Source organism: Cynara cardunculus (assembly GCF_001531365.2).
Source record: "Cynara cardunculus var. scolymus isolate 2C chromosome LG 10, CcrdV1, whole genome shotgun sequence".
NCBI classification, from domain to species: Eukaryota; Viridiplantae; Streptophyta; class Magnoliopsida; order Asterales; family Asteraceae; genus Cynara; species Cynara cardunculus.
Window position 1 is genome coordinate 23,243,588 of NC_037537.1, and position 71,771 is coordinate 23,315,358.

A 71,771-nucleotide genomic window follows, 5' to 3' on the forward strand; every position below is an offset into this window, starting at 1 on the left:
GATATTTGGAATAGCCAAATTATTGTTTTGGTAACCGCAATCGTACAATCCAACTTATCATGTGCAACTCTCAATAGATCTGAAGTTAACTATTAAACAAACCCTTTAATAGCATAAAGGGTGCATTTGGTATGTTGAACGAGATAAAACATAACAAGGATCACTGTTCCACGTTAGAGGTTAATTTTGACTATATAATAAATTGGTTATTTTACCCGTCTTGTCTTACTAAACGCTGAACAACTGTCATGTTTCTATATCTGATTTTCTGTTCTATTCTATTTAAATACCAAACGTATCCTAAGGAAACTTAAGGGGTTGTTTGTTTACCTCTTAATAGTTCCATTAAGAGGCAATCTCTGAATCGTTAAGAGGTGAATCTTGTTTGGCAAAAAAAAGTCTGTCTCTTAATGGTTCTAAAACCTTCTGAATGATTTTGTATCATGGGCCTCCCTAAACCACTAAGAGCCCTAATTTCATTGTAAACAATTACCAAACAATTATATTTCATTTTGCACTATATATCATGAGAGACTCTTAATCATTCTGACCAGTTAATGATTTTGCACAAAACCATTCAGCAACTGTCAAACAACTCCTAAATCATGATCTCTGTTTATGGTTTTTTTTAAATAAAATAAAAAATACATTAGTTAAATGACTAATTTGCCCATATTTAATTTTATTAAATATTCCACCTTTATTATTTTTTGGTCAAATTATTGACAAGTTATAATTCCTTTTTGTGTGGACAGGGTGGTATTCTTATCTTTGGCTTCCATTTGTTCCTTTAATTGTAAGTAAAGACTTATTTTCCAACCAATAAATTAACTAATCATTTGACTTTTTTATTTATAATTATTTAATTTTTAAATTTATAATTTGCAGATAATTTTACTGATTGGTACAAAACTACAAGTGATTATTACGAAAATGGGATTAAGTATCCAACAGAGAGGAGAGGTCGTACAAGGTGTACCTGTAGTTCAACCTGGTGACGACCTTTTCTGGTTTAATCGCCCTCGCCTCATCCTCTATCTTATCAACTTCGTGCTCTTTCAGGTAAACTTGTATTCCATGAATTTAAAACTTATATTATTTGTTTTTAAATCTGCTAGAGTGTTACATCGGTTAAACTTGGACCATTTATCCTGTATATATGTTGTAAGCTCTAATTTCTCCTCAAGGACTTTTTTGGAGAGTGATTTGGGGGGTTTCATATATTCTCATATGGTATCAGAGCCAAAGTCGGTCCTGACACTTTGGCCAGCCAACTATAGACACCTTGGTACAATTTGTTTCCATCTAGCCTCTGATAAATAAGGCATGTTGAAATCTTACGTCCACTTACTTTGGACCATTTTTCCTGTATATATAAAAAGCTTATTTTTTCTGTACATATTTTTGCAGTATATTGTATATGTATTTATATTTATTAATAAATGTTTGTTTATAAATGTTGCAGAATGCTTTCCAGTTGGCTTTCTTTGCATGGACTTGGGTAAGATTTGAAAAATATTGTGAATTTGAATATTATTATTTTATTTTATTTTAAGGATTATTTATATATTTAACAATAATTTATGTATTTATTATTTCTTTTTTTTATAAAACAGTATGAGTTTGGGTTAAAATCTTGCTTTCACGAGCATACAGAAGACATTGTCATCAGGGTCTCAATGGGGTGAGTTTGGATTTTCATTAAATAAAATAAATTTAAAATTATTATTTATTATTAATCATAAAATGGAAAATAATATCGGTTTTTTTATGGGTCATGCAGGGTTCTTGTTCAGTTCTTATGCAGTTACGTCACTCTTCCGCTTTATGCTCTTGTCACACAGGTAATAATTGATCTACATTTACAAGATAATATAACTGAGTTTTAAAACATGCATTAAATGTTTGTACTTTGTGCATAAATGTATAGATGGGTTCAACAATGAAGCCAACAATATTCAACGAAAGAGTTGCAACAGCGTTAAAAACATGGCATCGGACCGCAAAGAAACAAATCAAAAGGAACAAAAAGTCAGGTCAAGTGACACCAATGTCAAGCAGGCCAGGGACACCGTCTTATGGCATGTCTCCGGTTCACCTTTTACGGAACTACCAAAATGATATTGATAGTTTGCAAACTTCACCCAGAAGGTCAAACTTTGATACGGATAATTGGGACACTGATGGTTCGCCCTCGCCTTCCTATCACCGACGTGGTGACACAGAAACCTCCACGAGTCATCATCAGATACAATTAGGCTCTATGGACCATCGTAATGAAATCCCCGAGCCAAATCCGTTACAAGTGGCTATAGTTCCTGAGACCGTAGATAACCAACAACATGAGGTGACGATAGCATTTCCTAAAGAATTCTCGTTTGATAAAAGACCGAATGTATGATAGAGAACTGTAAGTAAAGGCATAGATATTATCATTGATCTAATTTCTTTTGTTCTTTTATTATGATCCCTGAGAAAGAAATATAACACGGATACCATTTACATTAATAATTGCAATTTTCATTCATATGTATGACATTTTATGATCTAGCAACAACGTTATTATTCATCTTGTTAAGACTTGCTACCACTAAAAAAAACTAAGCTTTTTGCCTAAAGCTCCCTTCCTTATTACTTACTGAATAAGCCACTTTTTTGTATTATTAAGTCAGTAATAAGCAATCATGTATAGCTGTCTGAATAAGTTATGAGTCTCAATAAACTCATTAAGCTGCTAACAAACAAATCATCAGACACTTTTCACTTCATTATGAGTTGGAACTCAACTTTTTTACTAAATAACTATTTGAAGAATAATCTAATGGATTCTTCGTATTTATACATGATATGAAAGTCAAGGTTTATCATGTAGGTGCATTTTTACCTCGGACTTGACATTCAAGAACATATGTGCACATCTAATCTCTGATGGAAAAAAAATGTGTCAGAGTTTTACATTGATTAAACTCTGACATTTTTCCTTAAATACATGTTGAAACATTCTTTTCAGTAGTTATGAGGACATATTAAAATCATAATAAAATAATTAGTTGAACAAAACAATTAAATGTAACGACAATTAGATAGTTTCATGTTTACTACTTTCAAAAGTAAGAGTAAGATGTTGTTTGTTTACCTCTTGATAGTTCCATTAAGACACAATCCCTGAATTGTTATGAGGTGAATCTTGTTTGACAAAAAAAAGTCTGTTTTTAATGGTTCCAAAACCCTATGAATGATTTTGTATCTTATGTCTCCCTTAACAATTCAACACCCTAATTTCAATGTAAACAATTAATGAACAATTATATTTCATTTTGCACTATGTCATGAGAGCCCTTTTATCATTATGTAGCAAACAATTCATCAATTGCCAAACAACCCCTAAATTATGATTTTCATCCTTGTGGTTTGTACATAATTGCAATTTTCATTCATACGATTTGTAATTCATTGTTATTTTCATCCATGGATTAGTTCCTACCTTAAAGGATCAAAACAATAAAAAATTTTAAACCACAAGGACCGAAACAACGATAAATTAAACCATAAGTATGAAAATAACAATAAATTATAAATCATAAGAATAAAAACCGTAATTTCTAAACTACAGGGAAAAATCATAATTTTTTACAAATCATAAGGAATTAAAACGTAACTTACTCTAATTGGTGCCGATATCCCACTTTGGTTTTTCCGATGATGTGTAAAAGCCATTTCTACAATGTGATTAAATAAATCACGAGTTACTGAAAAAGGGGTTGTCGATGACCAGAAGCAATAACCCATTTTCATCATGGTTTTTTTAACCTTTTCTTTCGTAATTTGTATGTGGGATGTAGACGAGGCGTTTGTAGAAAAACCTCAACGATAAACATTAATCCTTAATTTACTTCTTGATGATGATCATTAATGCCATAGTTAACTAGAGTTGATTACTACATGAATACTGCCATCATACTTCCAAGTTCTACCTTATTAGTTACTACTCGAGTAAAAAAGTTATTACTAGCAACTCCAATCGGCCCAATTCAAAACCGTCACTTAAGGGTCTGACCACATGTTAGAACGCATTTCGAATGATCGAATAAAACCATAAATCCCATAAAACCAATTAAAGAGTATGTTTCTACTGCAACAACAAACAACCCAACACAAATTTCAAACCCATTGGATTCAAGAAATACCAAATGATAGCCCAATAGATATAGAAAAGGCCAAACCAACAAGCAATTAAAACAACATTTTAATGTCACCAAATCCAATCTTTGTCATTTACATTTACATTTACATTTACAATGGCACACTAACTACCTTTTCCTATTGAATCTTAACAAATACCCACATGGTAAATCAAGAACCCCAATTAAAAATACAAAATAATTCATTCAATATAAACAAGTTTTTTCACCTTCATTGTTACCCATTTAAGCAATTGATGCAACTAAAACTTCCCAATCTCTCCGCTGTGATGGAAGTTGAAACCATCGTGGTGGACGGTGGTGGTGGTGGTGGTGGTGGTGGTGGTGGTAGGGATATCCATCGTCTGAATGTGGTTGTTCCACCCCACTTGATCAAACAAATTTGAACCCAACAACGTAGAAGTTTTCTTGATCATCGTTAGTTCATCGGCTCTCATCACTACCTTCTTCTTCAACAGTTCCAATGAAGAAAGATACTGCTCCAACTCCTCCACCTCCATCCCTTCAACAGCCTCCTCGTACCACTGTAATCCGCTGCTCCTCTCTGCCGGAATCAACTCTCGCCGCTTCTTCTCCATCTCCAACTCCCTTGAAACCTTCACGTAATGTTCATTGAAGTTGAACAGGTGCATGGCCGGCAGCGGTGGTTGATAGTTCTGGACGGTGGTGCTGGTGGCGTCGATGTTGTTTTGATTGAGATAACGGTCAGCAAGAAGGTCGGCGTTAGGGTGGCCAAATGCAAACACTCGTCCGCCGGGAGAGTTGACGAAGATGCCAATCTGGGCTCCGGTCAAGACACACAGTTCCGAAGCCTTCCTGAAAAGTCCGGCACGGCGTTTGGAGAATGTGACTTGACGGCTGTTGGGTGCTTGTATCTTCTTGATCTCAATCTTTTTCCGGCCTTTGGTCTTCTTGTTCATGCTAACCCCGCCGGCGACATTTGCTGTAACCATGGTGGCGATGAATGGCAGTGTGTTTTTGATGAGAAAGAATAGGTAGCCAGGAAGATGAATTTATAGCAAAATATTGGGTTCAAAATAAAATCCGATTAAGATTCTTACCCCAAAAAATCGGCGGTTGATTTGTATTCAGTTTTGATAATTATCGGCGGTCAACTCATTAATTACAATGAAGACGTTTTCATAACATCTAATCTAAAATCTCTCAAAAAATTTACTTCCATAACTCCAAAAAACACTATTTTATTTTAACAATATATTTAATATATTATAAAATATTATTTTTCTTATAAACATTTAATTTCAATCTTCCCGATTAAGCAGAAGAAAAATCAAATATTATTTCTCTCTTTTTAATATAAATTATTTTATTATATTAGATAACATGGTTATTGAAGCAAAAGAATTGTTAAAATCTTACTTTTTTCTATTTTAACATATCTATGGGGTATGTTTATAAAAAAAATTCAAGAAAATTATTTTAGAAAAACTAATAATAAATAAGATATTTCAATAAATAATATTTGTAGATATTTGTTGAGGCGGTTGGAAAATTTGGTAATAAATGTAACTATGTGATTTATAATTGAGTTTATAATTAATTGAAAATTAATTATATTTATCATCATTTTAAGGATAAATTAATATTTATCATCATTTTATGGATAAATTAAATATATTTATCGTCATTTTAAGGATTAATTAAATATATTTATCATCATTTTCAAAATAAATTATAAACATATCTCTATCTTTTTTATTAACCTGGATATTCAACCCGCTATGCGAGCTGATTAATCATAGAACGACCACCTACTTTGCAGATAAACTGAAGTCCTCACATTTGAACCTCTGTGGTCACAATGGGATTTGTATTTCTCCTTGGATTTGAACCTGTGACCTCTTGGTACTTTTGACCTTTGAAGTCAAACTCAAACCAATCAGGCACCACCCTTGTGGTTAACATATCTCTATCTTAGAGATATGCCTGTCAAAACATTTGAATTTTAAAAAGCTTAGAGAACAAGTAAACTCATGTTATGGTAAACTAAAAAAAATTCGGAAAAAGCCCATTTCATTTATGTAGTTTTAAAATTATAAGATTAAAACTAATGGTAGACTAGTCTTCGTCCTCTATGCCAAGCCAGCTCCACAGTGAGTCATCTCTTCCCTTTTAATCCTTAGATGAGCTTTCAATATAACATTTCCCTGAAAATGGTTTTATATTAAAAAACAAGGGTTAGAACATAAGGTCTAGTGAGTTTCTTTCAATAGATAACAACATTTATAAACGGTGGTTAAAATAATAAATATGTCATACTCAAATAACATTAGAGCACATTCTGTTCTTACAGATATTGCACAACATTTATAGCAACCCCGTCACATACCCTGTGACAAATATAATATTAGGCTCCTAATAGGTACCTATCCAATGTGTTCAAGAATTGAATTCAAGGCAGATCGAAGGGATCACAACTCTCAAGAGATATAGCTACCTCAAGGTACCCTACACCTACTATGCAACTCCACACACCCCGCGTAGCGACATATTAGCGTAATTTTATCAACCAGTGCAAAAGATAGGATTTGCATGATAAGTCATCGATGCATAAAAACCATAATCAATGCTCAAAAGCATTAAAAAAGAATGTTTAAAGACATAAAGTTAGTGTAAGGGAACTCGATCACATGTGGTCCACAAGCCTAAAAGAAGCTCAAACGGTGAAACGGATAAGAATCCCACACCAGCACCTGAATCGATCGAATAAGATTCAATATTAAAACCCACTAAAACCGCTCTATTTATCCTCCAAATGCTTATAATCATATCCCAATAAAGTCCCAAAAGAAAATGGTGACCAACGTTGGTGGGAGGATGCCGAGAGATGATGATCGACGCCAGTGGAGTGATGTCAGAGATGAGGTGAAAATGTTGTGTACAATGTCTTAATATGTGTACAAATATTATAGATAAATACTATAATATATAAAATAATATACACAAAAAAGATAACATAAAAAAGGTAAAAATACCAAGCTACCCTCGAGTCAACGGAAGTTATTAAACAAAGTTAGTGTAAGGACCAGCGGCGTGACAAAATATGGAACAGAGGGACTTAGAACGTAAGAAAATGTAAACCATGGGGATATTTTTCATAATTTTAGGAGTGTGATTTTGAGCAAACCACATGAACCGATGTGTAATTCACTCTATAATTTACGAGATAAATTCCAAAACCCTAAACTCCGCTTTCCAAAAGGTTAACCAGTTAAAGTCGTGACAAAAATCACCATCGCCATGGTCCAGTCCAAAAAAGGTGGTTGTCACCCACATAGCATTCGACCCCCTACCAAACCCGAGTTTAAAAAGGTTTTCAATCGAATGTAATACGAAGTCGATTTCTCAATTAAAATGACTTATTTATCAATCATTTTAACTCATTATATTTGTATAAAAAACCGATCTAAGTTGTATATATCATCTAGCATAGAAAGGCAACATTATTCCAAGAATGATGCCTAAATTTGGAGTTTATTCATAAAAGAGTTGCACAACATCGTAAAGGTCGTGGTTGATTGAAATTAGAAACGTTAGCCCAAATATTTGTATGGGTTTTATTCTAAAACAATAGTCAATGAACATAATATCGTAATTAATAAATGTAAAAATAAGAGACTGTTTATCAAACACTTATCAGGTAGGTTTTGCGGGCAAAAGAAATTACCCTCATTGACATTATTACGTAACATTTTTTGTCATCAAAATGGATTGTTGGTAAGCATTTAAACCCGGTAAATATTTACCAGGTAAGAGTTTTTTCCTCACTAATTAACCAGGTAAGACTCTCGATTTTTATTATGCCTCTTACTGGATAAGATTATTAATTTTTGTCATCGTCAATCGATAAAATAAGTTATATCAATATACGCTTATCTAGTAAACATGTATTCTCAACATTTGACTCCAAAGTCGAAAATATGAGCATGAGCACTATTGCTATAATTGCAAAAATGTAAATGTTTTATTAAGGGGCCGTTTACCGAACACGCTTACTCGGGTAAGTAAACATCAAGTCACATTACCTTTTTTTTTTTAAATATATAATATTTATATACGGCAAATGCAACAAATAAACTCACACACCCTCCTCACCTATGGTGAGGTTTGAACCCCTGACCTCCTAGAAGGCCAAGAGCTACGATACCGCTAAGTCAAAGGCCCTTTGGTAAGTCACATTACCTTACCGGATGAAGATGGTAAGGACAAAGAATCTTACCCAATAATAGCGAAACAAGGACCAAGAATCTTACCCAATAAGAGCGAAACAAGGACCAAGAGTCTTACCCGATAAATGAGGGTGACGACTCTTATCACGGTAAGCGCTTACCGGGTACATTGTTGTATACAATGCCGTTTTGGTGGACTAAAATCTTACCCGATAAATAAATGATAGTGTTAAATTTTACCGGTAAGCGCTTACCGCGTAAGTGTTTAGTAAACGGCCCCTAAGTTTTGAATTTTTAACATTTGGTAAATACACATTCACATTTATCAATTTTTATTTACTTATTTTTAGCATTCTAATTGAAGTTTTAATAAATTTATACATGTGAAAATGATTAAATGTATGTAAAAATTCGTGAAATTGATTAAATGTAAAGATAAATATAGTTGAAAATACAACATTTTAAGTATAATGTACAAAGTAATAATGTATAAAAAAATCATTTAATTTTTATAACATTACTATTTTACATATATTAAACAAGAATGAAAGATTTCAATTAATTTTTGAAAACCCATGTTACTTTTTATCAGTAATCGGTTCAGAAACTAATCACCCAAATATAATAAGGTTGTGTTTGATACATAGGATATGACAGGACAAAACTCATTGTTTCATGTTTGGCGCATGCAACATGAGACATGACAAAAACTCACTGTCTCATGTTTAGTGCGACATAGGACAAGGACAAGAACTGAGACAATGTAGGACAGCGTGACATGAAAAAGATTTTTCTTGTTCCACAAAAATTAGGTGGAACAAGATGCGACAAGAATGAAATAGAAACTAAAATATTATTAATTAACTCTCGTTTGATATATAACCTTAACATGATATTTGTTTTTAGTGGTAATCACCGCTAGTTGCGGCCGCCACCACCACCGGTAGCCACCATCGGCTACCTTCACCTTCTCCCGTTCCACCACCTCCACCACCACCACCACCATCACCATCGTCTATCAACACCTCCACTACCACTGTCGGCCACCAACTGCCACTGTTCATCTCCACCGCCACCATTGGCCACCTCCGCTTTGTTTTCTACTACAACAACCTCCTCCACCACCTCCACAACTGTCATCGACCACTGACTGACACCGTTCATCGCCACCACCGTGGGTCACCTCACCATCACCACCACCACCACCACCACCACCATTGGCTACCACTATCACTGTCCACCACTACTATTGTCGGCCAATGTTAATAATATTATATGATTGTTTAGAACGAGAATATACAAAAAGTTTAGTGATTATTATGAACGAATTATAATTTAAATATTCAGCATCAACTGCTTAATATGGATTACTGGATTTTGTTGAATAAATACGAAATGTTAAATCCTAAGTTTCAAGACAAATCAAGATGAGTTTCATCTGACTTCCCTATGAAACAGACACAATTATAAGTAATGTTTTCATTATTTGTAAAGTCGTATGAACATATTATTTCTTTACAAATTTATAGTAAAAAATGTTTAAAAACTCATAATATTGTACATATTATATGTGTTCAATATTTCACAAAGTATGTTGTTTGTGTGAAAATGTTTTTGTCTCGCATGTGGGGTCAAATACCCAGATCGATGTCGACAGTAAGAGGCGGGGTGTCATAAGGGTACATATAGAACCAATACATGCATCGTAATGGTATCTTTTGTACTTGATGTTTTCAACTATTATCAGAACATATTGTATTGTAGTCATTATACTCCGTAGTTTCAGATATATTATTAAAAATGTTGCTGTATTGTCATGCCAGTTCAAATTTGAGATCTCAGTGACCATATTTTTATGTAGGATCCGAACAACATTTAGTACTATATAACATAAATTCAAAAGGTTTGTGATACGTTCAATGTGTTTTGATTCATCATGATTTTATGTATACATTCAAATTGCATGTTTTGCTGCAGATATGTTGGCATTTTTGATGCCATATGTTTAGAAAACTAAGAACTGAACCACAAGTGTGGTGCGTGATTGATTTGAGCTTGGCTCCAAAGGTCAAAAGTATCAGGAGGTCCCAAGTTCAAATCCAATGAGGAATAAAAATCCCCTTGTGGCCACGAAGGTTCAAATACGGTGACTCTGAGCTATCTGCAAAGCAGGTGGTCGTTCTAGGATTAGTCGGCTCGCATAGCGAGTTGGATATTCAGGTTAATAAAAAAAAACAAATCAAAATAATTATCAATAGACTAAATTTTTGTGTTATTTTATGTTAAAAATATTTTTTTATAGATGTTAACAATGACAAATTCCAACAATGGAGGTCACAGGTTAATAACGATCGAAACATCGAAAAACAAAAGCTATTTTAATACCATTCTAACAACCAAACCTAGTCGTTACGATTATCTCGGAACTGATAGATTTCAACGATCAAATATTAAAATTAAATATACCGTTAAGTTGTTTCATTAAAAGACCTGTATTTACAGTAAATAACAAGCGTACGAAATGTAAAACAAGTCACACCATTTGTATATAAAACGATGTTGATGTTCTGTAAAATCCAAAATACGGTCTGGTCCCAGTAGTAGTCCAGTCCTCTCTTGCGTTATAGTCCGTTCTTAATGGTTCGGGTGATCCATCACAATCCAATCCGTGTCGAAATCGGTTATACCTTTCGATATACGTATAAATACAGAAATTAAATTATGTACTTTTTTATTTAAAAATGGCAAAAAAAATAGTTTTATTAAATACCCATTGTGTGATGTTTGAGAGGAGTTGATTTTTGTGGGTCCTACAACGCATCATTCAGACCAATCCACGCCAATTTTCCACCTGTCACACTATCACGGACGGCAACCCGTTTTTTTTTTTTTTTTTTTAAATCAAATTGAATTAAATAAATAACATCTCCATCCTTCTACACATTATTTTCCAAAAATTATTTAAAATTCAAAAAAAATTTGAAAATAAATTGTCGTTCGGACTATTTTTTATCATCATGACTTTAATTTTAACAGATTCGTTGATGTAAAAGTGTAACAAAACTATAAGACCAAACTAAAAAACGTTCTACTTGATAATGTTATTGTAAGTTTGTAGTATGTTTTTAGACGTTTCAACAAGTTTTTTATGTCTCTTTTAAAATAAAGTGTTATATTAGTTATTTTATGCAACATTTTTTTTAAAAAAATGTTTTTATAAGAAATGGGTTTATATGACACTTCTCGAATACGTCATATGAGATATGTAATACAATATTTTAATTTAAAGGCGTACTAAAAAACTTGTAAAAACATCCCATAAACCTATTGTACGTGCACTTTCAGATAAATCGTTTTATAGTTTGGTCTTGTAATTTAGTGTTCTGTTAAGAACAGTTAGACATTATGCATGTCCTATAAAACCAATTTTAATGTAGTAACAAGTAAAAAGATTATTTAGAGATTTTAACTTTTTAATCATGAAATTACAAGAAATCTATACTATATTATAAAAGATTTGATAAAAAAAATCTTAGAAACTATTTTTTATGCATAAAGTACTGCTTATTGATGGATATTACTTAAAATTCAAGATTACAAATAAATTATGTTTAAGGGGGTGTTTGGGATTGCTTATAAAAGCTGATTTTTAATTTATTTCAGTCTGGCACCGGTGATAAGCTGTTTTCTGGTGTTTGGATAAGAAAAAAACTGCTTATACCGGTGCCAAACCGGTAATAAGCTGTTTTTGATAAATCTTTCATGACTTATGAAAAACTGCTTATTACCAGTTTAAATTTTTAACCCAATTTTATTTAACTCCGGTTTGATACCACATAAGTTAATAAGCACTTTTACAAAAAAACATAAGTTGTTTTAAATAAGCAATCTCAAACACCCCCTAAGTACAACTAATTAAAGCTTCATATTTAAATTTGTGTAACTAGCTGCATATAAATATAATTAAATACAAGATAAACATCACATTTTAAATATAAAAAATATAAAATATAATTAAAATAAACATTATGTTCTAACAGAATATTTAATCATCATACTTATAAAAGAAAATTATATTATTAAACCTAAACTAAAGTAATTCGTTACCAAATCTAAACTAAATTATAATAAGAATATTGAATTAAAAATTATCTTTACAAGAAAATCATTTTTTTAGACCTAAAATAAATTTCTTCGTCATTAAACCTTAAATTAAATTATACTAAAAAATATACAAAACACGAGAACTTTTAAATTGTTAGTTTGATGCTAAATTGTTTTCTCAAAACCATATTATCTATACTATATTATAAAGCATTTGACAAAAACTCTTAAAAATTATTTTTTATGCATGAAGTACTGTATATTGATGTTTATTACTTAAAATTCAAGATCACAAGTAAATTATGCATAAATACAACTTATTAAAGCTCCATTTTTGAATTCGTGTAATTAACTGCGGATAAACATATTCAAATAGAGGATAATCATCTCATTTTAAAATATAAAAAATTTAAAAGTTCTAACAAAATAATTAATTATTATCTTTATAAGAAAATTATATTATTAAACCAAATATAAATTACTTCATTATTGAACCTAAATTAAATTATAATAAAAAAATTAATTAAAAAATTACACAAAAAAAAAAATTAAATAGTTAATTTGATACTAATATCGATATATTTTTCTCAAATTTTTATTATATATTCAAATTTATATTTTATTGAAAAATAAAAACATCATCATTTTTTTCAAAATCACATCGACTGAGATAAAGATTAAAACGAAATATTAAAATTAATATATATATATATATATCGTTTGCGTTGAACGATTATCCTTTTAATCATTAAAATTGAGATGTATATTAATGAATTGTAGTTTTAAAAAATAGAAATATAGATGATTTTAAGGTTGTGAAATTGGTACAGGTTTTCAGGAGTCAACCAATGGGAGTTGGTTGTTTATTTTGTTGTTATTTTAGTAAAAAAAATGAAAAGGGTGGACAAAAGGGCAGAAAAGCAGTTTGTGGCAGCAGCAGCAGCAATTATAAGATCATCATCAATTAAAACTTAAAAGCTGTAAAGCCTTTTTCTAAAATCCTTTTTTGCATCCTCACCATTCCAATCGCCATTCCACTTCCACTTTCACAATCTTTCCCCATTTCCATTCTTTTTTTCCTCCCCAAAAAGATTCTGCTTCCACAAACAAATTCTATCACGTCAAGTTAGGTTTGATTCGGGTTCAATCTATTTATTAAACAGGTTGAAAATCTTAAGTTAACTTAACTCATTTAATTAAATAGATTGAGATTTTTCAACACAATCCAATCCAACATGTTATCTAAATGGGTTGACAATGGTTTGACTTGCTTACGATTTTCTTAACTCAACATATTAAATAAATTGGTTGAAACTCGGTTGCTCCATTTAATTTTAAAATTTTGGAGGGGATAATGGAGTAATGGACTAAAGGGTTTTCTTAGGGTTTCGTGATGATTATGAGTAATGGAGGCGATTGGAATTTGGATTTTCATTTTACGACGGTAGGATTTTTAATTAAGAATAAAACGAAATTAAAAATTAGAATATTACATATAATATTAAGAATAAAATAAAATTATATAATATATTAACCGGTTTAAAAGGTAACAGATTGCCCATTCCTATAATGGGTAGATTTTTTTATAAGTGGGATTTTATATAGGCTCATAATTTGGTGGATTGAAGTGATGCATGTAAGATCCCGTATCAGTTGGGGCGGGGGTGGGGTGGAACTAAGGTTACCTTATAAGAGACTTGATACCTACTCTATCAAATGTGTTTTAAAACTAAGAGCCAAATGTGTGGACGAAACGGAAAATATCTGATTAGGTTGTAGCTTGAGATGTTACAGATGGTATCAGAGCCGGGAACGGGACTCGTGTGCCAGCGAGGAACCTTGGCTCACAAGGGGGTGGATTGTAAGACCTCACATCAGTTGGAGAGGGGAACTAATGTTATCTTATAAGAGACTGGATACCTCCTCTATCAACGTATTTTAAAACCATGAGTTCAGGTGTGTGGACAAAACAAACAGGTTGTTGTGCAACAGTGAACAAAAATGATGAATTTAAATGATAAACTTCTAATCGAAACTTCAACAATGTTTGATTAATAAAATTACAATAATCCACAATTTATATATAAATAAATCTTATAATTAATAGTTATTGTCCCCAATTTTCTTATCTATGACCATAGACTTAGAGCCATCAACACCACACAACCATCTCATTCCATCATCATCAATCGCGACCTCCGTATCAATCACCACCTTGACAAACATCTCATTCCACCATCGTTTATAACGGGTTTAACTCCCCCTCTTTGCTCCAACCTTCATCTTTTTGTTCCTTGCCATTCACTACCGCTATTCTTTGTGTGGGCCCTGCTCGATCCAAAAATGTAGGTCGAGAAAGATAAAATGGAATGAAAGAGAGATGTAGATCAGATGAAAGAGGAGATGGGTTAAATGGGAATAGATGAATTGCATAAATTAATGGTTTAATCCAAAGGACACTGCTTTTTTCCAGCTTAACGAATAAGTCATTGTCTTATTGAATAAGCCACAACCGAACAACTACATATAGCTTACACCGAATAAGCTATACAAATTATTAAGCCCATTAAGCCGCTACCAAACAACCCTTGAATATTCAATTAGTACAACAATAACAAGCAAGTCTCATCAAGTCTCAATCCAATAAAAATTAAAAACAAATATATATATATATATATATATATATATATATATATATTGATTAACCTGAATATCCAACCCGATATACGAGCCGACTAATCTCAGAACGACCATCTGCTTTGCAGATAGCTCGGAGTCATCACATTTGAACCTCTGTGACCACAAATGGATTTTTATTCCTTCTTGAATATATCATTTTTTAAATAATTCAAATTATATAAAAAAAAAGTTATAAAATTTGCTACAGTCAATCACAAGACCTAAAGAAGGTAGTCCACGGCCGGTCCCTCCAATTTTTGCAATCAATATAGGTGTTCAAAATTTTTAATACAGTTAAATGCAATTTTGGTCCCTGTGGTTTATATAAATTAACGGTTAAGGCCTTTTTAAAAAATTTCTAACAAAGAATATCTTATAGTTTCATTTTTATAATGGATATGGACCTTCCTACCAACACCGTCAATTAGGGTGCTGTTAGCGAGTGGTAGTTTTGTACATTAAAAAAGTTGTTTGACAGTTACTGAATGGTTAAGTAGTCAGAATAATTAAGAGACTCTCATGATATTATGTTTATGTAAAATGAAATATAATTGTTCGGTAATTGTTTACAATGAAATTATGGTGCTGAATGGTTAAGGGAGGTCGAGTATACAACATCATTCTGAAGGTTTTAGAACCACTAAAATGCAGACTTTTTTTTTTTTGTCAAACATAATTCACCTCTTAGCGATTCAGAGACTGCCTTTTAATGAAACTATTAAGAGGTAAACAAACAGCCCCTAACGCTTCTATTGTATCTACTTTATTTTTGTAACGCATTTGGTCCTTCTATCTACTTTCATTTTTTTTAAACATATTTGGTCCCTCTTTCTACTTTCAATTTATAACAATGTTGGTCCTTCTCTTTAATTAATATACACAAGTTTTTATCATATTTATTGGATCAAATACGTCTAATTGTTAATAATTGTTCAACCTTTTTACCTTTACATTTAAATCTTATAATTAAAAAATAGTTCGATCTTTGCAACTTCAAGTAGGTGTACCTCGTGGTCCGGTTTGGACAATTTAACTTCTTAAACCACAAACCAAACCGCAATGGCGGTTTAGAAAAAATTTCAAACCGAACGGTTTGATAGCGGTCAAATCGGACCACAAAAAGACGGTCTGTCTGACCACTTTAAGCGGTTTGCATCTCTTATGGGGCTTTAAATTAAAAAAATATAACACCAGTATCCAAAAAATATAGTTTCTACTAGGGGTGCTCAAAAACCCGACCAACCCAAAGCGAAATAACCCAACCCGAAGCAACCCGATGTCTAATCGAGTTGTAAAATTGTCAAACCGTAGATATTGGGTTACTATTATTTGAACTCAACCCAATCCGATGAACCCGATATCCTTTTATTTCTTGGATTTAATATGATTGTTGAATTTATATTCATATATACATTAGACAATTACACTATCATGTATGCTTTTCATATACATATATTTTCAATCTATTCATATCTCTATATAATTCATTTAGTAACTGTGAACATATATATATAAATTGAGAAAATTAATTGAATGTGATATACGTAAGAAATATGAATAAATTGTATTAAATGGTTGATGATGAAAAAAAAATTATGAGTAGAAAAGTAACATATTCAAGGTTAGAATAATATTTTAATATATCAAAGTATCAATCCGACCAACCCGTACGGGTTGGGTTGGGTTGGGTTGGGTTGCAATTTGGTTTGGGTTGGGTTGGGTTAAGATTTTTCCAAACCGTAAGCATTGGGTTGGATTGTTCAAATGTCGTCAACCCGATCAACCCAACCCATGAGTACCCCTAGTTTCTACCACTATAATATTATTTAAAAAAAATATAAAATCAAATTAAAAAAAAAAGCGTCTATCTCTAAAATTTAAAAATAATTGATGAAACTGGAAAAAAAAACTTAAATAAGTATATCAACAATGGTCGGAGTTTTTGACAAACATTGAGCAAATCGAAAAACGATTTGGAATTTCGGATATGATTTTTGTCGGATTTCGAAATTTTGTCAATTTAGATTACGCGGTCAAATGAAAACTAAAAACATAATGTCAAATGAAAACTAAAAACATAATGTCTTGGATGAACTTTTTAATTGGCCCATAAAGTGATAAAAGTTAAATCTACAACATGAAAACTAAATATAATTAATATGTATGTCAGTCGGTTCGGTCCAGACCGCTTAAAAAAACCTTCAAACGGTAGGTCAGACCAAATCGTTCAAACCGTCAAACACGGTCATGTTTGACTTGGTTCGATCAATCCAGTGAATTTTTTGAACACCCTTAATTTCAAGTTTTCAATATTAGTTTTTCGTGAATAAATAACATACTTTTATTTACAATTATTAGATTATTTGAAAGTTAAATAATTAGTTTGATATTAATTAAAATTAAAATAATTATTAAATGTTATAATAAAGTTATTTATATATATATGTCTCTTATTTTATTGAAAACTTGTAAATTTGTTTTTTTGATCAAAAAGTCATAATTTATCAAACACTTAACGTTATGGAAAACAAGTATTACAACTTTTTTTTTATTAACCTGGATATCCAACCTGCTATGCAAGCCGACTAATCTCAGGACGACCATCTGCTTTGCAGATAGCACGGAGTCACCGCATTTGAACCTCCGTGTGGCCACAGGGGATTTTTATTCCTCATTGGATTTGAACCTGGGACCTCCCGATACTTTTGATCTTTGAAGGCAAACTCAAACCAATCATGCACCACCCTTGTGGTTCAAGTATTACAACGTTAACAAGTGTTTTGTAGGTTTGTGTAGTTATTTTGCCAATTTTCGATCGAAAATGTTAAAGACAGCATTCAAAATTTTACTATTCATTATAGTAATAGTAATAATTTTCAACAAGGTAGTTTTAAATTATAACATTTCTATATATTTGGCATATTTTTATTAATTTATCATTAAACTAAATAATAATTTTAGTGTATATTAATTAGTTAAATAACGGGAGAGACCAACATTGTAATAGAATTGAAAGTAGAAAGAGAAATCAAATATGTTATAAAAATATAGACGGAAGGACCAAATGTGTTATAAAAATGAAAGTAGATGGAGGGGAAGAGTTAATGGACAAAACCGCCCTCACTAACAGCTCTGTAATTAAAGGTGTTAATAAGGGAGACCGTAATACCGTTATGAAAATGAAATCTTAAGAACGTTGTTCGTTAGAAATTATTTTGAGAGACCTCACTCAAATAGAGTTTTTAATATGAAATCATCGTAACTTCGTTAATAACTACGAATAATATAACTAAATGACTTTTGGCCTAGCGGTATCGTAGTCCTTGGTCTCATAGGAGGTCAAGAGTTCAAATTTTACCAAATATGAAAATGATGTGTGAGTTTATTTATTGCATTTACTGTATATAAATATTTATATATTTCAAAAAGAAAAAGTACAAATAATATAAATAAATAATTAAATTTGAAAAAAAAAAATACTCCTTAATAGTTGAAGCTAGACCATGGGTAATGCATGGTAAATTATTAATGTTTTTGTTATAATATGGACTTGTGGGACCCTTATTTCTCCTTTAGCATCTAGGCGAAATAAAGGTAGATATGCACACCAACATCACATATTTTATAGAGGGAGATGTTCATTTAATAAAGAATTGATTAGTTTGTAGTAAGTGATAACTGTGAGATCCAATATGAACTACTCATTTGAGATATTTAAGAATATTTTTTAAATAAACTAAAATGATAATATAGTAATTCTATTTTTGACAATTAAATAAAATATTTAATTAAATTTTTTTAGAAGGAAATATTTAATTAAAATAAGTTACCTAATATGCATCGTATTTTAAAGACGTTTGTGAATCAAAGTATATCATAGTGACAACATTCACAATGTTTCACGTGTATCACAATGCATTTTCTTTATTTTATGAAATGTATCATAGTATGAATTTTTGTTATCTTCATTGCTTTACAAATGGTATTACATTGTGCATCTTGTATGTATTTCTGGGTATCACAGTTAATATCATTTGTAGGTATCACAATGTATATCTTGTGTTCACATAAGGTTTATCGAAATAAGATTCGCCAGAAAGAGAGGAAAGAGGAGAGATGAGAGAGTATATTTATAAAAATCCTGAAAATGCCCTTAATTAATATTTTAAATTAAAATTACCAAAATTATTCATTTAATAAATTTAACATTTAATTTGTGGTTGAGATTGGATTTCACGGTTACCCTAAACAAAACAGTTCTCGTTTGATTAGACTTATATATATATATATATATATATATATGTGTGTGTGTGTGTGTGTGTGTGTAAGAGAGAGAGAGATAAGACTGTTTTTATGAGACAACATATTTACACTTAAAACTTCACAACAAAATACTATGAATGTAACTTTCATAATATTTTTGCTGTGAATGTTTGATAAAAAAAAATTACCTGCACAATGTTTTACTTATATATATATATATATATATATATATGTGTGTGTGTGTGTGTGTAAGAGAGAGAGAGAGATAAAACTGTTTTTATGAGACAACATATTTACATTTGAAACTTCACAACAAAACACTATGAATGTAACATTCATAATATTTTTTGCTGTGAAGGTTTGATAAAAAAAATTTACCTGCACAATGTTTTACTAATAAATTCTTTATTTTGCTCTAAACTACCACCTGTTTTTCTTGCAATTCAACTGAATTTGAGATGTGAAATTCCTTAAGCAAAAAATCACATCATCTCTTAGGGAAGTGAATGTTGTAGGTTGCTAAACTTCATATCATATCTATCAATTATGTGTCCAATCGACATCGATTTTCATTTCAGAAAATTCCGTCATCTGTTACATATTCTTAACAAAACGTGAATTCAATATCACATTAATTCATTGCATACACATTTTGATTTTAAAAAAATGAATCAGAATGTGTCACAGGTCAAACGGTTTGAGTGGGGTTAGTTGACATGTTGGACCGCAACCAACGTTTTTCCTTTATTTTTATATGTTTGTATTTTATTGCCAAAAGAAGTTTTGAAACACAAAACTTCACGATGTCGTTTGGTACGAGTTTTTATATTCTGTAACATGTCTTTTTTACCATTCAGAAACAAAGAAGTTGGGTTATAAACACGACATCTGGTCTACATACAATTTGTTTGATATAATTTTTTAAAACATTAATTAATTATATTATATTATTTAAAAAAATAATATTATTATTTTATCACAAACGAGTGGCCATCCCTAACTTTAGTGATGGAATTATTTAAATATTTAACATGCTCATAATATTAATATTAAATGAGTGACTACGAAGTTTAACCTAACCATCATTCTTTTCTTTAACTAATTCTATTTATTTAATATTTTTATTTAAATATACAGTATCTTTTTAACTGTGAGTCTAGATGTGAACAAAACAGACAATATCTAAGGAGTTGTTTGTTTACCTCTTAATAGTTTTATTAAGAGGCAACATCTGAATCGTTAAGAGGTGAATCTTGTTTGACAAAAAAAAATATGTCTCTTAATGGTTCTAAACCCTCTTAATGATTTTGTATCATGGGTATCCCTTAACCATTAAGCGTCATAATTTCATTGTAAACAATTACCAAACAATTATATTTCTTTTTACACTATATCATGAAAGCATTTAATCATTCTGACCATTTAATCATTCTGCACCAAACCATTCAACAACTGTCAAACAGCCCCTAATACAATGATCTAAGGTGTGAACAAAACAGACAATATCTGATACACTGATCTAAGATGTTACAAATACTTACACGTTGGTTGTCGTTGTTACTCATCGATGTTATTTTCAATATTGACAAATATCATTATACGATAACGGCATGTAATTAAGATTTAAACTCAATAATTTGTTTTATGTGTGTATAATAGCTGATTTTTTTAAGAACCGTGGGTCAAGATGTGGACAAAACGAACAATATCTTGTACAGTTAGCTAAGATGTTACATTGATTGTTTAAGTATCTTAAGAGAGTGTTTTATCAAATTTAATTTTATTGGAGCAAAAAATAAATTGTCCTATCCAAAGTGTTACAATAAGTTTACGAGACATTCTTGGGTGTCATGATTAGTTTTTTAAAATATTTTAAAAGAAAATGTCATATTAACTATTTTATTGGATGCTATTTTAAAAAAAATCCTATAAACACAAGTGTGCTATAGAAAATATGGGTTTATAGGACACTATAAAATAGCTAATATGATATTTTATTTAAAAAAGATCTTAAAAACTTGTTACGATACTCTAAAAGATTCTATAAACTTATTGTAACATTTTTAAATATCTGGTTTATTTTTTGGTCATATAAAATTAAGTCTTATAAAATACTCTATTAAGACACATAAACATTTTATGTGTTCTAAAAACCCGATTTTATTGTAGTGATTGATGGTCAAATTATTTTGTTTTGAATAAATTACGGATTTGATCCCTAAGATATGTCAAAAATTATGGATTTGATACCTTAACTTCATTTATTACAAAAGAACCTTCCACGTATGCAGTTTGTTAAGGATTTGGTCACCGACCATCGGACCTTTGAAATCGAAACCATATGAGGTAAAATCCATTTGAAATCAAAATCATTTGAAATCGAAGGAGAACCGGGACGAACACATCTATGTGTTTTACATCTTCTCCAGTGATCTAAATTGCATCTGTGTTTTGTTGCAGATCTGAATTTTCTCCAACAAACATTGGAACGAACCACAGGGATGAACCACAGATCTGCAGCACCACTCCTCCATCTCCATCTCCAGCGAGGGATGTTGATTTTTGTGACTTCCCTCGCTGATTTGCGAGGGATCAACGAGGGAAGTTGTAGAAGAAAGTTCCCTCGCAAATTAGCGAGGGATCAGCGAGGGAATTAGTTTTTTTGGAACTTCCCTCGCAGATCCCTCGCTGATTAGCGATGGATCTGCGAGGGAATATTTCCCTCGCAGATCAGCGAGGGATCAGCGAGGGAATGAGTTTTTTGGAAATTCCCTCGCTGATCCCTCGCTGATCAGCGAGGGATCAGCGAGGGAAYTTTTCCCTCGCAGATCAGCGAGGGATCAGCGAGGGAATGTGTTTTTTGTCATTTCCCTCGCTGATCCCTCGCTGATCTGCGAGGGAAAAATTCCCTCGCTGATAGTCGTCGCTGATACCTGGTTTTCTAGTAGTGATCTACATCTTCTTCAAACCTCATATTTTTTTGTCCACAAAATACCCAAAAAAAAACCCCAAACCCCAAATCTTGTAACCTTAACAGCCATCATACCAACATCATAAAAAAGATTTTGATTTCTTGCAAGTTTCACAACAAGAAAGCCATTGCACTCTAATTGGAGTTAGGTTTGCCCTAATTAACAACTCCCCTTTTTCGTCAGAGCTTTTTATGCAATTGTTGAGTTGCCATAGTTGGCGGGTTCGTCCATGCAACTCGTGGAACCCTCTAGTGTTCTCTTGTTGCCCACTTAGACAATCCATGTTTCAAGCATTGTTGAATGGTAAATTAGCATTTTACTTGTTTTTACTGATCGATTGATTGTTAAATAATTTGTTACATGTTGAAGCTTAGCTTTTGATACAAATCTTGTTAAACTTTGATATTAATATTAATCTGTTTGTATTAATTGCCATAAACTGTAATGTATTGATTTGAGGTTTAGATTTTGGTTTTTGTTTGAATTTATATGATTTTGATTTAAAATATTCTTGGCTTTCTTGATGATTAGATCTGGAGAAGATGAATATTCAAGAAAAGGGTATAACTAATTGAAAAAATGGTAAAATAAAAAATAAAGTTAAAAAGACCATAATACCCTTGAATTTGACGGACAAATTCGATGGTGTGTGAAGGACCAAATCTATAACTAACCATATACGTGGAGGATTTTTTTGTAATAAATGAAGTTAGAGACCAAATTCATAACTTTTGACACACCTTATGGACCAAAACCATAATAGAAAATTAATTAAAGTTACAAATAAAATATCACTACAACAAAATTGAGTCTGTACGATGTCCAAAATATTTAAGTGTTTTAGTAGCATGTTTTATACGTCTTAAGTTTATAAGATCAAACAATAAAGTAGATTCTCTCAGAGTGTTACAATAAGTTTATAAAACGCTTTTAGGCATCATAACAAACTCTTAGAAAATTTTCGAAATAAAGTGTCATATTAATTATTTTATAGAACGATTTTAAGAAATGTCTTATAAGCCCATCTTTTTGTAGGACACTAGTGTTTATAAAATACTTTTTCAAATAACATCCTACAAAATAGTTTACGAGACACTTTATTTGAAAACCGTCTTAAAAAACTTGTTATCCAAAAACGTCGAATAAACTTATTGTAAGATAAGACGTTTTTTTATTTGATCCTATAAACTTAATTTATTTAAACATCTTATAAATTCGATTTTATTGTAGTTTTTACATATTATAAACGAAGAAAATGTATTTTTTAATTGAAAATTTATTAGAAACCCCAAGAATATTCTATATTTTGGACCCCATATATAATAAAATTGTATTTGCTCCATCCAAAACATACAACACCTACTATTTTTGTTTTCATGCAAAAAAGAATACAATAACATTTATTAATTTAAGTTTGTGTTTATTTATTAATTATTAATTATGATTTAAAATTAATAAAAAAAATTAGAATTTGTAAGAGTTGAAAGCTTAAATGTGTGTATTTTGAAGATCCAAAAATCGAGCTAAAAAGATGTGGTCAAATTGAGTCCATGGATGGCCTACTGGACATGGAAACCGTGCAAGATAAGGCTCACTTCCATTTCTCTCTCTCTATCTCTGTGTGTGTGTTTTGTATGTGTGTGTTTTGTGTGTCTGTGTGTGAGAGAGAGATAGAGATAGAGAGAGAAACAGAAATATTCTCTTTTGGAGTAGCTATCATGTGTGTGTTTTTTTCTCTACGATATATATGATTCAAACAAAGGCAAAAAGACGAACATCTGTCTCTCAACTTGATTCACAATTCAAGAAAAATCCATGGCGTTTCTTGCTGTTTCTGGTTTTCTTCATCTTCATTTGAAGAACATGACTTGATGAGTTACATACACCCATCATCATCATCATCATCATCAAATCATCGTCTTCATCTGTATTTGGTTACACCTTCTTTTCTTGCTCATAAATCGCGTTAATTTATAGTTTATTTTCTGCAAGAATCGACAAAAACGATGTCTAGTTACAGATTCTCTTCATGTTTGATGAACAAGACACAGCCATCATCATCATCATCATCATCATCTTCTCATCTACATCAGATTCATCTGTAGTTGCTATAGTTAGAAGCTCCTTTCTCGTTTTTATTCTTCAAGAATCAAAGAAGATGATATCTGGTTATGGGTTTTCTTCATCTTTGAAGAATAATTGAGTTCCAGCTGCCATCTTCATCTTCATCTGTCTGTAATTTTGCTAGCTAGCAGTTAGCGTTTTGTTGTTCATCATTCACCACTTTGCTGGTGTTTTTTTCCCATGAAAACGATATCTGAAGAACATACAGCAATCAACATCATCATCTTCATCTGCTAGTGTTCATCTGTAATATTTATTAGTCAGAAAGAAAATCTTCAATTGTTCACCACTTACCCTAATTTGTTGTTTTTTTTATTCAATATCCAACAAAAATGATGTCTGGTGATGGGTTCTCATCGCCACCTTCTTCCCTCACCTCCTTCATCCACGACCCCATCCCAAACCCTAACCCTAACCCTAATTCATCAGCTTCAGGTAAACGAAAACGTAACCAGGCCGGTAATCCAGGTAAAACCAAATCCATCTTCTTCGTTATTCAATTGAAATATCTATATATCTATATCTATATATATATATTATATATAACAGTTTGATGATTTTGCTTAATTGGATCCAATATATATAGATCCAGATGCTGAGGTGATAGCGTTATCACCAACTTCTCTAATGGCTACAAACCGATTCGTCTGCGAGATATGTAATAAGGGTTTTCAAAGAGACCAAAATTTGCAGCTTCATAGAAGAGGACACAACTTGCCATGGAAGCTTAAGCAAAGAAACAAAAACGAAGTGATAAAGAAGAAAGTGTACATATGCCCAGAGAAGAGCTGTGTTCATCATGACCCTTCTCGAGCTCTCGGAGATCTCACCGGAGTTAAGAAGCATTTCAGTCGAAAACACGGCGAAAAGAAATGGAAGTGCGAAAAGTGTTCGAAGAAGTACGCAGTCCAGTCAGATTGGAAAGCTCATAGCAAGATTTGCGGTACCAGAGAGTACAAATGTGATTGTGGAACGCTTTTTTCCAGGTACATATATGTTTTCAATTAATTTCTCAAACTCATTAGATTTCGATTTCGATATTGAATCAAATTCAAGATTATGCATCCAGATTCAATACGTATAGATATGTATATATAGATTTGCATGTTTGTGTATGTTAAAACAGGAAGGATAGCTTCATAACACATAGAGCATTTTGTGATGCTTTAATGGAAGAAAATTCAAGAATGACATCACTTCCGGTGGTTCCAAACATGACGAATCTGAGTTTTCGGAGCGATTTGATGATGATGAATGCCGGTGGCGGTGGCGGTGGCGGTGGTGGTAACGGTGGTGGTGATACACAGTTTCAAGGTATGTTTCCTGGAGGTCTAGAAGGTAATCTAGATGTCAATGGAGCAAAACCAAGATTGCCAATTTGGTTAGACCACAATGCCAACAATCCCCATCTTGAAAACCCTAACAATTCAACTTTTTTGGGGTCGTCGAGCTCGAACTACAGCAATAGCGGAATGCTACCATCGGAAATGGTGAATTGGTTGAGTAGATATAATGGATTACCACAAGGGTTATCTTTAAAGGAGGAAGAAGAGAACCAAAAAGAAATGCAGATGAACTCTATGTATAATTATGGCGGTTCCACCACTCAAAACAACCTCCTGTGTTCAACTCTGCCACCGCCACCGGTGGCTAACATGTCCGCCACCGCTCTCCTACAGAAGGCAGCTCAAATGGGGTCAACAAGAAGCACAAATGCCGGAGTTTCCGGTGGAAACGATACCGGATTTGGGCTCATGAGTACAACTCTCTCCAGCTTATCAAGCCCCGCTAGAAACGGCGACAGACTGATGATGATGACGGCAGCGGCCGACGGATCGACACCAAACAAAGTAGCCGGCGGCAATGAGTTCGGCGACGGCGATTTAACCAGGGATTTTCTCGGCGGTGCCAGAAACGAGCGGAGTCATGTATCGTTTAATTTACAACAAGAGCTAAGCAAGTTCGCTTCTTCCACGATGGGATTCAGCCAATTCAATCGAAATCGTGAATAAGAGAGTCGGGATTGTCGTTGGACGATGTAGTTTTAATCAGCATCGGGAGATTGTATTTAGCAATGCTTTCGGGTACATCTTTTTGGACGATTTACTTTTAGTGACAGATTTCTGTCATAAATGCATCACGAACGGTTTTAAAACAACCTTTTAAGTTGCTTTTTACGACGGCCATTATATTTGTTTGCTAAATGTTTGCACATGATTACCAGAAAATACCATATCTTCACACTGTAACTATTTTTTAACGATAATCAGTGGAAGATTTTCGTTACATTAAATAGAAGTAGAAACCTATATTTTAAAAATACGATATTCATAAAATATTAATTAGAAAATCACTAAAATGTACTATATTTCAATAGCAACAAAATTTGGAATGAATTTTATGAATATTTGATTCTTTTTTTCATATTCTATTGTTAGGGTATATAAATATGAGTTAAATAACCATAAGAATGGTGTCTGCTTGGTTTGAGCTTGGCTTTAAAGGCCAAAAATATCAGGAGATCTCGGGTTCAAATCTAAGGTGGAATAAATATCCTTTTGTGGCCACAGAGGTTCAAATGCAGTGACTCCAGGATATCTACAAAGCAGGTGGTCGCCTGTGATCAGTCGGCTCGCATAGCGGGTTGGATATCCAGATTAATCAAAAAAAAATGAGTTAAATGTTTATCTATTTTCATTTTTATTATTTTTCTATTTTTTACGGATAATAAATTTATATCTATCCTATGCCATTGTATAACTAGCTTGCTAACAAGTATTGTGTGAGAAAAGAAGTCATGATGAATCACGTAAGAATAGATTTGAACCGTTGATCACTTTTATAATTACCCATGAATTACGCTTTGTAAGAAAATTGATCTGTTACATTTCGATGCACCTCATTATAAATGTTGACGTCGAATTAGGAATTATCCAAGAATTGAGATTTGTTCTTACGCTTCTTACCATAACTTACTTTGTCACCGGAATCCAACCCTCATATATCATTGGTATGTTATAAAATGTCTCATAAAAAAAACTCTTGAAAATAATTAATTAAGTGTTAAAAAAGATTTATCAACATATAATTTTTTAAAATTCAAGCTTACAATTTATTATCATACACTATGATTTATAACTCTAAGATCCATGTTAAAATTTCATAAAACAAACCGATAAATACATAAATAACGACGAGTTTTACCAACATATATTATTTTATAATACTTAATTGAATTGTCACAGTTATAAAACTAATTGTTAAAACGTAAATTTTAATTTTTTTTATTAACCTGGATATCCAACCCGTTATGTGAGCCGACTAATCTCAGGGCGACCACCTGTTTTACAGATAGTCCGGAGTCACCGCATTTGAACCTCCGTGGCCACAAGGAGATTTTTATTCCTCCTTGGATTTGAACCTGGAACCTCCTGATGCTTTTGACCTTTGAAGTCAAGCTCAAACCGATCAGACACCACCCTTGTGGTTAATTTTCCTATTTTTAGTACATGGTATAATGATTTTACATAACCATTTGAGTTGTGATGTTCTTGGTAAGCCATAAGGGTATGATGAAAAATCTCATCTAACCTGGTTTTAAATTCAGACGCTATCAAAACTCTTGTGACAATGAAGGTTTATTTGCGATAACTCCAAGATATTCATAGTGAGAGAGGTTTCAGTTACCAAAAAGAAGTTAGGTATTATATTTACATTGGATATATATATATATATATATACAAGCGGTGTATGTATCATGTATGTGTATACATACATACATATACATACATATATATATATATATATTAGTAGTTAATTAATTTATGAGGAGGAGATGGAGGTCTTGTGAATTGTCAGGAGAAGGGGAGAAGACAAAAGAGAGTGAAACAAAGGAGCGTTCGCATTTGCATGTCTTTTATGGAAAGCCTTCTATGGTTCTGTACAACTGTTACTGCACTTGGTACTGTTCGGTCTGTGACCATCTAACCCCACCATCTTTTTGTTTTTAATTTTACCATTTCCCGTTATTTTTCTACTACACATTCGGTCCCCTCTCGTTATTTCAAAATCACCGATCGCGTCTACTCTACCCTTCGGTTTTATGGGATGACGTCTTTGTGGTTTCATTTTTATTACGGATCGGGTCATATCATGTCCTGTTTTAAAAGTTATGGGTATTTTAGTTGATTAAAAAAAACATTTTAAGAAGCCAACCATTGTGTTCCCGAAAGCGATATGATCACCGAGACTTGGTCATGTTTTACGACCATCTCTGAGTATATAAAAACGTGATTGTTGGAAAAATGAGCGATGAAGGAGACTCTGAGTTTGGGGGCAGGGGTTTTGTATGATAACGCGAGTATTCTTATTGGATATCCATTGGATCGGATTGGATCCAACCAATATTAATTGGATTGGATCCAACCAATATTAATTGGATTGGACCGGCTTGGATCCATCCAACATCCAATGGACGATCTGATTGGATCCATCCAATGTTTTAAATCCGATTTACAATAATTGATATAATATTCCAAAATACTTAATTTCATCCGTCCAATCACTAGTGTACTAAAAAAGTAACTAAAAACATACAACTTCATCCGGACACTTTTTCACCTCATCAGTGCAATAATCAAGTAAAGAATGTGTGAAGCACATCTTAATTAAGTGCATGTGTTGACCTCCCAAAATTGCACCACTCCATTCATTAACAGTATTAATGACATATTAAACCGACACATTATTAGATGACGCATTACTCTTTACGTCTTAGTTGTTGTTTGTGTTTTAAATTTTTAGTTTTAACTATTTTCTTTTTCATTTTTTCAGCTTTTGTTAAATAATATATTAAATTATTAATTGGATGGAAATGGATGGGGTATTGGATGATAACTGGATGGTAATTTGGTCGGTTCGATCGATTCTTATCGTTTCTGGACTGTCATCCAATAACCAACCAATTTAAATTGGATGTTGAAATTTTCGATCTGATCCGATCACAATTGGATATCCAATCGTCGATGGTCGTAACTAATTTGATCGATCGGTTCTAATTGGATCGAATGACTTTCTGCACACCCTTAACACTAATACGCACCATTCCAATATATGTGTTAAAAGAAGATATACACAAGAAATATACACGAAACAGACTGTGACACATGTTGTATCGCATGATGCAAAACGGTGTATCACTATGGGGGCTTGGTATCAACAAATAGACCCTGATGCATTGTGATACCTTTTGTAAAACCCATAAATACACTTTGATCCATTATGATCCACTAAATCTAAACAAAAACGAACTCGTGTTCGAGATTCTGAACCAGATCTGCAACAAATCCAAACAAAACACACAAAAAACCAATATTTAAACCAATTGACACTGGAGACTCGCTTCATCACAGATCTCTTCGTCTTTAGCTGGATTTGTTGCAAACCTTTCATCGTTGTTAAGATCTGATTCGTCGTTGGCTCGATCTGTCTTCTTTGAGCTCCTCATCTATTTTCTTAGTCTTGATGGTGCATATGGGTTTGGCTCCAAGCAATGCCACCAGTATCTCAATGGTCCTAACCACACCATTGCTATCACGGTCAGCAAATGCAGCCAACTATCTTTGTCCTGAACCGTCACCCATGCCTGAGAATTACGGTCCTCCGTCGTATCGAAACGCTATGATAGGGAGTCCAATTTCCACAACTTCATCTGCTTTCGATAAATCCCATTCTTCAAAATCCCATGTTTTTACCTAGTTGCAAATAAGGTTGAAAGTAAATTTCGAAACGATTCAATCCACATCATTGACATTCATTTGATAATTTGTACGGACAATTGAGATTGGTAAGGTGTGCAACATTTACATTGTATGTGTTTAAAGTGGCCATTTATGTATATATACACACACATATAAGTGTGTGTGTGCGTGCATGCGTACGCGTTCGATTTCTTTTAACTTGCTAATTAGTAAGATTCGTGAGATCCAATTTAAACCATAAAAAAATAATTGAGAAAAATATCAAAAATAAATTGAAAAAACTTTCTTTTCTCTCCTCTCTCGTCCTCTTTATCTTTCTCCAATCTCTCATATTTTCTCTATCATCTCTTTTTTTCTCTATGACATATGCACACAATTAAATATGAAATCAAGAAGGACACATTATGAATACTTTCTTAGAAATACTTTTATGGTTTGTGAATTCATTGTGATGCATTCTAAATCTACGAGATATGGTATAGTTCACATATGAACTTAATTAACAGGTTCACATATGAGCATATAGTTCATATGTGAATCACATGGGTTCACATATGAACGCGTTTGGCGCCTATTTGTAAAAGTTATTAAACTACCAATCCTTCTTCCGCATATCTATGTGAAAAATTATCCGGTGCTTCATAGTCAAAGTTGTAAACATTGACCAGATGATATGCTGGGATCACTTCTTTACTTCTCAAATATTTATTATTTCTCAAATGAACATTTCCCTCTGTGTGTGTGCGTGCGTGCGTGTGTGGGAAGAGAATTTATATTGAAAAGCGTAAGAAGAGATCTTCACTTTTGGATCAATCATAATTGAATATCAACGTTAATGAGATACGCCGAGATGCATCAGATCAATTCTCTTCTAAAATACAATTTATAAATAAACATGAGATTAAAAGTAATTAAGAATTCAGATATTATTTTACATTTTTTATCATGACTTCTTTTTTAGACAATAGCTCTCATTTTTAGAAATATAACAATAATTTTAAGACATTAATGCATAAGGATAAAGGAATGCCAAATATTTATCCAAAAAGATTGACACTTGACAACATGGATGGTAGGATAACAAAGGTTGCAAATATTTTTAAAAAACACCCCCGCACTCTATCACACCCCTCTCAACAGACCAAAAAACAAAAGGTAGGATCCAATTTGGTAATCCGATCTGGGACAGTCATGACCGTCTATCGTCACAAACAAAACATCGCCATGAAAACGATTACTCCGGCAATGGAGCCATGCAATTGCCGATCGAAACTAACAGTACCGGAGGCGTCGGCGTTGACAACACCGTCATTGGAAGACGGAGTATTCTCATCGGCGTTCGATTTCTTCTTAGTTTTCTTAGGCTCCGGTGCCGGCGCTGGCGCTGGTGGACCAAACAAGCTCATTGGTAATAGCACTTTGTCCACTTGATAGACAGCAAGAGAACCGTCGCTATAAATAGTGTTTGCCACCGTGGCATCAACGACGCCGGTCGATATGTTCACCTGGTTGCCGGAGGTGGTTATGTTTAACGGAAACTTGTAATGGGTACTCTCTCCTGCCTGTGTCCTTAAAGGATTACTAACAGTTTGAAACTGTGAGGTGGAGATGAACGTCGGAACGACATGAAACTGTACTAATTCGACCTTTTCTTGATCGGAGAGGGAGTTCAGGGAACCGGCTTTGAGGCCGGAAAATGCATTATCGGTGGGTGCAAAAACGGTGATGCCCTGATCGGAGTTGTTGAGTTGGGTGTTGATTTGGTCGCCGACTTGGGTCATGCGAAAGAGGCGGAGGAGAATGGTGTATTGGCTGGCTTTTTCCAAGATTTTGGTAATGTTTGTGGGTCCTGGTGGTGCCGGCGCCGGCGCGGTGGTCTGAGATAGGGTGGTGGTGGCGCAATGGAGAATGAGAAGCAGCAAGAATGGAGATGAGAGGAATTTAAATGATGACGTCATATTTAATTAACTATATATATATATATAAAAAAAGGAAAATAGTGGGAGAATGGTTGAGATCCAATGGTGGATCGAGTGTTTTTATACCGGGAAAAACTTTTAAATTACTCTATCTAAATTTAAATATTCTTTATTATTATTTTTTTATTAACCTGGATATCCAACCCGCTATACGAGCCGACTAATCTCCGACTAATATCAGAACGACCATCTGCTTTGCAGATAGCCCAAAGTCATCATATTTGAACCTCCGTATTATGAATGCATGATTGAACTACATTTAACAAGTGAACATGACAAATAAAGGAGGATTGAATAAGACTGGAGTAGACCGAACAGGATAAGTGGGTTTTATCATGTTCCATGTTGTGTCAAACTTAGGATAATGGGTTTTGTCACATCTTGTTCCATGTACCAAAAACAACCTTTACGTGTGAATGGCAAATTAGGTATACGACAATCCGTTAGATGATTGGCTTAAAATCCCAGTACTTCACACATTATGACGGTCATACTCGAACTGTCACATGACCATGTTGATATACTGTCACATGATCGACTTGAAATATGGCATTTTACATTCACATGACTTTCAATCAATGTCTGTTCTTATATCGTGTTCAACTCATTAAGGTTGGTTGTTTGGGTCGAATACAAATTTCATGAGAAGAGATAGATACGAGGATCAAGATTCAAGTTCCTTGTTATGATTTCAAGTTTTAAATTGCAAGTTTGAGATCCAAACCTCGAATCCAAGTCTCAAGTTTAACCTCATCGCAAGCTCGAGATTGTTGTAAGTCATTTATTAATTCAGATATTATAAATATTTATCAGAGTTTCTTTAGTCATTGTAACAAAATTTCCATTTTCACATGTAATGCAAAAACCTTGATTAAAGCTCTTTTGATATGGTACAATTAAACGATTCACGGTTTGAGTAATCATATATTTGACATATTGTTTTTGAGGGATTTGTATTTCATGGTAGAATTTGGAATTAAAATGATTTATAATCGTAAGAATTTGGAGTCTTTGTGGTGTTTGGTTTGTAGGATTGAAAATGGAAGCAAATTATTGATAGAATGGTATAATTTATCTTGAAGGGTTGGGTTTCGGTTAAAAAAAGAGTTAAAGTGAGAAGTGTAATAAAAGATCTCCACCACTGGATACACATCTGATGAGATGCACCGGATCAATCTTCATATCAAGCATGATTCATAAGTGAGTTTGAGATTAAAATGTGATCAAGGGTTCATATCTCTTCTTATGTTTCTCACATGATCTTTCGTCTTATCTTGAAATATCCTAAATAAAACTAATTATTAGAAAAAATAAGTTTTTCTTTAAACAATTAATTACCTATGTTAATGTCTAAAAATTCAAATCATTTAATGTACAAAAACTTACTATTTATGGAAATAAAAGTGTAATCTAGATGTTTGGTGGTATGGAGCTTTTTAGTGGGAAGTATCTATAAATGGATGTTGGTATTGAGATGCCATTTTGGTTAGAAAGCCAATTTTAATGTAAGTTTTTTTATTAACCTGGATATTCAACCCGTTATGCGAACCGACTAATCCTAGGACGACCACCTGTTTTGCAGATAACCCGGAGTCATCGCATTTGAACCTCCGTGACCACAAGAGGATTTTTATTTCTCATTGGATTTGAACCTGGGACCTCCTGGTACTTTTGATCTTTGGAGTCAAGTTCAAACCAATCAGGCACCACCCTTGTAGTTACTTTCGATCTAAGTCGAAGATTAAAACACAATAAGTTTTTTAATTATCAATTTTAAATAAGTTTTAATTGCATAAATAATTTAAACCGCACAATATTATATTATACATCTCTTGCGATCTCACACCATATAAAAGGGGGTTTGTCACAATAAGAATAAAACACAGATAATAGCATTTAGTATGTAGTTTAATTGATAAACGTTGAGACGATTTTGCACAAATATAATACATGTCATGGGTTCGACTCTAAACCACTGAGTAAATAAAAAAAATGTCATCTCATATTGGTGTCTTAGGAGGTAGATTTCATGTGAGGTCGACTGGGACTACTGGTTATCAACTTCTTGTACAAATAAAATACAGATCGCAGTTCTTGAATTTAGCATGTTCATATCTTTAAATCAATTAAATTTGTTGTAGATACTTATAGGGGTGCTCATGGATTAAGTTGATCGGGTTGAAGACATTTGAACAACTCAATTCAATGCTTGCGGTTTGAAAAATCTGAACCCAACCCAACCCGAATCAAAGTGCAACCCAACCCGTAGGGGTTGGTCGGGTTGATACTTTGGTACATTAAAATATTTTTCTAACCTATAATATGTTATTTCTCTATTCATACTTTCCTTTTCATCATCAGTCATTTGATACAACTTACGTATATCACATTCAGTTAATTTTTTCAATTACATATATATGTTCACAGTTATTGAAAATATATACGAATGAGTTATATAAAGATGTGGATATATTGAAAATATGTGTATATAAATAACATATATGATAGTGTAATTGTCTAATGTACATATTAATAGAAATTCAACAATCATATTAAATCCAAGAAATAAAAGGATACCGGGTTCATCGGATTGTTTTCAAATAATAGTAACCCAATATCAACCCAATACTTATGGTTTGACAATTTTACAACTCGATTAGACATCGGGTTGCTTCGGGTTGAATTATTTTATGAGTTGATCGGGTTGGTCGGGTTTTTAAGCACCCTTAAATACTGAAAACTAAAAAAAAATGTTTTGCTTGTAAAGGCAGGAAAAACACAAGGGATGATGGATGGTTTTTGGTAAAGGTAGGTTTGTATGATTGTTTTTGCTTCCAATTGCATATGTTTATCATGAAGAGGCTACCCACAAACTTAGAAACAAAGTCATATTATTTTTAGAAAAAAAAAATAGTTGATTAAATGATTTTCTAACAACTATGACTATGAAAAAAAAAACATAAATTTATTGTTATTTATTAAAAAAATTATATTTTTATAAACATAAACAATCTTGATGTAACCTATAACTGATACAGTGTTACTGATAAAAATTAATTATCACGACAGATGATATCATAATGTGATATACTGTTATCGACACATTTGTGTCTCCTTTTATTAGAATGTCAAATCATATGACAACTTGCTCCAGTAAAATGTCATAGATTGATGTCTTAAGTTGTCTCTTGGAATAAAAAATTAACATCCAAAAGGGTTAAAATCTAGTTTTGATTTGATCAGTTTAGCTCGTACAATATGTTTGTCAAACTTGAAGTCAATAGCCTCAACTCTACTTAAAAGGACCATATCTTCCAGATCAAAAGAAGGTAGAAGATATGGGTTGTTTACCAAACACTTATCCGGTAAGCACTTAACAGTAAAATTCAACATTAATCATTTGTGGGTTGTATCTTGCTTAGTTTCTAGAGATAACTCATGTTAGCGTAACTGTTAATGAATCTGCCCAAGTGCATGTAACCTCATGATATGAACATTTAAGTTGGCTCATCACTCAAAATCCTAAGACCATGTGTGGTCATGTTGTCCGATTCCTTACCTCTCTTGAAGCATGGAAAACGCTGGAACCCCTGTTCATTACAAGATCTAAAGCACGAACATTGCAAGTGCATTTCCAGATTCAATTCCTTAAAAAGGGAAGTCTATTTGTGCATGATTACATGCTCAAAATCCATAGTCTAGCCTAAAGCCTTCCGTATTTGATGATGAACTTGCTCTTTAGATTCTATGTGGCTTCGACCTGACATATGACTATGGTTTTGTTGTTGTCAACCTTACTTCGCATCATGATCAAGTTACTTTGTAAGAAGATCAATATACATGTTGCAAAGTCATGAATGTTCAAAGTAATCACCAATGGCTTCAAGATTCATAGTTGTGAACAACAAAGAAGGCAGAGGCGGAAGGTAACCACCGATGACTATTAATATCACTAGTTGTGTACCCGCGCAATGCGGCGGGAGCCATGAATTTTAACGATTTTGAAGTTCCACTGGTTTTATAAGATAAGATTTAACGATGATATAGGTTACACTTGGTCTTTACATATTAATACAATTTGAATAAATAAGAGTTATGGTTCCAATTACAGACTATCGATGAAAAAAATTGTATGACAGTTTAAAATTCAATATATTTAAAATCCAACATATTTAAACGACTCCATAAATGTGTTTGATTTACACCAAGAGAAAAGAACCAAGAAACTTGAGTTTTAAGATAAACACTCAAAACCAATAAAGAAAACTACAAATTTGACAGATCATAAGCCATGAAAAAACCAAAAAAGATGGGTTTTAGAATGAAATTTCAACTGCTTACCCTCTTTCTTGTCCAGAAACTCAGATTAAAGTTGAATTAATACATGTATATATGTTTATAGAGTACGGTCTCGAATATCATTATTTATGGTATTAATTAACCAATCAAAATTCCTTTCGATATTTCTTTCTTCCTGGATAAAACAACGATATCCCTTTTTCATAAGTTGCATAGTTTCGATATATACCGAAAGAAACTTTTCCCAAAAATCTTGGTTTTTATTTATCGTTATTATTTTAAAAATAACAACTATTTTGAATTTTCTCAGAGTAAATTATGTTTTTCGTCGCTATGGTTTTTTAAAAACTACGAGTTTCGTTCTTATGGTTTATAATTCGTTGTTATTTTGGTCCTTATGGTTTATAATTTATTGCTATTTCATCCTTATAATATATAGTTTATATTTTTGTCTCTTGTACTTAAAGATAGGAGTTAGGCTTAAAATGAAAATAACAATAAATTGTAAATTATAAGGACGAAAATTATAATTTCTAAACCATAAAAACAAAAACGTAATCTAGGGGACGTTTATCAACGCTTACTCTGGTAAGCGCTTACCAAGTAACATTACCTCACCGGATGAATATGGTAAGGACCAAGAATCTTATCCGGTAAGAGCGAGACAAGGACCAAGAATCTTATCCGGTAAGTGAGGGCGACGACTCTTACCACGGTAAGCGCTTACCGGATGAATTATTGTATACGATGTCGTTTTAGTGGACTAAAATCTTATCTTCCAAGTAAATAATAATGTTAAATTTTACCGATAAACACTTACTGGGTAAGTGTCGGTGAAGTGCCCCTTACTTTTTTTCAAGTCATATGTTTTAAACCCAATAAAAGCCCACTAAATGTGTGTTCTTTCTTATCATGAAATGTGTAGCTGAAATTGGGCAAATGCCAATTAAATTTTAGATAATATATATTTAAAAAATTGATTTTTATTTTATTTTTTCATTTAATTAAAACAAATAACAATGACTAATTTTATCCATATTATTATTTGGGCAAAAGGTTGGTTAGCAGAAATTTTAACTGGCCATACATGAAACCTGCCTTCAAGAAAAAAAATGTGAGGGGGTATTTCTTGACTCGCTCAACGGCTGAGGCTAGCTGGAGGGTCTAGGATCGAATATGAGATCTATTTTGTATTTGGACAAAGTCACACCACCCATTTTTTTATTAACATGGATATCCAATCCGTTATGCGAGATGACTAATCTTAGGATGACCACCTGATTTGCAGATAGTCCGGAGTCACCGCATTTGAACCTCCGTGGCCAAAGGGGATTTTTATTCCTTATTGGATTTAAAACTGGGACCTCCTGGTATTTTTGACCTTGGAGTCAAGCTCAAACCAATCAGGCACCACCCTTGTAGTTATCACACCACCAATTTACCAACTGAGCTACACGTTATATAATCTCTATATTATTATTATTACTTTTTAATTATTTTCTTGAATATTATTGAATTCTAATGTTTAAATTAAAAATTAGACAAGATTAATTATATTTTTATATTTAAACATATTTTTATAAGAATTTATTCCAAGTCATGAGATAATAATAATAAGAGAAATTAACTAAAAATAATTATTTTCAACTTTGAATTTATCTCTTAATTTATTTATTTTTTAATTTTTTTAAAATGTCACTATTTTATAAGTAGCAACTCTTCAACTTGCGAAAGTATCAAAATTTATTGAACATAATCTGAAAGCATAAGAACTAAATCTATAAATTAATCCCAACACTTCCTTGGAAGTATTTTATCTAATTTACAGATTTAGTCCTTATAACGGTGAACCATGTTCAAAGTTAGTTTGTAAAGTAAGGGTAGTGATATTTATAATTTTATAAAAAGAAAACGATTAAGATGCTGTTTAACAGTTGCTGAATGGTTTGGTGCTGAATGATTAAGTGGTCAGAATGATTAAGAAGCTTTCGTGATATAGTACAAAATGAAATATAATTGTTTGGTAATTGTTAACAATGAAATTAAGGCACTGAATGGTTAAGGGGGTCTCATGATACAAAATCATTCAGATAGTTTTAGAACCATTAAGAGACAAAAAAATTTTGCCAAATAAAATTCACCTCTTGAGATTTAGGGATAAAACTTTTAAGAGATAAATAAACAACCACTAAAGAGTTGTTTGTTTCTCTCTTAATAGTATTAAGAGGTATTCTCTGAATTGTTAAGAGGTGAATATTGTTTGGCAAAAAAGAAAGATTGTCTTTTAATGGTTCTAAAACTCTCTGAATGGTTTTGTATCATGGGTCTCCCTTAACCATTCAGCGCCCTAATTTCATTGTAAATAATTATCAAACAATTATATTTTATTTTGCACTATATCTTGAGAGTCTCATAATCATTCTGACCATTTAATCATTTTACAATAAACTATTCAACAACTGCCAAACAATCCCTAAGAAATGAATTTAAAGGTTAAAAATCACCTTTCCTATTAATTTCCCAAATAATAAAAAAAAAATAGAGGGGAAAAAAGGTGTGCGTCCGCATCGTCCCTGGCAGCATATTGACCTGCAACTCCAAAGTCCAAACTTATGCTGTTTCGCCGATGGCTAAACACAATTCCCGATTGCCATGACCCTTCTTCCCCTTCCAATCATTATCAGTCAACGCCGCCATGATTAACACCACCACCGCCGTCGCCGCTCAACCTTCTTCTTCTTCTTCTTCTAACACCGCCGCCCAATCTCTCGGTCTCAAGAGCTTCTTCAAAACCCCCGAAGGCCGTTACAAGCTTCATTACGACAAAACTCATCCTTCTTCTCTCCTTCCTTACGCCCTCGCCAAGTCCATCACTCAGGTAATTATCTCTTCCACGCACTTGTCTCGTATAGATTATTTGTTTCTCTATACCTTAGGTCTTTTTTTTCCTTTTGAAGTATTAATCGTTTATGTTGATGTGAAATTGAAATTAGGTCTTAGTGTTTGATTGTGGAAAGAGAAACCCTAGCTTACGTTTAAGGATCGGTAGCTTATATTCCTGATATAACATATAGTCTGATTTCTAATGTTAATCCTAGCACTTTGCCTGATGCAGAAGTTCGCATTAATATTGGTGCAAATTTAAAAACAACATCATTGTACATGTAGTACTTGTTATAAACATTAATTGAAAAGATCATACTCTGGTCTGAAATCAGAAAAATGAGGGATTTGGCATCCAAAGTCAAGATGTAGCTCTCTCTTGGAATTGAGGGAGTGCACGAGAGCCTATTTTGTTTTTTAGTCTTACATGAATTGGATCAGTGATGAGAATCTCTGTTTGTGAATGTTTAGATAACCTTAGCAGACCTCAAGGATCAACCAGTGCAAGCAGCAGCGAATACGTCTTCGTTACAACCTACCTCGAGCTATAGTGTTGCAAGTAGTGGAGTAAGATATGTGACATCAAAGTTCTTAGGAAGCAGTGGCAATGGGAGCCGAATGCTTGGATTTGTGGGTGGAAATGGGACAGGAAGTAAAGCAAATGGTGGAGCAAGTAAGAGCAGCCATGTGGGAGGGTTGAATAATGGTGGCAATTCTACAGGTGGTTCAAATCCTTCTGATGGTAAAGGGACTTATTTGATATTCAATGTAGGAGATACTTTATATGTTACGGAGCTTAATTCAGAGGAAAAGGTAATTCTGATGGTTCAAAGATTGAATGCTCCTTGATGGTTGATGATTCGTTTATTATGAACTTTAACAGAATGCTTTTTCCAGGACCCAATAAAATCAATTAGTTTTGGTAACTCAAATCCTATCTGTCATGCATTTGATTCTAAGGCCAAAGATGGGCATGACTTTCTGATTGGGTTGAACTCAGGGGATGGTAATGCCTTTCCCCAAATTCTCTGATGTAAATGGAAATTTTATATTGCTTTACCAGAGGTAATCAGGTTCCTCACTTAGTTTTTAGCACTTATTTTTTGCAGTATACTCGGTATCATTGAGACTGCAGTTGCAAGATGTTGGGAAGAAGCTAGTTGGTGCCCATCACTATAACAAAGATGGAGCTCTTAACAGCAGGTAAGATATTAAGTGAAATATGATCTCCTCTTTGGTGCCCATCCTAAGTAAGTGCTTTTCATTTGATTTTGACCTTATAAACCAAAATGTTGGTCATCTTTGTATGTTGTAAATATACAATGCAGTTCTAGTCTGAGGAATAAGATTGTTTCAAGTATGCTTATAGTTCCATCTCTCCTCGTTCTACTTTCTTTATTGGTTATATACCTTATAAACACAGCAAAGTATGATAAACTTTTTATTTGACTATCTAGTGATTATAATCTATTGGTCTTAAAGTTGTACCTTTGCATGATCTTAAAGTTGCATATAGTTATTTGATTCTTGCATAAACTGTAACAACCAGTTGGTCATCATGTAAGTGTAGACATATATAGTTGACCACAATAATAAGTAAGTGTCCAAATATTCAATCAACTGGCATTTTCTTGACAGTCGATGCACTTGTATTGCATGGATACCTGAACGTGATGGTGCTTTTGTTGCTGCTCATGCCGATGGAAACTTGTATATTTATGAAAAGGCAAGCCTCAATTTGATCATAAATGCTTCTCTTTATCATTATATTGTAGGTGCTGCTTTGAGTGTTTGATTGAATCTCATATAATACACTAATTTTCTTTTTTGACGTATTTAGAGCAAGGATGGTCCTGGTGATTCTACATTCCCTGTAATCAAGGATCAAACACAATTCTCAGTTGCACATGCACGCTCTAGTAAGGTACATGAGCATCCTTTCTTGATATTATTAACACTATATAAAAACAATTATGTTTTATGTTATGGTCTGGTTCATGATAGGTCCCACTGATAAGAAATAGCATCTTACTGGTTTTTTAGGACAAGTTAATGTGTTTGTTTGTGGTCACCCATCAAGTGGACTTTACATTGGCGTTTGTATATCTAACTCTATCTACTTTTTCTCTTTTCTTCTTTTTATTTTCTCTTTTGTTCTTGTAATGAAATTTAGAAAATACGAACATGACAGCATAAGTTCACAATTACCATGATATAAGAGGTGATGAGAATAAAATGGTGTGGTGTCGAGGTAATTGAGGAACAGTCAGTGCTCTTGGTACCTTACCATCTAGGTCTAGAAGTATGCTATAACCTAGAGAGTATCATGTCCTTGATTAGTATGATTTTTTATCTTTCTTCACTTTTTATGAACATTACTTAAATTATCATGTTGTTCATGCTCAATCATCTAAAAGTTCATCATCTTGTAACTCAAGGGGATATGCTCCCACTTTGTATTATGCACCCATCTAGAGGCCCAAGCCCATTTCTAAGTAATATTCTAGAATAGTTAAGTAGGGGTAATTTGGGTACTTAGAATAAATATTTAGCATAAAGAGGGAGGATGCAGGGAGTGTCAAGGAGGCAGAAGATTAGTGAGTTTTATATGGGAGAGTTCTAGCCTCTCGAATGCTAGTTTGTTCTTAGTTTTCTTTGTTAATCGAAGCGTCTTACATCTATACTATATTATAAAGTATTTGGCAAAAACTCTTAAAAACTACTTTTTATGCATGAAGTACTGTTTATTGATGCATATTACTTAAAATTCAAAATTACAAGTAGATTGTGCTTAAGTACAACTTATTAAAGCTTATCTTTGAATTCTTGTAACTAACTGTAGATAAACATAATCAAATATAGGATAAACATCTCATTTTAAATATAAAAAATCTAAAATATAATTAGGATAATCATTGTGTTCTAACAGAATACTTAATTATTATCTATTAAAATGTTTATATTATTAAACCAAAAATAAATTATTTCGTTATTAAACTTAATTAAATTATAATAATTTTTTTTAAAGAAATTACATTAAAAAATAGAACTTATAAATAGTTGATTTGATATTAACATTGATATATTTTTTTTTTCAAATTTTTATGRTATYTTCAAATTTATATTTTATTCAAAAATAAAATCATTAATGCTTTTTTAAAAACACATAAAATCGTATTATAACATCGACAGAGACAAATAATAAAATAGAACATTAAAACCGAGATGTATCTCACTGCATTGCACGAGTACTATTCTAGTTGTCCTTAATCACTTGGTTTCTATTTCAGTTGTTCAATCGATTCGGCCCATAACACTTTGCAAGTCTGGATATTAAGGATACATCATGCTTGAATAATTATAGAAACAGATAAACAATTGATGTCACAAAAGTGGTACTTGTAAATAAATGGTTTACTGTTGTCACAAGAATGCAGGAGAAGGGCCTTAGTCCGCGGAAGACCTGGGTTCCTTCACCAATGTGATGACATCAATTTGTGATTTGTGAAAGTGTGTTTGTTGTTTCACAGATTCAGTATCATCCAGCTTAAATTGTTAAAAGCTGCCATACAATTCCTTTTCCTTGAGCTCTTTCAAAATTTACTAATCCATCTCATCAAACAGAGTAACCCCATTGCTAGATGGCATATCTGCCAAGGTCCTATCAACGCCATCACATTTTCAGCTGATGGAAGACATTTAGCGACTGTTGGTAGAGATGGTAAATTACTGATCTCTTATCCGCAATATAAAATGCAGTTATTGCCTACCATTCTTATTCTTGATATCATTCTTTTTATGTAGGTTATCTACGGGTATTTGATTTCTTAAATGAACAACTAATATGTGGCGGCAAAAGTTACTATGGTGCTCTTCTATGTTGTGCCTGGAGGTAGAAGCATTCTTGATGATTCTCAAATAATTTCCTCAAATCTTGTTTGTTCTTCACAAAATCCAAATTAAATTCTTGATTTTCAGTGCGGATGGAAAATACATTTTGACTGGTGGGGAAGATGATCTAGTTCAGGTTTGGAGTATGGAAGACAGGAAAGTGGTAGCATGGGGAGAGGGTCACAACTCATGGGTAAATTTTCATTCAATTAGAAGCCAACTTATGCCAACAAGGACACTGTTCCAAAATAAAGGAGCCTTTCCCTTCTAAATTGCAAAGGCTCATTTAGTTTGGGATGGAGATGATAGAAAGAAGAAAAACTATTCAGGGTTTCCATATTAATCTGGACTAGATGGATTGCAGGTTAGCGGGGTTGCTTTTGATTCGTATTGGTCACCGCCCACTTCAGAAGGTGAATCAGAAAATGCAGTATATAGATTTGGTTCCGTTGGTCAGGTATGGTCATAAATACATAGTTACAAAATGAAACATGAGATGATACATTTATTAGAGGGCCGTTAAAATGCATTAGATTATGTTTTGTTATTGCAAAAACAACATTTAACCCAATAATTATCAGCAAACCCATATCTTTTACTATGGTTTGGTGACAACAACTACAGTTTGAGAGTAACATAATCTAATTCGTGCCATATCTCAAACTATACATCTTGCCACTAATCCTGCTCTAAACTCTCAATTCTCACCCTTCATTATTCAAAGTTTATTGTCGAGCGATCTTAAGCTGACCCGTAACAACTGTTGACCAAAAATTAGTTGACCTTACTAGATGTTTGCATTCAAGTAGGCTTACCTAATCTTAAATACCCGTTCTAAAGTGGGGAGATCGATAAAAGGGTTAGGCAACAAAAAATGATCAAAAACTGCCAAACTGAACTGGAATACACCGAGATGGACCGATTCATAAGTTAATGGTAGTTTGGTTTTGCTGCAGTTTTTGGTCTGAATTTATTTCAATCCCTCCATAATTCGCAGCTTGTTTTGGGTTTCTCAACCAAAATTCATATTATGCTGTGTGTTCTTGTATATATTACTTTAGTTGCATAAAAATCTTTCCAGAATAGAAAATTCTGTACAAATACTAATAATACATATATGTGCTTGTGTTTGTGTATACTACATTATTTGTTCATAAAATTTTTATAAATATACAATCAAAACAACATACAAAGAACTAAAATCCCTTTTTAGAAGTTAAACTAAAATCCTATATAAGCGACTTGATTCTCTAACAGGCACTACTCGTACTAAAGTAGTTGTTTTGGCCCTGAAACGGAATAGAAATTATTGTTTGAATTCGAACCACCTAAAGTTTTCTATATATCTGGGACACAACCATCTGCCTGAAATAGGAACCACCAAACCGCCAAGGTGCTGATCTGGTCGGCGATGGTTTCCGATTGAAATCACAGAAAAGCTACAGAACTGAAACTGATAGAAGTAATGTAAATTCTCCAGGACACACAGCTATTGCTTTGGGACCTGGCTATGGATGAACTTGTAGTGCCACTTCGCCGTCCACCTGGTGGATCCCCGACATACAGTAGGACCCAGTCATCTCATTGGGACAGCGTGGTCCCCGTGGGCACCCTCCAACCAGCTCCCAGCACAAAAGACGTCCCGAAGCTTGCCCCATTGGTAGCTCACCGTGTTCATTCCGAACCTCTCTCAGGCTTGATCTTTTCTCAGGAGTCTATCTTGACCGCAAGCCGTGACGGACACGTAAAGATTTGGACGAGACCCGGAGTCTCCGACAGCTCCGACACTTGTACACCCACGAAACCGGCTACCACGGGTTTCAAGTAAACCGTTTTAGATCGATCATATTTCGACCTGCTTTTGCCTATTATAGTGTTGAATTTTGAATTCCCATTGTTGTGTCTGATTTTGGCGAATGTAGAATTGATTTTGGCCGTTTTGAGACCATCCAAGTATAATATTTTTTTTTCCCATTATGATAAAAGAATATACGAGTGTTTGGTGATTTTTCTTTCTTATTGCAACTTACGTAAGATGTAGAAATTGTTTAGAAATTGCATCTTGTTGGGTTTTTTGAATTGGTATTTGGAGTTCTTGCTACAAAAGATGTATGGAAATGTGATTATTTGTGGGTTTGGTTGGGATACATATAGGATTTAACTTCCTGTTTTTGTTAACAAATACAAGCCCTCTTTTATAGATTAAATAATTTACCTTTTTTGTGTCATATAAATAGGCCTAAAAAGTCTTGTTTTGAAAAAGATATAACACATTTAAAATCATTTAAATTCCATAATTTATTTTAAAGGAAAATTGAGATGAGATTATCTAAGTATATGGGAAATCAGTAACTAAAAGATTTTAAAATTTAATTCTTTATAAAAATATAACTTGACGGTTTGTTTGATTTTCTTTTGTTTTATCTATGCGTTATTCATTTCTGTAAGAATGGTCGTTTGATAGCTCGAGAAATTTTTTTGTTATAAAATCATAAATCAAAATCTTCAAAGAAATTGACATTCAGTTGCAATAAATCTTCATTTAACCAAAAAATCTCTGGCCTAGCAATATCTAAGCCTCTTACTTTTTAGGAGGTCAAGAGTTCAAACTTACCAACAATAAAAAAAACATGTACATTTATTTGTTACATTTGTCGCATATAAAATACATCATATACTTCAAAATAAATCTTCATTTAGATATTATAAAATTAATTATATTATTATATTAAATACATTTAATAAAATATTATTTCTCTTCCTTAAATAATCAATTTTAATTTCAAAGACTAATATTGATAGGAATAATAAAATATTATTTTCAGTGCCGAGTAATTACATTTTTAATGAGTTTTCCAAATTTAAAAAATATCTTCTACTTTTTTCATTTTGGAGAATCTTTCAATTTTGGAGAATCTTTCAAAGCAAAAAAAAAAGTCTCCAAAATCTCCATTTTGAAGAAATCTATCAGAGATGAGATGCTCTTAAAACCAAACATATATCCTTGTATTACACAGAATATGATCTGTAATTTCAACAACACCAAAATGCACATCAATTTTACAAATAAGAATGGAATAATATCCTCATAAAACACAAAGTGGCTCTCTCTAACCTCCATTTCTAAAAGCCAAAAATTGGGTTTTAATACCATGTTTTTCAAGTCTCTACTGTTGGTGATGATTCTTTTAAAGCATCCTCTGCTTTCACTTTCTCTGGAACAAAATCTAACACCAAACAACAACAAAATTATTACAACCTTCCAATTATGCACAAAACACATGAATCTGCATAACATACCTGAAAGAAAGTCGAATCTCCTTCGCTTACTAATCACTGAAGCTGAAACCAACACACAAATATGTGATTTTGCTAAAATCCAACTTTGATATGTGTATGTACAGAATGTATGCATCCATGAAAGAATAAATAATGTTTCTTTAGAGTATATGTAATATACGGCAAATACTCGCACACTTCTCATCTGCAGTGAGGTTTGAACCCTTGACCTCCAGGGAGGTTGGGATACCCGAATACTGCTGAGCCAAATACCCTTTGGTAGAATAAATATTGTTTCAAATGCTAAACCAATGAGATAATGCACTGCAGCCATTAATCTCAGATTATACTCGAGGTCCCCAAAGATAATGCCGAAGTAAGGTTAAACCTATGTGTCAAAAGTCAAAACAGTCGATATGGGTAAAATTCCTAAACACTTGCATATATTGTGTTTTAGAGTCATTATATGAACCCTTAGTAAACCATTGGTGCTCTTCATATGATGCAAAACTAAAGGAAAAGAGAAGAATTGAAGAGTAAACGGGCTCATGGTTGCAGGGTTTTTTAGGAAATCATGAGTTTATATGAATCAGCAAGCTCATCCAGGATTGTAAACAGAAACATTAAACTATAGTCTGAGTAAAAGGTTACTTGGGAAAAACACTCGAGAGCCTTTTTCAGAATGCATTATTCTAGAAGTTACGTGTGAGCAGAAGAAGGTTTACTCTCTAAATTTGCAGCATTTGGAACTGTCCCTTAGATGGATAACATGAATTTCCTACCAACCATGGTTCTATTTCATTCAAACAAGCTTTTACCACCACTAGGTGGGATTTGCCCAATTGTTTACATCTCTTGGACCATTCCCAACTGGCAACTCTAATGTCCACAGATGATATAATATATATGGTGAGCTTTCAATTTATTACTTAAACAGCAAGGGGGACAGAATTCTTATTGTAACCTGAGAAAGATACGTAATGATCGGAATACTACATTACTTCTGGCAAAACAGATCATTTCTGGAGCCAATGAAGCCTACTGCAGAGAGGAGGGAGGGGGGGGGGGATGCATATTGAGCAATTGCTAAATCTCATATTACATCTACTACTTCATGAGAAAGCAAGGCAGATAACTTACAAAGGTGTTTGTAATCAATATGCTTCTTTCGATCCAGAAAAGCACTAGCATATGCTTCTGTAGTGAATAGCTGGAGAAACTTTTCCTGCATACAGATAGAAACACACATTAATTGAGTGTGAAACACAAGTGTCAATCAAGCTAAGATCCATGCCAACTGGTTGTTGTTTTAATTTATTTTGGTTATCTTTATGGTTACTTAAACCAAGTTATGTAAGAGGTCTGGCTTATAAATGTGCAGAATGGCAATGGTTGAAACTAACTAAACCAATTGAAAGTCAAATGAATGAGATGACTTTGCCTTTATCAAAAAATCAATCTGGAGACTGATGAATTTTGAGTTGCAAAAGTTTGGACAAAAAGAAGCATATACATTTGGTTTAACTTGTTTGGGGACTCTCAAAGACCTCAAATCATTTAAACAAATCATTAAAATCACAGTTTGATACCAGAAATGAGATATTACATTGCTCAGGTCTCACATTTAGGCCCTTTTTCCAAGAACCATCAAACCCCGCCTTATCATGATGCATCAACACACCAACTCCTCAAGAAGCTTGTCTAAAATTTTCCAAGCTATAGCAACTCTATTCAGAAAGAGGTGAAGTGTAAAAAATAAATTTCATTCGTGTTGATCCACCTCATAAGATGGATGACTGAAATATTTCACAAAAGATAGCACATACAGGTCAGTTTTAACTACAATGATATAATCAAAGAACTGATGTTCAAGACAGATATTATGTTGAATTGCTTCAATTTGTCGGAATAAGAACCCTCGTTGAAGTTAGTTTTCATGAGTAAATTTGTTAGAACTTAGAACCAAATCATCCTTGGTCTATATATGTATCACATTCAGTTACATAGAAGTTCCTATCTAAAAGGACATGGTCTTGATTGTTGAAGATATTTTACATGAGCTTAGTTTCTTAGAATTTCTGAGCCTCTCTCATTCTCCAGTATTAGGAATGGGTAACACTCCCAAATACTAAATAAATCATAGAGCTTCCCTTTTTTCTTTTCACACATTCTGCATCACATGTACATCACAAATTCTTTATTTGCATCAGTCAGCCAGCCTTACTTGCTTAAGATGGTTTTCAATTCCATAACATATAATGCCAAAATCTTAACTTGACTTTCCATAACCAGGCTCTACTGTCCTCGTCTAAGAAAAGACAAACCTCAGGCATTCTCTTCCCAGTTTCCATTAAATCAACCATTCATCATTGAAAAGAGATAATTGTGACCTAAAGAAGGGAAATGTGTCGCTCAGAGTTAAAGAGTTGCATGAAAGCAAGATCCATAGTCTCTAGCAGCAGTTTGTAACCATACAAGAAGGAGCAACATAAGTTTCTAAGCTGCAACTCGACCCTAAGGTGAGGGAGAGGTTCAATTTAAATATGAGCAGAGAGTTAACCCTCTTATATATGAAAACAGGTTATTGAAACATATGAATGGTTCATCAGAAGCTATGTGTAACTTATTGCACATAATCATAAAGCCTTCCACTAATTCATTCTAATTTTCTTGTACAGGGCTATCTACGTGTTGGTAGAACTTAGTAAAGCTAAGTTATGGTAAAGTAAATCAAAGAGACTAAATATTTATGGAGTGACTGATCTTTAGAAATCATCAACCTGACTCTCGTTGCAGCAAACCAAGGATTTTGGAGAATACATGCGAAAGAGCCATTGTAGTTGGCATTACATTTCCCAAAATGGCTCTATGGTCGTTTTACACTTCATGATTGTTTGAAATTATAAGACATAGAACCCTAATTCGATAGGAGTGAAAGGCAAGAGAAATTAATTATACCGAAGCTTTGTTGATGATGAAAACGGCTTCTTGAGAGATACGAATGTTAGGATCTTCGCTCTTAATGATACGGCTCACACGATTCATCGGAATCTGGTACAATGAACTACTCTCTTTCTCCTCAATCTCYTCTTTTCTCTTCTTCTTCTTCTTCTTTTGATTTTTATCTTCTTTCACCTCCTTCTTCGCTTTCTTCTTCTTGTTCGACGCATCAGTGCTGTTTGCCGCATCCTCCGCCTCTACAGAATCATCCACGACATCCTTTTCTCCAGATACTTCCACTTGTCGTTGTTCTTCTTCTTCGGATGATTCTGATTTTGCTCCATTGTTCACATGGTTGTGAGAATTGGAACTCGAAGACAGAATGATTGGAACTTTATCCGGTGTATTTTCTTCTTCAAAATCTTTCTTAACTTTACGTTTTCCGTTGGCTTTCGCCGGTGCCGGAGTGCTTCCTCCTCTTTCAGCTTTTTGCTCCTCCTCCATTTTCCGTTTAGGTAGCAGCAATCTCTGACACGACACGACTAAAAGGTTTGACATTTATAGAGGCCCATTTCTAATTGGGCTGGCCCTATATTTCTAAAAGCCCACTCTTCTCAACCATTTGCTATTGGCGAGCCCATCGTTCTAATCGTAAACTTGCAATCACCAATTCACCATGCAATTTCTTATTAACAAATATATAAAACTAAATTTATGTTTAAATAAAACTATAAGTGTATTTGTGTAATGTAGCGAGATACATTTTGATTTTAATATTTTATTTTATTATCTATCTTAATCATTGTTATAATATAGTTGTATGTGATTTTGAAAAAGCGATGATGTTTTTATGTTTAAATAAAATATAAATTTGAAGATATCATAAAAATTTGGCAAAATTATATCGATATTAGTATCAAATTAACTATTTAAAATTCCTCAATTTTTGTGTAATTTTTTAATTTAAATTTTCTAATTATAATTTAACTTAAGCTCAATAACGAAGTACTTTATATTTGGTTTAGTAATACAATTTTCTTATAAAGATAATAGTTAATTGTTTTGTTAGAACTCGATAATTATCCTAATTATATTTTAGATTTTTTATATTTTAAAATGAGATGTTTATCCTCTATTCGATTATGTTTATCCGCAGTTAGTTACACGAATTCAAACATGGAGTTTTAATAAGTTGTACTTATGCATAATTTACTTGTAATCTTGAATTTCAAGTAATATGTATCAATATAACTGTACTTTATGCATAAAAAATGGTTTTTAAGAGTTTTTATCAAATATTTAATAATATAGTATAGATAGATATTATTAATGATGGTTGAATATATCTTATATATTTAGACATTATTTGGCTAATATAAGATAACTTATTTTTTAAGTACGCGTTTCAATCATAATAACCTAATTTATTAAAACGATAGTTTGAAATAGTTTTTTAAGAGTTTATTATCACTCATTTGGTCTTAAAAAAATATATTGATACAGGTATCAAATTGAATATCATAAGATTCTCGTTTTTTTTTTTTTTTTTTTGTAATTTCTTTAATTTGAATTTTTACGTAACTAGAATATCTTAGATTTAAAAATAAATATGTAATTTATTTTAGTTTTAGATAAAGATATGCTATTCTCGTTCCGATACTTTTAAAATTACGATTTCCGTCCTTATAGTTGACAATTTATTGATGTTTTTATCCTTATGGTTTATAATTTATTGTTGTTTTTATCCTTATGTTTACAGTTCATTATTGTTTTCAACCTTAACACTTAACGATAAACCATCGGTGGAGTTAATTTTAGGGACAAAAACAACAATGAATTACAAAAATGAAAATTGTTAGTTCAAAAGCACATAAACACAAGTGGTGGTGCGTGATTGGTTTGAACTTAACTCCAAATATCAAAAGTATCAGAAGGTCCTAGATTCAAATCTAAGGAGGAATAAAAATCCCTTTGTGACCACGAATGTTCAAATGCGGTGACTCCGGGCTATCTGCAAAGCAGATGGTCACCCTGGGATTAGTCGGCTCGCATAGCGGGTTGGATATCCAGGTTAATAGAAAAAACATCAACCATTTATATAGTTTACTCTAAAGACATATCAATCACATAATGATAAAGAGTTACTTCACTCCAAATGAATAATAACCAAACTCTTTATAAATGATGATAATTCAAAAGAAAAAGGAACAAATATTAAACAATCTCCATTGTTACATATATTCACACCACCTGGATATTGCAAAGAGACCTTGTTGTTAACAGAAGTTCCGGTCGATGAACTTTGGCGCTATTCGTACACAGGAAGGTCGATTTTCGGTTGTTTGTTGTACAAATACCTTTCTTCATCTTCGTATACGCTGCTGCTACTCGCGGCCACTATTTCATTGTCGTTAGATGACATTTTCATAAAGTAGCTGTGCCTGCAAAACAAGCGAATATGCAAGTAAATCTTTTTTAACGGAAATGGGCGGACTAATCCCATGGCAAGTCGAGCCGAGCGTACTCAAGTCGAGTGTTGACCGAGTCAATATCGAGTAGCTCGTGAGCTGTCTCGTATCATTTACACCCCTCGAATCAAAAATAGGAATTGGAATAGAAATAGAAATACCATCGAGAGTCGATAGTCAATTCAGGATGAAATGCAGTTGCTAGTAGATTGCCCTGCTTCACAGCTACAATCACTTTACCATCACATTCACCACTCTCCTAAACCATGAAAATAAAGGTTACAATCACTTTGCCAAATGAGCGAACTCGGATATATGTTTGAAGGAGAATAACCCCGGTTTACATAAAGCCAAACCAAACGACTCTAGTATATCCCACTTGGAGGTAGGGCCTCAGGGTGGGATGTATGTAGACCTGACCTCTACCTTAAAGAATAAAGCAGTTGCTTGTGTGAAGTAAGCGAAAAAAGAGAGAGTTCGCACACACAAAAAAACAAATAAATAAACAAAACATGCAAAGTTAGAAGCAAGCAACGCTCGCTCTGTTCTTATCATCCATAGATAACGTTTTTCCACATCCAAAACGATCAAATTAATCATTTAAACAAGTATGTGCTATGAACTCAAGTGTTGATCACATTCTATGTGGGATTGGTCAAATCAAATAAGTCAACAGTCTAAAGAACTGATAAAAAGGCCCCCATATGCAAAAATACTGATATCTCAAAAGGGGGGGCTAGAGTAACAAGTGAAAATTCAATATATTAAGAAACACAGAAGGCTTACCTCCTGGCTCTGAAGACTGGAACTAGGATCAACTTTTTTGGTTGTTTGAATGGAAATAGAAGCCAAAACTTCAACATCTGGTCCCACTTCAAGGATTGCGGGAGCACGGATAAAAACAGCACGAAAACTTGGAGGGCCCCCTTCCGTAGCAGCAAGGTCTGGCACGGGAAGCTCAGCCTCAAAACTCTGGATCTATATACGACATTTAAGAGAATATAAAATATAGCAGCCAATAGCTTAGAAAGAATTTACATTGAATCACATTCCAATCAAACTATGGGGCCGTTTACCAACACAAATTGGTAAATGCTAACGGGTAAGAGTTGGGTCTGGGTCAGCACTAATCACTGACCAAGTAAGAGTCTATCCCTTAGCTTAAGAGGGGTTTGGTAAACAACAGCGTCTCTGACCAGGTAAGCACTTCTTACTGGGAGGCGGTAAGCAGGTAGTAAACATCCCCTAAATTGAGTTGTCAATCACGATACAATGCATTTTTTTTCCTCGGAGTCTTAATTGTTTATTGACGCGAATTACAAATTGCTAGCACTTACCTGACTACCAAAGAAATTACGATGAACTGTACAATCAAGTCCTCCAACAAGTTCCTGCCCTCCTGTTTTCTGTCCTGAAAGAAAGTGTCGGTGCAGTTCAAATTCAGAGAATCATCGGTGTCATGTTCCAAATTTTCATGCTAAATCTTGAACCTATATATATATATATATATAGGAAGTTACGGCGAGAAGGGTGAGAAGGTTGCTCCACCTTTGGATCAATCCTAATTGAAGATTAACACGGATCGTGTGCACCAAGATGCACCAGATCAATTCTCGTCAGAAGCCAATTCATGGGGTAGGGGTGAGATTAAAAGTAATCAAGGGTCCCTTCTTACGCTTATCACCTTAACTTCTATTCTCACACGATCCTTTGTCTCTCTCTCTCTCTCTCTCTCTCTCTCTCTCTATATATATATATATATATATATATAGTTAAAATGTGAGGAACAAAATCTCACCAGTTGCTTTGTTTGCCAAGAAGATAAGACCAGCACACGTTCCCCAAACTGGTTTTCCCATTTTTACGAACTCACGGAGCGCAGGAAACTACCATCATAGTACCAATTGGATTCAGAGACAGAGTAATGAAGTGTAACGACAAAATAAACCAAGTAAAAAATCAAAACTTGATATCGATTATTTTCACCTTCCAAGCATTCGTTCATTTTGAAAGAGAAAAAAATTGATTGTATTTCAGATAGATGTTTGTTCTTATCATATGTACACTAAATAAGCCATACGCTTGTAACGGTAAAATCTATATAATAATCAATTCAGATAGAAAACCACAAAAGAGCATATCTCCCAGCTAGTCTTTCTATAACTCTAACTTCAAATTCAAGATATGAATTCCAATTTCAAGAATTTTAAGGATATTTGTATGTTTCATAATGTCAACCTTAACATTAGCAAAGATATTAGATGCGTGGATACAATGTCGGGAACGATAATTGTAAAAGATGAGCAACCACAGTGCATCCTGGCTCATTGGCTTCGGCTTTGGCTTTAAGAAGGTTGGAAAGGAAAGTTCATTTCACTTGCATATTAGCAAATAGATTGATTCAACGACAAGTTACAAGGTAAATAACCTTATTGATTGCTCAAGTGCTCGCGTCTAAATGATAGTAACAAGATCATTGGAAATTAAGAACATCATGTCACTTCACAAGATTGATCTCCACTTGTGAGAAACCATATGAACCCCGTATATCTCACATGAGGTGCGGTCTGAGAAGTGTAAGATATAAGCAAGCCATGCCTCTACCCCAAAAGGGTAAGGGAGTTGTTTTGGCATTGAAGCCAGCTTTTGGGTCTGTTTGTTAGCAGCTTAATAATGAATGCTTGGTAGTGGTTTAATGATATAGAAAGAGGTTTATTCGGTAGGCTTGTAGGAGGTGTTTTATGCAAAAAGCCAAGTTTTTTTTCCAAACTTGTCCCTTCCGGTTAAAAAAACACGCTTATTTCATTCAAAGAAAAACATTCCGTTGTCTATACTGACGAATTAATCCACACAGACAGTTTTATCCATACATGACTTAATGGAAAACCAACCACACAGCCACAAAGCTTTTGCATAGCCAATGATACATGTATTCATCAAAGTGTACCCTAGTTTTAGGGAATATGTTTTTTTAGTTTTTAGCTTTTTTTGTCTGGTTCTTTCTAAACTAGTATAAAAGCAAAATAGACAACTTCTTCAGAGGACTTTTGTCGAACAATTCAGTTCAATAAACCACGTAACAGAGTTCCAACACATATATGCATATGGGTTTTTCTAAATCATGAAAAAAACAGGCATTGAAGGGAAAGATAGATCAAAACTTCACCAGATTGTGCAATTCAGCAAGCTTAGCCATGGTGGTGCTCTCACCGCCGGGAATAATGAGCGAGCTCACGTTCTCCAACTGTTCCGCCTTCCTTATCTCCACCCCCTTCACCCCAATCCTCCTTAACGCTGCAGACACACACAAACCCACAGTAAAGTCGTGAAAATTTCCCGTGAAACAGGTACATGCATACACTCATACATCTGCGTATAAACAAAAACAGAAAGAGGGAGAAGGAATGAACCGGCGATGTGTTCGTTGAAAGACCCCTGTAGAGCAAGAACGCCGACCGCCATGTATGACTGTGGTTTTCGAGTTTGGGGGTTCGGGGGGAATGGATGATTGATTGAAATTGGGGTTTTGTTTGTTTTGGAAAAAGGCTGCGGTGTGGTGGAGGGTGAGGCTGATTTCACTTGGTGTACTTGACTCGTATCGTGTAAGACCTTGCGTCACAGGATATCCCTTCGCTGCGTTTCGAATGCGACACGAAAGGGGAGAACAAATAAAAACAAAGAGAAATTTGTTAGAATAATAGAAAGAAAACAATAATACAATAAAAAAAAATGAATCTGTAATTCTTATTAATGAAAAGTTCTTTAAATAGGGATAAAATACGAGTAGATAGTTATGATAAATATTATTATAATCTATCTTTAATATGTTTATCTCTATCTAAATGGTCATGTCCTTTAGACGATAACACATTTATCCTACAACACTCCCCTTTGTGCCGAGTCAAGTGAGTGATAGTGCACAAATGTTGTCTCCTTAAAATTTTACGCCAAAATAGAAATCCAATGAGAAAAAATAAAATTAAGACAAAGAAAATAGTACAATGCACGAGTTTTTTTGCAATATATAGACTTTTCATTTTAGTCTAGTATTCTTTTAGATACGTTTGAGAGTTAGAAAAGCAATATGATACATAAGTTGTTGTCTCACTAAAACCTTACAACACGGAACAAAACCTTACAGAAAAAATAAAACTTTGGGTGAAGGAAAGAGCACAACATACCCCTGATGCGTACATCAATCAAGGAAGTTTGGAAAGTCTCTGCATTCCAATGTTTTCACATGTTTCTCAAATGTTGCCTTATGCAATAATTTGGTAAACAAATCAGCCACATTCTCCTCAGACCTTACTTGATTCACTTGAATTTTCAAGGAGAGTCTGTTGTTGCTGATTATAGAATAATTTTGGCAAAATATGTTTTATATTATCACCTTTGATATATCTTACTTTCATTATCAACACAAACTGCATTATCTTCATATATGCATGTAAGATTTTAAGTGGTTGAACTTAAACCACTAGCCCCTCTTGTAGCTGTAATGACAGACCTTAGCCATATACACTCCCGACCCGCCTCATGTAGAGCAATAATCTCTGAATGATTCGAGGAGGTAGCTACAAGGGTTTGTTTGGTACATTTCCAATAAATCGTCGTGTCCCCAATTGTAAAAACATATTTTGTTTTGGAACGACCTTTGTGTGGGTCAGAAAGATACCCAACATCAGCAAAGCCTACTAATATACAATTTGGGGTTTCACTGTATGGGATAACGCTTTCTTTGTTGATACTTTTAACAGGTATTGTAACTCCATATTTGTAGGGAAAGAATAAGCTCATGTTGATGGTTCCTTTTAGGCATCGAAATATATTCTCGATACCATTTTATGATCTATGAGGATGATATGTTTGAAACGACCGAGTTGGATGATTATTTGTCAGAGAAATTGTTACCGCAGGATAAAGGATCTGATATATTAATGTGATGGAAGTGTAACGGTGCTAAGTTTCCTATCATGCAGAGGATTGCGGGGATGTGTTGGCCATTCCTATTTCTAAAGTAGCTTCACAATCGACTTTTAGCATAAACGGAAACAAGGTAACGAAACAACGAAGTCGACTAAAATCGCAAACAGTTGGAGCATTAATGTGCAACAAAAGTTGGTTAAGGAAATAAATTGAAGATAATAATTATATAAATTGTTGTATAAAATTTTTCTGACTTGCATTATTTTTATTTCAGATAAAAAACACGGAGAACCAAAAGGTTGCATACGATGAAGATGTTGATTCTTCAGTGACTAAAATTATGTGTTGCTTGGAAAAAACCTGTTTTGCATTTTGATGTATCCCATTGGATTCTTGTTAATTTTACAATATTATTATATTTGTTATTATCGTGTTCTTGAATGGCTGCAAGTCCCTCTAGGTTCATTGAGTGTGTCACTGTTGGCAAAACTTGTATAATTGTATGCTTATTTGTTACACCAACAACAAATTCCCCACTGTAAGTCAAATTATTATTATTATTTGCATCTGGGTTTCTTCTTGAATTTGTAACTTTCTTTCAAGATGATTTGTTGGCTCTTTTTGCTTTGGTTTTATCTTTCTTGAATTTGTAACTTTCTTTCAAGATGATTTGTTGGCTCTTTTTGCTTTGGTTTTATCTTTCTTGAATTTGTAACTTTCTTTCAAGATGATTTGTTGGCTCTTTTTGCTTTGGTTTTATCTTTCTTGACTTTGTAGTCTTGTGAAATTGCCCTTTTTCACATATGGGTTTCTTGTTCTTTTTCCATAAAGAAACCAAAAAAATGTGAGAATTCTTCACAGTGGCATAATCTGGATCTTTTCTTTTTTCCAGATAAAGATGACACTTACATTACCTGATTGTGAATCTTGTGATAAAGTTATTATATTGTTGATGGATCAGATTGGACATGGATCTGGTACAAACAAACAACATAGAGACTAGAGAGGAGGCGGAAATCACTATGCAATAACTAACCAGTTTTGCTCACATACTTCTGTAAGTTACTCTACTTTACATATGAGGCATTCGGGCAATGCATTTATCTTGTTGCTATCCATTTTGAATTATGGATCCATTTTATTCCTTCTAGATTGTATAGATTGTGGATCTATTTTCCATCTTAAAAACTCTCTTAACTCAATACCAGATACTTATTATACTTCATGTTCAGACAAATCGATTATTGGTGCCGTTTTATGCACATTATGGTGGGGTTGCAAGAAATAATGTACACCTGCTCCAAAGATGCACATTATGGTGGGGTTCAAGGAACAATCTTCAGACTACATACTGCAAAAGCTAAGAAAGGATGAAACTTTAGACATCTTCCAATTCTTTGTTAATTGAACATTTGAAATAACTTGTAGTATGTTACAGATACTGTATTTTTTATGATTTGGTTTATAGAAAAACGTGTTTCTGAAATGCAGATTGAGTGGAAGATTGCACTGCAAAAGGAATGACCCGGGGGGGGGGGGGGGGGGGGGGTTGACCGTAAGTTGACCGGGACAGGATGTTAATCCCCGTATCTGTCGGGGACTGGGGGCTGTGACTATAAACCGGGGTGGGGGCCCGGGGATTACAAAACCCGCCCCATCCCCGTTGTCATGCCTACTGCCGATCACCGGCTATTACCACCACTTTGAATCATCGCCAGACGCCGCCTATTTGAACAACCACCTATCTGAACCACTGTCGCACCACCGATCTGAACCACTGCTAACCACCTACATCTGACCCACCGTGGACCACCATCGATTAGAACCACTGCCGACCATCACCGATCTGAACCACCGCCGACCACCGTTGATTTAGTAACGTCTTTTGGCTTATGGTTATATTTGGGTTGTCTATTTTATATTGTTTTACATATTAAATAATTATTTTACTATAGTATTTTTAGTTTTAAAAAAAGTTCAAAAAAGACATTTTGGTCATTTACCAATATTTTATTCAAATTACAAAGCTACATTATGTGAACCAAACACATATATTCCAATTCATTAACAGATCTCATTCCAATGTTTGCCAACAAAATATGTGGTCAAATCTTACAATATTCAATTTCAATTTCATTCAAAGTCAAATTCCTTTAACAGATTTCATTCAATCCAAAAACATTTTACGAATAAATGTATTTTTAGTGACAAAGTGATTTAGTTTCAAGTCAGTATTCACTTGCCATGATTGGTTCGAACCATAATTACCCATCATTGTCATTGTGCTTGGTGGTAATATGTGGTGAGATGTGATGTGTCCCCTTCCCAATTTGTAAAAAAATACTTTCATTGAAACCAATAACGTAAAATAGAACAACGCTCGTTCAAATCGTACATATAATTGAAGGCTTTTCAAGTTAACCTCAATTCATTTCTTCAACTAAGACTGTTTAAAAAAACAAATTTATCACAGTTATAAATTTATCTGATGTTTTATTAATTCATAAATAATATCAGTACCCATTTTATAAACCAGTAATATATATTTACAATAACTGTTAAAAAAACCCTAAAACAGTCAGCGTTCAATTAACTAAAATGAAAAAACATATACAAGTTGCATTATTTTCAAATGTCCCATATGCAATGGACTAGTTATTATTATTATTATAATTGGGTCCATACACAAGCAATGTGATCATGGAAATGACCATAAATAGATAAACCAATTTTGAAGTTGACATTACATAATATACCTGATTTTCTAACGTATCATCGTAATGAATTATTTTACGTCATAAAAAAAATTATTTTAAAATCGTGTTTTATATTAATAAAGTAACATAGGTCCACCATGTTCAAAGGACAATATTCATTTTAAATGGCAAGATGTCATAGGCTTCTTTTATAATATTCAAAGTTGATGTAATGACACTTATTATAAACAGAAAAGCTATGTATTTAGGGTGTCTTTAGTGTTCAGACAAGACATGATAGTATAAAACATGATAAGATAGAATAACTGTTCAACGTTTGATATGATAAAACTGGACAGAACATAACAAGTAAAATAACCAATTTATCCCTGATGAGTTGTTTATTTTAATTAATTTATGTAATTTATTAAATTATAATAGAATAATTAATTTTTATAACAAAATATATCATTTGAAGTTCTCGTCAAAACAATTAAAATGACACCAAATAAAAAATTTATGTACCTTCCAAATTTTATCTCTTTTCTACATTATTTTTTATTATTAATATATAATAAATTATATAAATTAATAAAAATATAGAAACCATATAAAAATAATATTTTGAGTACAGTAAAATGAAAGTTTAAGAAAACATAAAATACAATAAATAAAATTTAAAGAATGAATAAAATGTAAAAAAGAGACCTATTTGATGTTTTAGAAGAGAAATAAGTTTTATTTTGAGATTATATTGATAAAATATAAATCTGTTCCACCTTGTTCCACCCTGTTCCATGGGGTATGGGTGGAATAGGCCTGTTCCATTTTGTTCAATTCTATTCATGTTTGTTCCACATAAAAAGTCATGCCAAACATGAGACAGAGATCCATGTCATGTTCTGTCATGTCCAGTGTATCAAACGCACCCTTAAACTTTTACTTATTTGGGTTATTTCAGATGCAATTTTTTTAAGAAGTATTTATTTACCAACTTATATGTTTATTATTATAATATATTGATAAAATTAATTATTAGAGAATCCATAACTGAGGTTTTTTTTGAGGTTATTGTTATAAGGACCCAATGTTTCAACAAGAACTTGAGTTTTTGTCTATGTCTATTTTGTGGTTATTATTTTTTATTGTTTCTTAATCATTTAATTTTATATTTGATAAATCTATAAAACATGAGTTAAAATTATTATAAAATATATTTGTTAATTTTGTTTTATTTTTCGTTTCTTGTAAAATATAAATTTTATATTTTTATTTAAGTTTAATTTTTATAATACAAATTTTATGTGGTTTTGAACAATCAATAATGTTTTTCTTAATAAAATATAAATTTGAAGATATCTTAAATTTTTTAAAAGAACTTATCGATATTAGTATCAAATTAACTATTTAAAAGTTCTTGTTTTGTTGTGTAATTTATTTAATTCAACTTTTGTTTATTATAATTTAATTTAKGTTTAAYRABRAARTAATTYATWTTTRRKTTAATMATMTAATTTWTATAAAKATAATAACTAAATATTCTGTTAGAACTTAATAATTATTCTAATTATATTTCAAGTATGTTTAAAATGAGAATTTTATCATTTATTTTATTATATTTATCTACAGTTACTTACACGAATTCTAATATGTAGCTTAATAAGTTGTACTTATATACAATTTACTTGTAATCTTGAATTTTAAATAATATGCATCAATAAGCAGTACTTCATGTATAAAAAATGATGTTTAAGAGTTTTTATCAAATGCTCTATAATATAATTAGAAGGGTATTCACACAATGCAACAAAATACATCTGAATTTTAATGTTTCATTTTATTTTGTCCCATGTTGATGTTATAATATGGTTTTATTTGGTTTTGAGAAAAACGATAATGTTTTTATTTTTGAATAAAATATAAATTTGAAGATATCTTAAATTTTTTAAAAGAACTTATCGATATTAGTATCAAATTAACTATTTAAAAGTTCTTGTTTTGTTGTGTAATTTATTTAATTCAACTTTTGTTTATTATAATTTAATTTATGTTTAATAAGAAAGTAATTTATTTTTAATTTAATAATATAATTGGTTTATAAAGATAATAATTAAATATTCAGTTAGAAGACAATGATCATCCTAATTATATTTTAGATTTTTTATATTTAAAATAAAATATTTATTTAATATCGAATTATGTTTATCTGTAGTTAGTTACACGAATTCAAGTATTGAGTTTTAATAAGTTGCACTTATGCATTATTTGAATTTAAATAATATGCATCAATAAACAATACTTCATATATAAAAAAAATTTAAGAATTTTTGTCAAATACGTTATAATATAATATAGATATAGATAATAGAAATATGCACCTCTATTTTGGAATGAAAGAAATTCAAGAACATAAACTTATTTTTTTATAAAAAGTTTGTCTAACAATATTATTTTTAATATTTTAATAATATATTATTAATTAATATAGTAACATTTAAAATAAAAGTTGAATAGCATCATATGTCGAATTTATTCTACAATTGATTGATCATAAAATTTTACATTTATTATTTAGCAATAATGGGGATCGTAAGAGTGGTTGGTTTTGATGGGGACATGAGAATATAATTATAGAATTATTTATATTTATAAATCATATTTTTGTCTATAAAATATATTAATATAATTTGTAAAGTTAAAAAATATATAAAATATTAATACAAATTTATGTAATTAATATAAAAATTATATACTTAAAATATTTTATTTTAGTGTAAAAAACCATCTACCTTTTTCGTTCTTAGTCCTCTTCAACGACATCCAGTTCTTTGGATCTTGTTGAGCCACACACAAGATCTTCGACACTCTACACATCTGAATCGTTGTTGTTCGTTAATGGAGGTGAAACTGTGTGACGGTGAAGGTTGTTTTTGTTCACCATCTTCAACCGCCTGTTTGTATACGTACACGTCAAATATTGTACTCATACATTAATCATTAGCTTTGATTTATTATACATTCTTTCCTAAGCACATCCCAATCTTCGAAATGGGTTTGGGTCTTCTTTAACTCTTCGACTTACATTGAGGTTTAGGTTCAAAAACACAAGATTCGTCAAACGAACAAAAATATAAACAGAAGGACGAATATCACAATGTGTGTCCATGTAAGCAGGGACATAGTAAATCACAAATGGAGAAGACTTAGTGAGTTTTTGAATCAAGATTCATATCCAAATCGTCACGTTGATGTATACAAGGACAAAGTAAATCAAATACAGACAAATGGAGAAGAAATGTCGATGGCGGTATGAACTCAAAATCAAAAAACCATAATCAATAGTCATCATCTTCATGTTCTATTTTATATCGGAAAAGAAACAAATCAGTACATCTCAATCAACAATATTCATTATCTTCGTTCTCAAGAAACAAGATGGGTGTTGGGGTTGGAGATCGGGTCTTGGTTTTGTTCTATGAAGAACTTTCCATCTGATTTTGCATTTAAAAAATTGGGTTTTGTCGTATAAATCTATATGGAGCTGGGTTTTGTCGTATAAACCGATATGGGTTTGGATTATGTTGTTCGGGTGTGTGTGAGAAAGAGTTGTATGTTTTTGGTGGCCGGAAAAAAATGATCAAAAGAGGTCATGGCATGGTCATTGAATTTATGTTTCCCTCTTAAATGCTTCATACACTCTTACAAACGACAAAACAGAAAGGTGAAAAAAACCAAAAATGCCCTCACGTGAGAGCGGCACGTAAAGAACGCTTAATAAAGGCGGGTAATAAAAACGAAGCCAAAATCGAGAATAACCGTAATTATTTCGTTTGAGAAACCAAATCCGTAATTTCCATATAACGTGAAGGACAATATGTAATTTAACTCCGGTTTTTTTCCACATAAATAGTGCAAAATTTTCTTGAGATATCGAGCAGGAATCTTGTTTGCACCCTTCCTCACTTTTTATCTGTCACATGCTTGTGTTTCCCATGGCAAGATAGATTGCAACTTGCAGGTAGAAATTATTGGTTCTGATTCAAATAGATCAACTGATGAATCAAATTCTCATATAATCCATAGCTCAATTCCGTATTTAACTGGATCCGCAATCATTGACCCCTCTTTACTTGCCCTAATTTTGATTTATCAAGGTAATTGGTTCGTAGTCTTAACTTTATTATCGCGTGATTAACTATGTTTCAATTAAACTTCAGGTAATTGCGTAATTAGTCTTCGATTACTTTGATTGTTGTAGTTATGACTTGAATGATTGTGTGTGTATATGAATTATGTATATTTCTTTCCTTCTAATGTTGCTTATGATGATTTGAAGGAAAAAGGAACGTTTCGGTGGAGTCAGGCCTGCAAATTCGGTGTTGGCTGCTTTTGAGAAAAACTGGAAGAGTCGATCTTAAGAGATGTTGCTGGCTTTGATTCGTAATGGGGTTTATTTCATCAACTGTTTCTTTCATTTTGCTGAATGGCATCCCTTGGAGTTCAGCCGAATAGCAGATTAGTTAGGGCTTGATTGCCTCCTTCCTCTAATTTAATAGGTCAGCATAATTGAATTGCATCCAGCTTTTTAGTATTTCTGAAATTCGATTTTCACCCTCAGATCTGAAATAAAGCTACGTTTTGTCCAAAGGCAAAAATAATATGGATCAGTTGAATAGTAAAAGGCAAGATATTTTTGTTTTCAGTATTTGTTTTGTAAAGCTTAGTGAAATTATCAAAATTTTCAAGAAAGTTAAAATGAATAGTGATCATGAATTGAAAAATAGCACGCCTGGTATCAGAAGTCAATGCCTTTTTTATTTATTTAATTATTCTTACTTTTTTTAAAGAATAGAGGGATGATTTAGTTCCAGAGTTGTGGGTAGCAAGTTTTTGAGTTTCTGGTTGATTAGCCTACGGATTATTTTGTTTTTGCACAACTTTGTTCCAATAAAGCTGGTAATTTTTACTCTAGATTATTTGAGTTAACACAGTATTGAGGAAGATCTGTTACCCCATGTTCATACAGAGATACTCGGGTGCAAGCGTGAAAGACATGGGCTGTTGTGGTTGTTTTGGGTTTTCCTTTGCGAAGAAGCACAAGAACTTGAAGCCAAGGGTACAGGGTGGAAATCATGTTTTGCAGGAGTCATTGTTGAATGAAGAGGTTGAGGAGGATGAGGAGGAAGAAGAAGATAATAGCTCATATAGCGACAACATGACAGATACTGAAAGGGGAGATCATTCGGAGTTTAGATACCCTGCCAAGAGCTCTGAAGAGATTCTTATGTACAGGACAGAAAATGGATTGATTTGCAGGGAGTTCCCTGTTAAGGAAACCCACAGAGTTGTACGATCAGAGGTAATTTTGAAAGGGACATTAGCTCTATATACTATTTGTTTATTAAAAAGGTTCAGGATGATTTTGGTGATTGTATTGATGGGGAGTCTGTTTCATCCACTCTTTTTAGGCGGGTTTCTTTTCATTTCATGTTTTAAACGCATCTTCAATTCTTGATATATTATTTGGATAATTCACCATTAAATTTAACATAAGGAACGAAAAGAGTTTTCACTAAATTGAATATTAGAAAGAACCATTACCAAACACTCCTGATTGGATTTCAGGCATGGAGATATACGTTTTTAGTAGAGGGATGCCATGAGAAATGGCGCCAGTTACATGGTTCATGGTTAGCTAAGAGAGTATTTATTGAATGGATTTGCCTAATTATTTTGGAAAAAATAAGAACCTGTTTGCTATGATCTCTAAGTGATGATGCATGAACCGGTTTTAATAAATTGGTTGGCCTACTTCCTGTGCCATATGGTATAGATTTTATGAAATTTTCATTTAAGCATAGTGTGTCAGTATAACATATTGGTGTGATAATAGCATGCGGTTTTATATACATTGTATATACCAGTGAGTCACTTAACCTTTTATTTCTGTCTCCTGACTCCCGTAACTTGTCTTCATATTATTAATGACGGCAGCTGTGTTTTTTACTTAGCTCTCATGAGATACTCCATCTGACTTCATTATGCGCTACTTATGTCCTAGAGTGTAGGAACAAGACTTATTCTTGTGCAAAAGAGCACTTCTCCTTCTTGACATAAAGCTGGTTGTGTACATTATGATTTATGGCATTTCCAAAAAGAAGTTTTCCAATCATGCAAATGATTGTTTATGGAATCACCATTTTAGACATTTTAAATATAACTGGGTACCATACATAGACTCGCTATAACTTGAGGTCATTTTCTAATCACATCGCTCTAATTCTCAACAAGCACATACTTTTCCTTTGCTGAGTTTGCTCTGAATTATTCTGTAGTCTGTACTGTACATTATGCCTGTACTTATTTAACTTGATGCTTGGTCATTGACGTAAACAATAAAAAATGGTTATTGATGTGGACAATTTTTGTTTTTTTTTGGCTCATTTTTAGGATGAGAATGGGAGCAAGATGGTGAATGAGTATGTTCGTGAGTATAAAATTGGCTCGGGTAGCTATGGAAAAGTGGTAATTAGTTGATTGCTGACTATTAGTTCCAACACCTTACCCTAGAAGAAAGTGTATTAATCTGCACTTGTTTGACTTGTATGTTCTACAGGTTCTTTACCGAAGCCAGGTTGACGGGAAACATTATGCAATTAAGGTATCGTTCTTCATTGCACTTTTTTCCCGTTCTTTTGATTAACTCTTGTTCTGGGCTAGCTTTCTTTATGGAAAATTGATACCCTAGTTTGCTTCAGAAGCATTGTTTTGCCTTTCTAGTCTCAGGTTTATTTTTACTTTAAATGGTATTTTTAAGGTTCACTTTTGCTCCTTGCATGGAATTTTCCAAATTGAAAGTACCGTTTCATGTTAGTTGGAACCAAATGTCAAATAACTAATATCACTCAACTTCAATTGTCTCCTGATGCATTTGCTCAGGCACCCAAGATTTTTTGGAGCTTGATCATATATAAAAATAGGATATCCTAATTTTGCTTTGAAATCGTGAAAGTATTTGGGAAAATACAAAATATTGAATATAAATGGTTGCTTGTAATATGATTGACCATGTCCAATTCGTTAATGCAGGCCTTTCACAAGTCTCATTTATTAAAGCTACGAGTTGCCCCATCTGAGACAGCCATGACTGATGTTCTTCGTGAGGTAATCTCTTGCGACCTTCTGTACATTCTATTGTTGGATCTTCGATGTGCAATTGTACATCATATTTTCTGTTATATTCATCGTCAAATACTGTGACTAGTTGTTTCTCTTGTGCAAGCTCTACTTTTTATTCTATAATGACATTATTTCTCTTTGGCTGATAGATTAATTGCTCTTAATTCTTTTTCCCAATTTGTTCTTTGTTTTTATTACTTTACGTGCAGGTGCAATTGTTTTTCATGTTTCATTAATTTACTCGCAGGTCTTGATCATGAAAATGTTAAATCATCCCAATATAGTGAATCTTGTTGAGGTGATTGATGATCCTAGCACAGATCACTTTTACATGGGTATGAACTACCACATCTTCTCTCTTATGTATGTATCATGCTCTTTACTTCACATTGGTTTATATATCAATGCTTTATTCATCATCATTTCAGTACTTGAATATATTGAAGGCAAGTGGGTCTTTGAGGGCGCTGGACCCCCAGGTGGCCTAGGAGAACATGTTGCAAGGAGATATATGCGTGATATAGTTTCTGGATTGATGTATCTCCATTCTCATGTAAAACTCCTCGTTTGAACACTGCTATTTTCTTCCCCTGGTCCATTCCTCTATGCAGACTAACCATTTATTAGTTAATCGTCTATTTAAAATACTTCCTCCATTCCAAAACGAATGCAACAATCTCCTTTTTAAGACGGCCAAAGATAAACACAACATTTCCTTTTTCGGGCAAGGTTCAAATCCAACATCACGTCTTTACCATTTAGTAATGATTACAAAATATTGATAGCATTGGTTTTGGTTGACAAAATTCCTCCATTTTGAGGGGTATTTTTGGTATTTCGTTAATAGTTGAACACTTCTGATAAACTCTATTCGCAGTCAAATCTTGCATTTTTTGGAATGAAGTGCAATTTTTATATGAAGCTCTTTATGATGATGGACTTGTATAACAAGTAAATCAAATGGCCTTCTGTGCTCATATCTTCTTTCTTCTTGAAACTCAGAATATTGTTCATGGAGATATTAAACCCGATAATCTTCTGGTTACTGGTACTGGCACAGTGAAGATTTGTGATTTCAGTGTCAGCCAGGTTTTTGAGGTAATGAGCTCCTCATCTCATGGTTCGCTTGTTAAAACTCTCATATATATTTGGTTTTTTTATTTCTAAATAACATTTCAAAATGCTAGCACATATTTTTGTTTGACAAATGTAATTTAGTTTTCAGTGCCATGTTTATCTCTGAAATCAAGGACATTGATTCTAGTGAAAAAGGACGGTAAGTGGTTACTGCACCTAACGTATAAATCATAAAGTACACTTTCCATATGATTCAATTATTTCAAACGAATTTGGAAGACCGCTGTTGAAATTTGTACAGTGATTGCCATACCCATGACCATACAAGAAAGATTCTACAGCTCAATTGAGCCGTGTATGGCAAGAGTGAGCTTTTAGCCTCATTAATTAACTGTGAATATTACTCTTTGTCCCTAAAAATGCACACTTTCCTCTTGGTTTCTCCCGAAAACGAAACATTTCTTTTGTCGATTTTCAATCCAAATTTATTTATTTTTCATGATTAATCTTTGCTTGAATAACTTCGATTTCAGTCCACCCATTTATCACCATATCAGCTTTTGCTGACAACTTTTATGCACGACCTGCCGATCTGCCCATTAAAGTATTATTTATTAATCATGATATTCTTACCTGGCTTTTATTGGTAGGATGAAAATGATGAGCTTCGGCGCTCCCCTGGGACTCCTGTTTTCACTGCTCCCGAGTGTTGTTTAGGTAAGGTGGTTCTCTATTGACTTCATGGTGCGTTTGGTACACTGGACAAGACATAACAATACAGGGATAGTTGTACCATGTTTGACAGGACTTTTAAGTGGAACAAACAAGAACAAAGTGGAACAAAGTTTAACAACTGTGTTCCACCCCGACCCCATGGAATAAGATGGAACATACCTATATGTTACTAATATAACCTCAAATAAAACCTAATCTTCTTCTAAAACATAAAAACGCCTCCCTTTTTACATTTTATTCATTCTTTAAATTTTATTTGTTGTATTTTATGCTTTTAAATTTTATTTGTTGTATTTTATGCTCTTTAAACTTTCACTTTAATGTCCTCAAAATATTATCTTTATACGGTTTCTATGTTTTGATTAATTTATGTAATTTATGTAATTTAATAAATATCAATAATAAAAAATAATATAGAAAAGGTAAAAAATAAAAATTGGAAACTACCTAAACTTTTTATTTTGGTGTCATTTTAATTGTTTTGACGAAAACTTTCTAATAATATATTTTGTTATAAAAATATTTATTTTATTATAATTTAATAAATTACATAAATTAATAAAAATATGTAAAATATGTAAACTGCTCATTAGGGATAAATTGGTCATTTCATCTGTTCTATTCTGTCTACTTTTTACCATACGCTGAACAATTGTTCTGTGCTATCCCGGGATACCATACGCACCCTCCATGTTGCGAAATATATACAGTTTCAATAAGTCAATCCTCCTCTTTTTTCTGATAAATAGGTAAAAATTATCATGGCAAAACTGCGGATACCTGGGCGGTTGGAGTTACCTTATACTGTATGATAATGGGTCAATACCCATTTCTTGGGGACACACTGCAAGATACATATGATAAGGTCTGTGAGTTTTGTAACATCATTGTTCATTGGAATACTTGCGTTTTGGTTTTATATTCATCGAAAACTTCCATTATTTTCAGATTGTTAATAATACCTTGTTTCTCCCTGAGGATATGAATCCCCTCCTCAAGGACCTTATTGAGGGGCTTCTCTGCAAAGGTTAGTTTTTGTCTCTTTCAGCTATTAGGAAGCTTTTCAAGATTTTTTTTTCTGGTAAGTTTTCAGGTCAGAATGTTACTCCCTCCGTCCCAAGATAATTGTCCACATTTCGGGGTTGTTTGTTTACCTCTTAATAGTTCCATTAAGAGACAACCTCTGAATCATTAAGAGGTGAATCTTGTTTCAAAAAAAAGTCTGCCTCTTAATGGTTCTAAAACCCTCTGAATGATTTTGTATCCTGGATTTCCCTCAACCATTAAGAGCCCTAATTTCATTGTGCACAATTACCAAACAATTATATTTCATTTTGCACTATATTATGAGAGCCTCTTAATCATTCTGACCACTTAATCATTCTGCACCAAACCATTCAGCAATTGCCAAACAGCCCTGTCCCAATATAAGTGTCCCACTTCCAAAAGTAAATGTCTATTTTTTCCATTCAGCTCTTAATTATGAGATGGAGAAATTTTCTCTCTATTATTAAGGGTAAAGTTGTCCTTTAGTTGATTGAAAAGTGTAATAGTTACACATTCCTAAAACTCTGCATCTTTTTCATTGTGGTCATTTATTTTGGGGGGGGGAGGGAGTATTTGCCTAATTGAAGCTATTGATTTGGATTGACAAGATTCACTTATTTGGTGTTAATTTGAAGGATTGGATATTTGACAAATGGCCAAAACATTTTTCTTAAACTATGTATGTATTTGGTCATACATTGCAATTTTCATGGGATGGGAGTACTCCGTACTTTCTTTTACTTTTGAGGTCTAACATACTAAATTTTAACTTCATAACTCATAAGAAGTCTTTATACTTTGCACAAAAAAGATTCACATCTACGCCACACTGCATGAAAATGCTAGTAAGTGATGGTGTTGAATTTGAAAAAAAGGGATCATGACAAGATTTGAATATGGATATTAATTGGTTTGATCTTTTTAAACAGAAGCAGCAGCTTTGTAGTTGTTATGCTTCTAAATTGAACAAGAAACATATTCCGAGTTCTTTCAGACGTTAATATGATATAGTCATCTTGTTAATCTCTCTCTCTCATGACATTTCATATGCTCTATTTGAACATGGAAAGTAAATGTTTTGACTTTTAGTCAAACTGTACTTCTTTCTTTAGGGTGCGTTTGGTATGCAGAACAGGACGACACATCACAGTACCAAAACTTCTTGTCCCATAGTTGGTGTGGCATTAGATTGGGATAGGACATGACCTAAGTGGCAAAAATGTACTTTTTTGTCCCACCAAAATAGGTGGAACAAAAATCATAGAGATAGACATGAACAATAAATTACTAAACAACCCATATCAAGTTAAAGCCCGAACACCTTCCACAATTCTTTCATCAGCCTACCTTATGTGTACCAATCGCACCTTTAGGGACAAATAGAGTATCTTCATACTGCATCTAAACCAAGTTATTTCATACGATTATATGGTATGATCATCTTGTTAATCTAAACTGAAAACATCTTGTTAACCCTTCTTTCTAGTACTTCATTCAAATACAAAAAGCAATAGGTTTGACCTATAGGGCCAGGTTCGTTAGGAACCTAAAGGGAACTTCCCGCAGCACCACACGTGGCATATTCATCACGAATATGGACGTGTTATTCATCATGAATGTTTGCAACATATTCATCCTGCATGTTTTCAACATATTCATCATGAACTGTCATGAATGATTAATAACACATATATTCATCATGAATGTGTTATTCATAATGAATATTCATCTTAAAGAGGGACACATGACGCTCTATGGATGGTTCCTGGGTTCATAATTAATTTTGGGTTCCTAACGGAACTTCCCTCTTGACCTATATATAGTCAAACTTGACATCTTTTTTTTATGTGCATCATCATCTAAACAAAAAAAGAGCTTTCAGATGGCAATCATATATGAACGAATACTATGTGGTATTTCATCATGTACTCTATTCGTACAGATCCTACAGAGCGGATGACTCTAGAGGAAGTTGCGGTGCATACATGGATGACGGGAGACGATGAACCGTTCCCCCAATTTACGTGCTGGTGCAAACGGAACAAGTTGCAGAGGGAAGGATCTGATATTATTATTATC

The 71,771-nt window shown here is 33.0% G+C and overlaps 8 protein-coding genes across 11 annotated transcripts in view; 4 read left to right on the forward strand and 4 right to left on the reverse strand.

Moving 5' to 3' along the window:
• The window catches only part of LOC112518859 (MLO-like protein 6), a 5,969-nt gene extending 3,532 nt beyond the window's left edge, over nucleotides 1-2,437 (forward strand). The window contains exons 10-15 of the mRNA XM_025126634.1: nucleotides 756-796; nucleotides 889-1,062; nucleotides 1,466-1,501; nucleotides 1,617-1,684; nucleotides 1,784-1,844; nucleotides 1,931-2,437. Of these exons, the coding sequence (XP_024982402.1) occupies nucleotides 756-796; nucleotides 889-1,062; nucleotides 1,466-1,501; nucleotides 1,617-1,684; nucleotides 1,784-1,844; nucleotides 1,931-2,401 (851 nt within the window). The 3' untranslated portion in view covers nucleotides 2,402-2,437. The remainder of the gene's footprint in view (nucleotides 1-755; nucleotides 797-888; nucleotides 1,063-1,465; nucleotides 1,502-1,616; nucleotides 1,685-1,783; nucleotides 1,845-1,930) is intronic.
• Nucleotides 2,438-4,444: 2,007 nt separating this feature from the next.
• Nucleotides 4,445-5,155, reverse strand: LOC112520133 (agamous-like MADS-box protein AGL29). Its single transcript, XM_025128434.1, has one exon. The coding sequence runs from the start codon at nucleotides 5,153-5,155 to the stop codon at nucleotides 4,445-4,447; it is 711 nt and encodes a 236-aa protein (XP_024984202.1).
• An 18,912-nt stretch (nucleotides 5,156-24,067) lies between these two features.
• On the forward strand, nucleotides 24,068-26,688 carry LOC112519780 (protein indeterminate-domain 9-like). Its single transcript, XM_025128036.1, has 3 exons — nucleotides 24,068-25,002; nucleotides 25,121-25,520; nucleotides 25,661-26,688. Exons 1-3 carry the CDS (start codon nucleotides 24,867-24,869, stop codon nucleotides 26,544-26,546), a joined length of 1,422 nt encoding a protein of 473 aa, XP_024983804.1. The 5' UTR covers nucleotides 24,068-24,866; the 3' UTR covers nucleotides 26,547-26,688.
• A 4,586-nt stretch (nucleotides 26,689-31,274) lies between these two features.
• Nucleotides 31,275-32,251, reverse strand: LOC112519902 (fasciclin-like arabinogalactan protein 12). Its single transcript, XM_025128216.1, has one exon. It carries the CDS (start codon nucleotides 32,249-32,251, stop codon nucleotides 31,499-31,501), a length of 753 nt encoding a protein of 250 aa, XP_024983984.1. The 3' UTR covers nucleotides 31,275-31,498.
• Nucleotides 32,252-39,188: 6,937 nt separating this feature from the next.
• Nucleotides 39,189-45,351, forward strand: LOC112520499 (probable catabolite repression protein creC). Of its 2 annotated transcripts, XM_025128942.1 has the most exons (11): nucleotides 39,189-39,449; nucleotides 39,926-40,267; nucleotides 40,352-40,460; nucleotides 40,564-40,657; nucleotides 41,093-41,180; nucleotides 41,295-41,378; nucleotides 43,079-43,175; nucleotides 43,259-43,346; nucleotides 43,433-43,538; nucleotides 43,710-43,802; nucleotides 44,826-45,351. In XM_025128942.1, exons 1-11 carry the CDS (start codon nucleotides 39,267-39,269, stop codon nucleotides 45,171-45,173), a joined length of 1,632 nt encoding a protein of 543 aa, XP_024984710.1. In that variant the 5' UTR covers nucleotides 39,189-39,266; the 3' UTR covers nucleotides 45,174-45,351. The 2 variants fall into 2 exon arrangements, with proteins under 2 accessions (XP_024984710.1, XP_024984711.1); XM_025128943.1 differs by lacking the exon at nucleotides 40,352-40,460 and having other exon boundaries at nucleotides 39,201-39,449; nucleotides 39,926-40,175.
• A 978-nt stretch (nucleotides 45,352-46,329) lies between these two features.
• Nucleotides 46,330-50,088, reverse strand: LOC112520501 (DNA polymerase epsilon subunit C). Its single transcript, XM_025128945.1, has 4 exons — nucleotides 49,583-50,088; nucleotides 47,765-47,849; nucleotides 46,646-46,687; nucleotides 46,330-46,572 (listed from the first exon to the last, which is right to left on the reverse strand). Exons 1-4 carry the CDS (start codon nucleotides 50,066-50,068, stop codon nucleotides 46,505-46,507), a joined length of 681 nt encoding a protein of 226 aa, XP_024984713.1. The 5' UTR covers nucleotides 50,069-50,088; the 3' UTR covers nucleotides 46,330-46,504.
• A 1,599-nt stretch (nucleotides 50,089-51,687) lies between these two features.
• Nucleotides 51,688-55,624, reverse strand: LOC112520500 (probable pyridoxal 5'-phosphate synthase subunit PDX2). The gene is made up of 7 exons (XM_025128944.1): nucleotides 55,443-55,624; nucleotides 55,199-55,326; nucleotides 53,831-53,918; nucleotides 53,370-53,443; nucleotides 52,819-53,010; nucleotides 52,194-52,291; nucleotides 51,688-52,005 (listed from the first exon to the last, which is right to left on the reverse strand). Exons 1-7 carry the CDS (start codon nucleotides 55,492-55,494, stop codon nucleotides 51,873-51,875), a joined length of 765 nt encoding a protein of 254 aa, XP_024984712.1. The 5' UTR covers nucleotides 55,495-55,624; the 3' UTR covers nucleotides 51,688-51,872.
• Nucleotides 55,625-63,592: 7,968 nt separating this feature from the next.
• The window catches only part of LOC112519454 (serine/threonine-protein kinase GRIK2-like), an 8,519-nt gene continuing 340 nt past the window's right edge, over nucleotides 63,593-71,771 (forward strand). Inside the window, exons 1-13 of one of the 3 annotated variants that reach the window (XM_025127578.1) lie at nucleotides 63,593-63,808; nucleotides 63,991-64,210; nucleotides 64,681-65,013; nucleotides 66,105-66,179; nucleotides 66,271-66,315; nucleotides 66,744-66,818; nucleotides 67,081-67,168; nucleotides 67,262-67,386; nucleotides 67,836-67,931; nucleotides 68,561-68,627; nucleotides 69,395-69,510; nucleotides 69,594-69,672; nucleotides 71,635-71,771. The exon at nucleotides 71,635-71,771 is cut by the window's right edge and continues 340 nt beyond it. In XM_025127578.1, coding sequence (XP_024983346.1) covers nucleotides 64,708-65,013; nucleotides 66,105-66,179; nucleotides 66,271-66,315; nucleotides 66,744-66,818; nucleotides 67,081-67,168; nucleotides 67,262-67,386; nucleotides 67,836-67,931; nucleotides 68,561-68,627; nucleotides 69,395-69,510; nucleotides 69,594-69,672; nucleotides 71,635-71,771 — 1,209 coding nt within the window. In that variant the 5' untranslated portion in view covers nucleotides 63,593-63,808; nucleotides 63,991-64,210; nucleotides 64,681-64,707. Of the gene's footprint in view, nucleotides 63,872-63,990; nucleotides 64,211-64,668; nucleotides 65,014-66,104; nucleotides 66,180-66,270; nucleotides 66,316-66,743; nucleotides 66,819-67,080; nucleotides 67,169-67,261; nucleotides 67,387-67,835; nucleotides 67,932-68,560; nucleotides 68,628-69,394; nucleotides 69,511-69,593; nucleotides 69,673-71,634 lie in introns of those variants that run through there. The other 2 variants (XM_025127579.1, XM_025127577.1) reach the window with 2 other exon arrangements.

Excerpts from the sequence above, each read along its gene's own strand:
- LOC112520133 (XM_025128434.1), bottom strand. The coding sequence starts at position 5,155 with ATGGTTACAGCAAATGTCGCCGGCGGGGTTAGCATGAACAAGAAGACC.
- LOC112519780 (XM_025128036.1), top strand. The coding sequence starts at position 24,867 with ATGATGTCTGGTGATGGGTTCTCATCGCCACCTTCTTCCCTCACCTCC. Across the intron at positions 25,003-25,120 it reads TAACCAGGCCGGTAATCCAG|ATCCAGATGCTGAGGTGATA; the intron begins GTAAAACCAAAT and ends CAATATATATAG. Across the intron at positions 25,521-25,660 it reads TGTGGAACGCTTTTTTCCAG|GAAGGATAGCTTCATAACAC; the intron begins GTACATATATGT and ends ATGTTAAAACAG.
- LOC112519902 (XM_025128216.1), bottom strand. The coding sequence starts at position 32,251 with ATGACGTCATCATTTAAATTCCTCTCATCTCCATTCTTGCTGCTTCTC.
- LOC112520499 (XM_025128942.1), top strand. The coding sequence starts at position 39,267 with ATGATTAACACCACCACCGCCGTCGCCGCTCAACCTTCTTCTTCTTCT. Across the intron at positions 39,450-39,925 it reads TCGCCAAGTCCATCACTCAG|ATAACCTTAGCAGACCTCAA; the intron begins GTAATTATCTCT and ends GTGAATGTTTAG. Across the intron at positions 43,176-43,258 it reads AGCGACTGTTGGTAGAGATG|GTTATCTACGGGTATTTGAT; the intron begins GTAAATTACTGA and ends CTTTTTATGTAG.
- LOC112520500 (XM_025128944.1), bottom strand. The coding sequence starts at position 55,494 with ATGGCGGTCGGCGTTCTTGCTCTACAGGGGTCTTTCAACGAACACATC. Across the intron at positions 53,919-55,198 it reads TTGCTGAATTGCACAATCTG|TTTCCTGCGCTCCGTGAGTT; the intron begins GTGAAGTTTTGA and ends CTATGATGGTAG. Across the intron at positions 52,292-52,818 it reads CCAGTCTTCAGAGCCAGGAG|GAGAGTGGTGAATGTGATGG; the intron begins GTAAGCCTTCTG and ends TTCATGGTTTAG.